Raw genomic sequence first — 69966 nt, forward strand, 5'->3', positions numbered from 1 at the left:
CTTTCCTTAATTTGCGAAGCCGACCGTTGCAGATGCGGGAGCCGTTGGCGCACCGGACATGTCCGGTGCACACCGGACAGTCCGGTGCCCCCTTCCGACCGTTGGCTTGGCCACGTGTCCCGCGCAGATCGCGTGGCCGACCGTTGGCCCTGCCGACCGTTGGCTCACCGGACAGTCCGGTGCACACCGGACAGTCCGGTGAATTTTAGCCATACGCCTTCAGCAAATTCCCGAGAGCGGCCTCTTCGGCCAAGGCAGCCTGGCGCACCGGACACTGTCCGGTGCACCACCGGACAGTCCGGTGCCCCAGACCGAAACAGCCTCTTGGTTGTACACAGCCAAGTCTTCTCTTCTCTTCTTCTTTCTGTTTCTAACACTTAGACAAATATATTAGTACACAAAACCAATGTACTAAGGCTTAGAAACATACCTTTGCTCTAGATTTTCACTTTGTTCATCCATGGGCATTGATTCACATTTAAGCACTTGTGTTGACACTCAATCACCAAAATACTTAGAAATGGCCCAAGGGCACATTTCCCTTTCACCTCTAGGTGCTCTCAATTGGTATCAGAGCCGTTCTCTTCAAGAAGGGACTAATCGCCCGAAGAGATGGATCCTAAGGGGAAGGGAATCGTGATCAACGACAAGGAGAAGGAGTCCTTCGTCAACGAGCCGAAGGATGACAAGCCTACTGACTCGGGCTCGGGCCACAAGCGTAAAGATGGGAAGAAGAAGACAAGGCGCATCAAGGAGATCGTCTACTACGACGATAGCGATGAGTCTACTTCTTCCCAGAAGGACGACGACAACGACTACAGGAAGACGGTCAATTCGAACTTTTCATTTGATTATTCTCGTATTCCACATAGTTCGAATTCGCATTTGCTTTCCATTCCTCTTGGCAAACCTCCACACTTCGATGGGGAAGACTACGGATTTTGGAGTCACAAAATGCGTAGTCACTTATTCTCTCTCCATCCAAGCATATGGGAGATTGTAGAGAATGGAATGAAATTTGATAGCTCGGATAGCCCTATGCTTATAAATGAACAAATCCATAGAAATGCACAAGCTACTACTGTTCTATTAGCATCTTTGTGCAGGGAAGAGTACAATAAGGTGAGCGGCTTGGACAACGCCAAGCAGATACGGGACACCCTCAAGATCTCTCACGAGGGGAACGACATCACCATGCTCACTAAAATGGAGTTGGTGGAGGGCGAACTTGGATGATTCGCAATGATAAGGGGAGAGGAGCCAACCCAAACCTACAACCGGCTCAAGACCCTTATCAACAAAATAAGGAGCTACGGAAGCACGCGATGGACGAACCACGACGTCGTCCGCCTAATGCTAAGGTCCTTTACCGTTCTTGATCCTCATCTGGTAAACAATATTCGTGAGAATCCCAGGTACACGATGATGACGCCCGAAGAGGTACTCGGAAAATTCGTAAGCGGGCGGATGATGATCAAGGAGGCGAGATACGTCGACGACGCTCTAAACGGTCCAATCAATGAGCCTCAACCTCTTGCTCTCAAGGCAACAAGAAGCAAGGAAATGCTACCTAGCAAGGTGGCACAAATTGAGGCGGCCGGACTTAATGATGAAGAGATGGCTCTCATCATCAAGAGATTCAAGACGGCACTAAAAGGCCGCAAGGGGCAACCAAGCAAGACCAAGACAAAGGGGAAGCGCTCATGCTTCAAATGTGGTAAGCTTGGTCATTTTATTGCTAACTGTCCCGACAATGATAGTGATCAGGATCAAGGGAACAAGAGGGAGAAGAAGAAGAACTATAAGAAGGCAAAGGGCGAGGCGCATCTAGGCAAGGAGTGGGACTCGGACTGCTCCTCTTCCGACTCCGACAATGAAGGACTCGCCGCCACCGCCTTCAACAAGTCATCCCTCTTCCCCAACGAGCGTCACACATGCCTTATGGCAAGGGAGAAGAAGGTGAGTACTCGAGACTCCACTTATGCTTCTTCTAGTGATAATGAGTCTAGTGATGATGATGACATAGACTATTCATGCTTATTCAAGGGTTTAGATAGATCTAAGATAGACAAAATTAATGAATTGATTGATGCCTTGAATGATAAGAATGTGCTTTTAGAAAAGCAAGAGGATTTGTTGTATGAAGAACATGATAAATTTGTAGAAGCACAAAAATCTCTTGCTTTAGAAATTAAGAGAAATGAGATGCTTTCTTGTGAGTTGTCTACATGTCATGATTCAATTTCTAGTTTAAAAAGCATAAATGATGATTTAAATGCTAAACTAGAAAAATCTAGTAAATTAACTTCTTGTGTAGAACATGTTGTGATTTGCACCAGGTGTAAAGATTTTGACATTGATGCTTGTAGTGAACACCTAGTTTCAATTTCCAAACTTAATGATGAATTAGCTAGTCTTAATACCCAACTTAAGACTAGCAAAAGCGATTTTGATAAGTTAAAATTTGCAAGGGATGCCTACACAATTGGTAGACATCCCTCAATTAAGGATGGTCTTGGCTTCAAGAGGGAAGTCAAGAACTTAACAAGCCATAAGGCTTCCATCTCCACAAAGGAGAAAGGGAAGGCCCCTATGGCAAGTAATGCTAAAAAGAACCATGCTTTTATGTACTATGATAGGAGACAAACTAGAAATGCTCATAGGAGTTATAATGCTTATGATGATTTTGATGACATGTTTGCTTCTAGTTCTTCCTATACGCATGGTAGAAATGTTGGTAGAAGAAATATTGTTCATAATATGCCTAGGAGAAATGTTGTTAATGTTCCTAGGAAAGTCAATGAACCCTCTACAATATATCATGCTTTGAATGCTTCCTTTGCAATTTGTAGAAAGGATAGAAAGGTAATTGCTAGGAAATTAGGGGCAAAATGCAAGGGTGATAAAACTTGCATTTGGGTCCCTAAGGATATTTGTGCTAACCTTGTAGGACCCAACATGAGTTGGGTACCTAAGACCCAAGCCTAAATTTGCCTTGCAGGTTTATGCATCCGGGGGTTCAAGCTGGATTATCGACAGCGGATGCACAAACCATATGACGGGGGAGAAGAAAATGTTCACCTCCTACGTCAAGAATAAGGATTCCCAAGATTCAATTATATTCGGTGATGGGAATCAAGGCAAGGTAAAAGGGTTAGGTAAAATTGCAATTTCTAATGAGCACTCTATCTCTAATGTGTTTTTAGTTGAGTCTCTTGGTTATAATTTGCTATCTGTTAGTCAATTATGCAATATGGGATATAACTGTCTATTCACAAATGTAGATGTGTCTGTCTTTAGAAGGTGTGATGGTTCACTAGCATTTAAGGGTGTATTAGACGACAAACTTTATTTAGTTGATTTTGCAAAAGAGGAGGCCGGTCTAGATGCATGCTTAATTGCTAAGACTGGCATGGGCTGGCTGTGGCATCGCCGCTTAGCACATGTGGGGATGAAGAACCTTCACAAGCTTCTAAAGGGAGAACACGTGATAGGTCTAACAAATGTTCATTTCGAAAAAGATAGACCTTGTGCAGCTTGTCAAGCAGGGAAACAGGTGGGAGGCTCTCATCACACCAAAAATGTGATGACAACATCAAGACCCCTGGAGCTGCTACATATGGACCTCTTCGGACCCGTCGCCTATCTAAGCATAGGAGGAAGATAAGTCTGAAACCCAAGGGACCCTCAAGCGCTTCCTCAGGAGAGCTCAAAATGAGTTTGAGCTCAAGGTGAAGAAGATAAGGAGCGACAACGGGTCCGAATTCAAGAACCTTCAAGTGGAGGAGTTTCTTGAGGAGGAGGGGATCAAGCACGAGTTCTCCGCTCCCTACACACCTCAGCAAAATGGTGTGGTAGAGAGAAAGAACAGGACGCTCATTGATATGGCAAGAACGATGCTAGGAGAGTTCAAGACCCCCGAGTGCTTTTGGTCGGAAGCCGTGAACATGGCTTGCCACGCCATCAACAGGGTCTACCTTCATCGCCTCCTCAAGAAGACTTCGTATGAACTACTAACCGGTAACAAACCCAATGTATCTTACTTTCGTGTATTTGGGAGCAAGTGCTACATTCTAGTGAAGAAGGGTAGAAATTCTAAGTTTGCTCCCAAAGCTGTAGAAGGGTTTTTGTTAGGTTATGACTCAAATACAAAGGCGTATAGAGTCTTCAACAAATCATCGGGTTTGGTTGAAGTCTCTAGCGACGTTGTATTTGATGAGACTAATGGCTCTCCAAGAGAGCAAGTTGTTGATTGTGATGATGTAGATGAAGAAGATGTTCCGACGGCCGCTATACGAACCATGGCAATTGGGGAAGTACAGCCACAGGAACAAGATGAACGAGATCAACCTTCTTCCTCAACAACGGTGCATCCCCCAACTCAAGACGATGAACAGGTTCATCAAACGGAGGCGTGTGATCAAGGGGGAGCACAAGATGATCACGTGATGGAGGAAGAAGCGCAACCGGCACCTCCAACCCAAGTTCGAGCGATGATTCAAAGGGATCATCCCGTCGACCAAATTCTGGGTGACATTAGCAAGGGAGTAACTACTCGATCTCGATTAGTTAATTTTTGTGAGCATTACTCCTTTGTCTCTTCTATTGAGCCTTTCAGGGTAGAAGAGGCCTTGCTAGATCCGGACTGGGTATTGGCCATGCAGGAGGAGCTCAACAATTTCAAGAGAAATGAAGTTTGGACACTGGTGCCTCGTCCCAAGCAAAATGTTGTGGGAACCAAGTGGGTGTTCCGCAACAAACAAGACGAGCACGGGGTGGTGACAAGGAACAAGGCTAGACTTGTGGCAAAAGGTTATGCCCAAGTCGCAGGTTTGGACTTTGAGGAGACTTTTGCTCCTGTGGCTAGGCTAGAATCAATTCGTATCTTGCTAGCATATGCTGCTCACCATTCTTTCAGGTTGTACCAAATGGATGTGAAGAGCGCTTTCCTCAACGGGCCAATCAAGGAGGAGGTGTACGTAGAGCAACCCCCTGGCTTCGAGGATGAACGGTACCCCGACCATGTGTGTAAGCTCTCTAAGGCGCTCTATGAACTTAAGCAAGCCCCAAGAGCATGGTATGAATGCCTTAGAGACTTTCTAATTGTTAATGCTTTCAAGGTTGGGAAAGCCGATCCAACTCTCTTTACTAAGACATGTGATGGTGATTTGTTTGTGTGCCAAATTTATGTCGATGACATAATATTTGGTTCTACTAACCAAAAGTCTTGTGAAGAGTTTAGCAGGGTGATGACGCAAAAATTCGAGATGTCGATGATGGGCGAGTTGAACTACTTCCTTGGGTTCCAAGTGAAGCAACTCAAGGACGGCACCTTCATCTCCCAAACGAAGTATACACAAGATTTGCTAAAGCGGTTCGGGATGAAGGACACCAAGCCCGCAAAGACGCCGATGGGAACCGACGGACACACCGACCTCAACAAAGGTGGTAAGTCCGTTGATCAAAAAGCATACCGGTCCATGATAGGTTCCTTGCTTTATTTATGTGCTAGTAGACCGGATATTATGCTTAGCGTATGCATGTGTGCTAGATTTCAATCCGATCCTAAGGAGTGTCACTTAGTGGCGGTGAAGCGAATTCTAAGATATTTGGTTGCTACGCCTTGCTTCGGGCTCTGGTATCCAAAAGGGTCTACCTTTGACTTGGTTGGATACTCAGATTCCGACTATGCTGGATGTAAGGTCGATAGGAAGAGTACATCGGGGACGTGCCAATTCTTAGGAAGGTCCCTGGTGTCATGGAATTCTAAGAAACAAACCTCTGTTGCCCTATCCACCGCTGAGGCCGAGTATGTTGCCGCAGGACAGTGTTGCGCGCAACTACTTTGGATGAGGCAAACCCTCCGGGACTTTGGCTACAATCTGAGCAAAGTCCCACTCCTATGTGATAATGAGAGTGCTATCCGCATGGCGGAAAATCCTGTTGAACACAGCCGCACAAAGCACATAGACATCCGGCATCACTTTTTGAGAGACCACCAGCAAAAGGGAGATATCGAAGTGTTTCATGTTAGCACCGAGAACCAGCTAGCCGATATCTTTACCAAGCCTCTAGATGAGAAGACCTTTTGCAGGTTGCGTAGTGAGCTTAATGTCTTAGATTCGCGGAACTTAGATTGATTTGTAGCATACATGTGTTTATGCCTTTGATCATGTTCATTCTGCATTTAGTTGCTTATTTTGGTGCTCAAGTTGTACAAACACTCCCTGGACCTCACAAGTCCGTTGCAAAGTGATGCACAGTTTTAGGGGGAGATGTGTTACAACTTGACCCTTTGAGACTAACCAAATGCTTGAGTTTGCTTATTTTAGTCTCAAAGGAGAATTAAAAGGGAAAAAGGTGGACTTGGACCATGAAAGCCTTCCACTGCACTCCGATGAGAGGGTAACTTATTCCATGTTCATCTCATGTACTCTTATTGCCTTTGTATTCTTATTGAAGATTTTGGTGAGGCAATGGGGTTCTGGGGCCAAGATTGATCCCGTTTTGGTGCTTGATGCCAAAGGGGGAGAAAGTAAAGGCCAAAGCAATAAATGGATCAGCTACCACTTGAGAGATTTTGAAAATAGTAGAATAGAGCTTTTTGTTTTGTCAAAACTCTTTTATTGTCTCTCTTATCAAAAGTTGGCCTCTTGTGGGGAGAAATGTTGATCATGAGAAAAAGGGGGAGTTTTTGAAATCTTTGATCAATCTCTTTTGAATGACTCTCTTTATGCTTCAACATGTGTGTTTGACTTAGAGATAGAGATTTGAGTTTGATTTGCAAAAACAAACCAAGTGGTGGCAAAGGATGATCCATATATGCCAAAAATAAATTTGAGTTTGATTTGAAGTGATTTTGCACTTGTTCTAGTTGCTTTATGTTGTGTTGGCATAAATCACCAAAAAGGGGGAGATTGAAAGGGAAATGTGCCCTTGGGCCATTTCTAAGTATTTTGGTGATTGAGTGCCAACACAAGTGCTTAAATGTGAATTCATGATTATGGATGGACAAAGTGCAAAACAAGAGCAAAGGTATGTTTCTAAGTCTTAGTACATTGGTTTTGTGTACTAATATACTTGTCTAAGTATTAGAAACAGAAAGAAGAAGAAAAGAGAAGAGTTGGCTGTGTACAGCCAAAAGGCTGTTTCGGTCTGGGGCACCAGACTGTCCGGTGGTGCACCGGACAGTGTCCGGTGCGCCAGGCTGCCTCGAGCGAAGTGGCCGCTCTCGGGAATTCGCCGACGGCGTACGGCTATAATTCACCGGACTGTCCGGTGTGCACCGGACTGTCCGGTGAGCCATCGGTCGGCCGGGCCAACGGTCGGCCGCGGAATCCGCTCGCGACACGTGGCCGAGCCAACGGTCGGAAGGGGGCACCGGAGTGTCCGGTGTGCACCGGACATGTCCGGTGCGCCAACGGCTCTCTGTCGCCCAACGGTCGACAGCGCCAGTTAAGGAAAGAAATCAGGCACCGGACAGTGTCCGGTGTGCACCGGACTGTCCGGTGCACCAGTCGACAGAAGGCAAGATCAGCCTTCCAGATTTGCTCTCAACGGCTCCTAGCTGCCTTGGGGCTATAAAAGGGACCCCTAGGCGCATGGAGGACAACACCAAGCATTCTTACAACATTCCTAAGCACCAAGACATCGATTTCGCGCATTTGGTTCATTGTGATAGCATCTAGAGCTCTTGTTGAGTTGTGAACTCATTGAGTTGTGTTGCGAGCTCTTGTTGCGACTTGTGTGCGTGCTGTTGCTCTGATTCTGAGTCTTGTGTGCGTTGCTAGTTCCTCCCTTACTCCGTATTTCTTTGTGAATCTCAAGTGTAAGGGCGAGAGGCTCCAAGTTGTGGAGATTCCTCGCAAACGGGATATTGAAAGGCAAAGCAAAACACCGTGGTATTCAAGTTGGTCTTTGGACCGCTTGAGAGGGGTTGATTGCAACCCTCGTCCGTTGGGACGCCACAACGTGGAGTAGGCAAGCGTTGGTCTTGGCCGAACCACGGGATAAACCACTGTGTCATCTCTGTGTTTGATCTCTTGTGGTATTGTGTTTTGTTGAGACTCCTCTCTAGCCACTTGGCGATTATTGTGCTAACACTTAACAAGTTTTTGTGGCTATAAGTTTAAGTTTCACAGGATCACCTATTCACCCCCCCCCCCTCTAGGTGCTCTCAACACTGTGTCCCACGCCACTAAGCAGCTTGCCCCTAAGCATTCGTCGTTTCCATTCCACAAGAAGGATCTACGCCTGCGATCAATATGTGCCACAACTCCATTTGGAACCAAAACAGCCGACATGATGTATATGAGTTGGCTGTCCAAAACCGAATTTATCAGAACCGCTCGACCCATCGGGTTTAACAGTGCAGCTTGCCATCCTGCTAGGTACTTATCTGCCTTGGCAATATGTGGGGCAAAAGACGATAGACGGAGCTTGTGTGGGGACAGTGGTAGTCCCAGGTATGTCTGAGGGAAACCCTCCAGCCTGCAACCAAGGGTGGCAATCATGAGAGGGAGGTGTTGTTCATCAATGTTCATCGGAACTGCGGTGCTTTTTGAGAAGTTGATCTTCAGCCCAGTCGCATCCGAGAAGTCATCTAAATTTTTCTTAAGTGTTTTGACATCTTCTAGGTCTGCACGCAATAATAGTAGGGTGTCATCCGCGTATTGTAGCACTGGGCATGGTCGGTCATCAATTAGCGGATGTCGAACACCCCTGCTGTGCTTGATCAAGCTCTGTAGGACATCTGCCACAAGTAAGAAGAGGTATGGTGACAGCGGATCTCCCTGTCTCAGACCTCTCTTGCACGCGAACCATGGTCCAGGTACTCCATTAAGCAATACAGAGGTTTTGGAAGATGCTAGCAGCTGCAATATCCATCTCTGCCATTTCTGATTGAAACCCCTTGCTCTCAGGACTGTGAGCAACCCGTCCCAATTAACGGTATCAAAAGCCTTTGCAAAGTCTAGCTTGATTACTAGGGCCGGAGTCTTTCTCTTGTGGCAACATTGTATTAACTCCATTGCATAGACAAAGTTTTCAGTGATCGAGCGACCTTGGATGAAACCAGTTTGATCCAAGTCTATGAGTGAGCAGATGTCCTGTTGCAATCTTGTAGTCATAATCTTGGTAATAATCTTGACGCTGCAGTTTTGGAGGTTGATGGGGCGGAAGGAGTCCACTGTTGTACATCCCGGCTTCTTTGGCAGTAAAACCATGTATGCTCGATTGATTCTTTCCAGTTCAGCTTCCCCCTGCTGAAAGGCATTGAGCAGATCCATAACTTGTGTCTTGACAGTCGTCCATGCACACGAGTAGAAGATGGGTCCAAAACCATCCGGCCCTGGTGCACTCAGCTTATTCATTGATCGGATTGCTTGTAGTGCTTCTCTGTCTGTAAAGGGGGCTGTTAGACTTTCAGACGCAAGCTATCTTCCATTGTAGAGTTCATCTATGTTGAATTTCCATGTGGAGTTTCCTGCTTCCCCCATAATCCCAGAGAAATAGTATGTGACTGCTGCTATCTTTGATTCATGACTGAACAGTTCCTGCTCCCTGTGCGTGATCTTGCCAATATGATTCCGCCTCAATCTTTGAGTTGCCTGAGCATGGTGGAACGCGGTGTTTGCATCCCCTTCCCTGATCGCCTTCTGTTTCCCTCGCTGTTTCCAATATGCAGCCGTCGCTCTGATGTGTTGTTGGAGACGAGTTTGGCATAATTCCCTGACCTGCATTTCAGCTTCAGATAGCGTCCTGTACTCTTCTAGGAAGTCCAACATCATAATAATGAATTTGCAGTTTTGTACAAAGAAAGGGGGCGCCCTATTACGCCTAGACCAAACCTTCGCTGCAGCTCTGGTGTTCTTGAGGCAGCTCGCGAGGCAAGCAGCAGCATCAGTCGAATGGGTGATAGGCTGCCAGGCGTTTAGAATGGCCGGTAGGAAATTCGGGTTTTTTAGCCAAGCCTTTTCAAATCTAAAGGTTGTAGATTTTGGAATTGTAGTAGCTATTTTTGCTATAATTGGTTTATGGTCGGACGTAGTTCTGATTGAAGAGCTAAGAGAGGCCGATGGATAGCAAGTGGTGAAGTTCTCATTTGTGAAGGCACGATCCAGGCGTGCCAGGGTTGGGGTGCGGCGTTTGTTTGTCCAGGTGAAGAGGCAGTCTAGCAGAGGCAGCTCGATAAGCCCAAGGTCATGGATAGTATCATTAAACAGGTTACAGAGATGTCGATTGGTTCTGCCCCTATTTTTTCTGAGGCATCCCTGATAAGATTGAAGTCTCCAATGATAAACCAAGGTCCCACAATGTTTGAGTGGATTTCCCCCAGGATGTCAAGAAAAGTTGTTGTATCCCTATGGTCAGACGGCGCATACACATTTGTTATGGTAATTTCAGAGTTTGTGTTGGCTAAAAGAAAGTGACAGGTTAAAGCATATTGGCGAGTGACAAAAGAACTGAGCTCCAGGACGTCAGTGTCCCAAGCCGTGATTAAGCCTCCCCTAGTGCCAGTAGAAGGGATGTCTAGGAATGTATCAGCAAGTTTTGGTAAAAGAAAGGATCGAGCTTTGAACTTAGAATTTTCTTGGGCTTTGGTTTCCTGTAGGCACGCCACAGTGGGAGACAAAGAGGCAATAGCTGCACGAACAAGTTCACATTTTTCCGAGTCGCCAAGACCACGAACATTCCACGACAACACAGACAGACTCTTGACGCTACTCATTTTTAGGACACACAGACACCATCATGCTAAAGCACACAGACACTGGGACAACTAAGAAGCAAAGCCCGATGAACGCACAGAGCAGGCTGAAAACAAAAGAACCGAACACAGACCCCCACGGGACACACAGAGAGGTGCAGACCGACGTGCCCACTGCACCATGAGCAACAAAGGTGCAGACTATCATTCCTTGGCGAGCGGCACCACCCCAACAGCATTCGCAGCTGAGCACCCCAATCCTGCCGCGCGAACAAGCCTGCGAAGAGCTGGTATCGAGATCGGCGCCATTGAACGACTGAGCAAACCTTTTTTCTGGACTTCCCCCTTCACCGCTGTTGCACCAGACGTGGTTGTTGTCTTATCTGTCACTGTGCTCTGCTGCCGCTGCGTGGGTTGGCACACGCATTAAATGTGCATGTCCCCTTCCTGTTTTCGGGCGCCCATGTCCTATCTGCCTGAGGCCGGCTCGGGCGAGGCGGACAGTGTGGCGGCGACCTTGGGTGAGGCGGAGTCTTGCCCGAGGTGGGAGACTCTCGGGGAGATGTCTCAGTTTTTTGGGTAGCTTGGTTGTCACCCCTCCGTGGGGCCGTCCACCTCGGGGTGAAGTGGGCCCTGGCCGTGGTCGTCTCCCACTATGAGATCGATCTTGAACGAGTGTGCGACGACTATGTGCTCCTCGACGAGCCCGAGCTGGCTGCTGCCGAGGCGCAGAGGCTGAACGACATCGTCGAGGGGCCGGGGACTTTGTTGGCTCGTCACTTCAAAGTCGAGGTGGTGCCTCCTCCCCCATCGCCTGCCGGTGCCGAGCCCCTTGCAGGACCTCCTCCGACAACATGACTGCATGAGCATGGCCATCGCCCTGCAGGGAATTTTTAAATTTTTGTAATATATGCTAAGAATTTGGCGGATACTAAGTATCTGAACTTTTATCCGTTTGTTGTGTGTTTTTTCGCTGTCTTGCGCCTGTTTCCTTAGTCCTACTGCGGTGTCCCCATTAGAACGTGAGTTGCCCTTTAGGGCTTGTTCGGTTCTATCCCAATCCATATGGATTGAGAGGGGATTGAGGGGGTTTCAATTCCTATTAAGTCAAAATCTCTCTCAATCCGTATCAATCCCCTCCAATCCATATGGATTGAAAATAACCAAACAAGCCCGAGAGAGATAGTGAGTGAGGAAACTGTATCCCTGAGGCGTAGGTGTTACTGCGGCTCGACTATTCTTCCTTAGTCAGGACGTCCTCTATTCCTTAGGGTTTTCGTGTTACGACTTAGGGCGAGATTACGAAACGTGTTCGTTTTTCAAAACCGCGAGAAAAAAGGCGACACAGAGGAGGGGTTCCCCCTTCTAGCCCCCGAGGGAGGCTCGATTATGGAAGCAAGGCCGAGCCTCTCTTGAGAGCCTCTCTTTATTAAATATGTGAAACATAATACAACTAGGCCTGGGCCTATATGCCTAAGGGTAAAAGCGACATAGTTGCTCTATATTCCAGGCGTTGTCGTAGACTTCTCCTTCCTCGTTGAAGAGCTTGTATGTTCCTGGCTTCAACACCTTGGCAATGATGAAGGGTCCTTCCCAGGGAGGAGTGAGCTTGTGGCGTCCTCGGTTGTCTTGTCGTAGCCGAAGCACCAGGTCGCCTTCCTGGAACCCCCAGGGTCGGACGCGTCGTTCGTGGTAGCGCCGAAGGGATTGTTGATATTTTGTTGAGTGAAGGAGAGCTACGTCCCGAGCTTCGTCCAGCTAGTCCAGCGAGTCTTCACGGCTGACTTGGTTGTTACGTTCGTTGTATGCGTGCAACCTCGGGAAGCCATACTCAAGGTCGGTGGGTAAAATGGCCTCGGCCCTATAGACCAGGAAGAATGGTGTGAATCTCGTGGCTCAACTCGGGGTAGTCTTCAGCCCCGAGGTTTAGGTCGTTGAAGATCCTCTGCTTCAGGCCTTGCAGGATCATGCCGTTGGCACGCTCCACTTGCCTGTTGCACCTCGGGTGTGCCACTGCCGACCAATCGACACGAATGTGATGGTCGCTGCAGAAGTTGAGGAACTTCTTCCCTGTGAACTGGGTGCCGTTGTTGGTGATGATTGAGTTGGGGACCCTGAAGCGATGAATGATGTCCGTGAAGAATGAGATTGTATGCTCCGATTTAATGTTGTTGAGGGGGCGGACCTCGATCTACTTGGAGAATTTGTCAATGGCGACCATTAGGTGCGTGAAGCCCTCGGGTGCCTTCTGCAGAGGACCGACGAGATCCAATCCCCATATTGCGAATAGCCACGTTATCGGGATCATTTGAAGGGCATGAGGTGGCATATGTGTCTGCTTCGCGTAGAATTGGCAGCCTCGACAGGACCGCATGATCCTGATAGCGTCTGCTACTGCAGTCGGCCTGTAGAACCCTTGCCTGAAGGCGTTGTTGGCGAGGGTCCGGGGCGCCGCTTGGTGCCCGCAAGCCCCCGAGTGGATTTCTCCCAGCAACTCTCTGTCCTTGGCTGATTGGTATATAGCGTTGAAGTATTCCCGAGGTGTTGCGCCGGTACAACTCTTTTTCTTCTCCTATCAACATGCATGGCGCTAATATTTCTATCCATGCAGTTTCCTACACGTGCATTTTCATAATTATCGGTCCACGATGAGAGAGATTCTCTCTCACGCCCACAAATTTCTCCTCCATGATTGCAGCCAGGGGTAACCAGCGGAAAAAACAAAACTACGCTAATTTTCGTGTAAAGCCTTTAGACGTCTTGTTTCATATGAAGGAGGGAGTGTGTATCTACCGATGCCGCTGGATAGCGAAACAAATCTTCTGCAGTCCTTAGTTCCTCTTGTGAAGAGGCCAGAGCACCACAGCTCTGAGAAATGGGATGCCCTGCTGTAAAGAAACCACATGGACGGAGATGGTCAGGTACAGATACGGTCTTTGGTAGTTTCTCATGTTGAGTGTGGCAGTCTTACCAAACAACAACACACGCTGATCCAATGCTTATTCAGGTTGACGTACGCGATGCTCGACAAGACGATCTGTGCACTGTCAAACGTGTTCATAGGATCATCAGGGTACACCTTCACGCACTCTTCCGGCTGGGGGGGGGGGGGGGGGGGGGGGGGGGGGGGCTGGGGACCAGCGTCGCGCTGTGACGAGTACCTCTGCCAGGGTGAGCTGCCTAACTTCATAGCAGAGCCAGATTGAGAAGGCGACTTCCCAGGAGGATCGATCGATCGATCGATAGCTGCAATTTCCCCCGTCGTGTCCATATGTTCTATTCACTAAAAAAAAAGCTGGCGGTGTGTACATCTAGTAGTGTGATCTGTGGTAGGGGCCAGAGGGGTCTCTGTATCGGTGTGATAGTGATACAAAGAGCTTCGAGAGAGAGAACTTCTCTTTGCCGCTGTTTCTTGTTTGTGCAGTAACTAACCTTTGTTAGATGATGACGCTGGCGCTCTGGTTCGGTGCCGATTCTTCACTTGCACTGTTTTCTAAACCTTTGCTGTCATTGGTGTACTGAAACTCGCATAGTGTCATGCGATTCAGTATTCCAAATCTTCAGACTGTTGTTACTCGAGAATAGCCTTTGAATCGCGTGAAAGATATACATATACTGTTAGATAGTATAAATATGTGTAATATTTTTTTACTCAAACGATTGCTTAAATAAGTACTTTAGAGAATACTAGGTTTTAAAAAAAGGCTATTGCTTGCTGGGACCGGAATTTGTAATAGACTAATAGCTAGCAAAAGTAGTCGGGTCGGGGGTTGAACGTTCTAGAGAAGAGAGATGGAGATGTCGTGCCACTGCCGCCTTCGCCCTTGGGGAGCAGAAATGCGGCCGTTGGCAGTCGCTAGCTGCGCCTGCGCGCCGTCGTCAACGATCAGAAGTGGCGTGCGATGCGCTGCCTGCGGCGGCGGCCTGTGACTGCCCGTTGTCGGTCGCGCTGCACAAAAGCCGTTCAGAGCTCAGATTATCCGAAACCGAAACGTACTAGCACCTGCAGTACTTCTAAAAAAATGCCGAAGCATCTTTGACTCCTTGTTGTTGTTACACACTTGAAATCGTCATCGCCGCCTACTGGAAAGCATGAAGAGTACGGTACACTCTGTAGGACTGTAGAGAAGTAAGTACTAGTACTGTTCCAATTCCATGGAGACTTGCCGGCAGGCGGCAGGAGAGTTGGCGCGCGCGTGCAGCGGTCGGCGACCAGACCACAACGTCAGGCCAGGCCAGTACGTAGACTGACATGCTGGAGGTGCTGGGGATATCGTACGTGCGTGCGTCCTGCTGATGATCGATTTGTCCCTCTTTTTTGTAGTCAAACATGCTGGAGCGCTAGCTGGGGATATCATACATGCACGTCCATGAGTCCATCCAACCAATCGGCTGCTATATCTCGTAATAGATCAATACAACAGTTTGGTTTTAGTGTCACTACCGTTGCTTTTTTTTTCTTCCCCCACCATTGGGATCTTCAATTCCGTGTTCAGTTCAGTATACTGCTCGATTCTGTCCCTCTTTTTTTAGTCAAACATGTACAAATATCCTCGGTATCCTCCGCTTGCTCTCGCCCTTTTCATGGCACGGGAATCAAATCTGAATCAAACACGGGTCGATCCCACCGCCAAACAGTGGAGTAGAGGCGATCTGGTGCGGCCTCGCCGCTTCCCGCAACCGCAACCCCCATGTGCGGTTTTCTCGTCTGCTTCCCCTGCAGTCAGCCAGCTCTACCCACCACACTGAATTGGCCACCAGTCCACCACACTCCACTCTCCACACCACGCCAAGGCCCACGGCCAGGCCAGCCACCACGTACCCTCGTTCGGAATGGAAACAGTGGGCGAGCGGCGAAAACCATCGTCGTGCTGCTCCACCCGTGCTATCGCGTGCACCGGCGCGGCGGCACACGTACGGGTGGAATGGAAACAGTGGCGATCGTGCTGGTCACATGTCTTGGTCACGCATGGCAGCACGCCTAGTACTCTTTTTTTTTTTTTTTGCCGCTTATCAATGACGAGCAGCAGTCGACAAGCCGCGCCGAGGGGGACGACGGCCGAGCACAACGGCCAAACCGGACCCCGGGTACGGTGGCGCGAGCAAGCACGGAAGGGCCGTACGGATGGGCGAAGCTGATCCCGACCCGCATGGCCCACGCCAGCGTGTGGGCGGCCCACCCATCCCACGCGCACCCGCTGCGCTGGGATGGGGTGGGACGCAGATAGAGCTGCCGAATCCTCCGTGACGAGCGGGTCCCACGTCGACGCGGTGGCGCACGCGACACGTCGTACGCGACGGGGACCGGACGCCTGCCTGGCTGCCTGCCTTTTTCCTGCCTTGTGGAGCCGTCCTCACGTCGGGGAGGCCTGATTATTTTATGCATAGGCTAGGCGCGCGGGTGCCGTCGCCGTACAATCTTAGGGGGGTTCCGTACGGGACGGCGTGTACCGTCCGTCCAGCCCACGGTCGGGTCCACCACGCTCCGGGGCCCGCGGGCAGCGTAGCGTCACTGGCACGGCCACGAGGGGGCCATGTGTGCGTGCGCTGCCCTGCCCTGCCCTGCCATGCTCCGGGCTACCGCAGCGAACACCGCGCGTGGCCTGTGGTTTTCTGCCGCCTGGACGGTCGGGCTCGAATCGGTGTGCTGGCTTGGCTTGTCCTCTCTCTCTCTCTCTCTGTTTCACCAGGCCACTGGTAGAGTGGTAGGTTGAGCTACAACTGCTGGTGTTTATCACTCACAGTCACAGGTTACCGACGACGAGTACATCCTCTTTTGCCGTCAATTAATCTCGAAAACCAGTACAAGTCACGTTCCAACAGTAATCTACCGCTACCGGTAACAAAGAAAAGGCTGCAGGACCCTCTCTCTCTCTCTCACTTCCACAGATAAAACTTGGACGAGATCGTGTGGTTACCCTCCCTCCCTGGAAGCCTGGGCGTTACGTTCGATGGCAGGAAATAAGGCTTGCAGCGACTCCAGTCTCCAGGCGTGCTGAAACTGCCTATCATCATTTTATTTTATAACAGGAAAAAAGGCAGCACCGTAGCTGTATTTATGTATTTATACGTGCACGCGAAAGTGTTTTCAGGATTGATTTATTATATACACTGTTTACAGGTTTCTAAATGATGCAGCATGCCACGTGAAGAGGGTGCGAGGGTAGGGGACACCATGCCATTGCCAAGTTGGCTCAGTCGTCAAAGTGATACGTCAGACCAGAAGAAACTACTCGCCGATTTATTTTTTTTTCTAGTATATGTACATGGCTTTTTTTATGCACTTGGATCTACACTAGATATATATCTAGACATATAATAACATATATTTTTAAAAAAGATAAAAATACCTTATAACTTAAAATAGATAGCGTATTTGTTTTTGTACAGTCTCCAATGGATAACAGTTTGCACTCCCAAAATAAAAGACAAGGAGGAAAAAAAATCTAGTAAGTGTGTCGTCATGTGTTGCCATATAGCATTTTTTTGTGGTGGGTCATTGGATGTTGAGGCGCTACGTTTATAAATTTCTGAAGTTGCCCGTGATTTCGTTGCGGGTTGTTGCGACTTTAATTCGGCTGCGCCTTATATAGTATTTTTTCTCTATGGATTGTAGTTACAACATTTACAGCTGCTGCGATTGCAGGGCAGCCGAAACAGACTAGATATCTGCATTGTGAAACCATATTTTTTATATATACTAATTGATACCGACTCATTGAAGTTGTACTGTTTTTACAAGGTGCTTGATTTTTTTTTTGGACAAAATATACATACAGATCAGGTCTCTACATCTCTCTTCACCATGCATGCATGTAATTGTGATTAGCCTATCACGTTTCAATGATTGATTGGAGGTATCAACCAAAAAGAATCTAAGAAAAAGGGCAAGTTGTAGAACATGGGTCATGGCCTACCCATAGGGGTAATGCTAGTATTTGTCTATTTTTCTTTTCTTTTCTTTATGGATATGAATGGACCACGCCGTGGCACCCCACATGGCCCAAATGTATTTGCTTGGGGAAGCATAGCATTTAGTTGTGTTTCACCATCACAAGGAGCAGGCGAACTAGGGGGGCCTCTCCAACTCAGCACCAGACAAGTTTTTCCTTTGTTTTCTCTCCATCTTGAGCAGATTTTGTACGCAAAGGACAAAGAATCAACAAGAAAAAGTTTCATGATATTAAATGGTTTTTTAATATAACTTTCCTTTAGACCACCGTTCTCGAAAAGTTTGGCCCATAAAATAAAAACTGGTTCGATAGTTTTTCCTACATATTTAAGTCACTGTTGTGTTAGAGTGAGCCGTGTTTTAAATAGCGAACTATTAAAATTGTAGATGATAGCTTTAACCGTTGCCACAACACTATTTAACTAAATAGGAGGCTATAGCGAACGTGAAGTAGATATCTAGGCTAAGAGTATCTCCAGGAGACTAGCCAATAATTCGTTAAATCTAAATTTTAGCTACTTAATAGTGAAATAATTTTTCAACAGACTAGTCATCTAACTCATCAAGCCATCCGGCTCTCCAAATTGACTTCCACTCTATCCAAATTTGCCTAGCCAAGCTAACTTACATGTTTAATAATCTGTTGGAGTGAAATACTACATATAAAATTTAATCTTTAGGTCGTCTTAAAAAGACTAGCCAAATAGCTTGCAAGCCAAATTTTAGCTACCCAACAACGAAATAACTCTCCAACAGACTAGCCATCTGACTCGTTAGACTATCCGACTGTCAAAATTGGCTCTCTCACTAGCCAAACTAGGCTAGCCAAACTAGATAGTTTGTTATAGTGACATGCCCTCATAGATATGCAAATAGAGAGTCAAATAGAAAGTAAAAAATTGAGAGTCGATTGGAGATATTCTTAATGCTATGCCCGCTTTTTTTTTAAAAAAACACCAAGAACCGTTTTCTCATGAATTTATTGCGACCAAATAAAATAAATTCACCTTGAACCTTCAACTTCAATGCAAATGAAGTTATCACGTGCTCACTCTATTCTAGTTTTATAAATCAATTTTTTTGAAACTATTTATCATTTTCACGACCTTATTATTGTGCATCATATTTCTTAGGCTGTCTGCAGCAAATCGAGCATATGATCGTGTAAAATATTGTCCTACACTATAAACTGTCTTATTTATAGTTTTAAATAGAAGATATGACGTGACAGCCTTATGTTTATATATATAATAGTTGGCTTAAAGCGACTAACATCGTTTGATTATTGTTAAGAGTAATTGCAGCTAAGTAGACCATGCCAGAATTGAATAATCATTCAACTGATAACCTACCATCATATCTAGAATCCCATGCTCCCTACCGGCAATATCGGGATTTTAAAATACAGTCAAGTAAATCTGAGTAAAAAAAATCGGTAAAATCACCTGCCTTTTCGGTGGAATCTCACGCGCATCGTTCAATCAGCCTTTCCTTTGCCTCATGTGGTCATGCTCTTCATCCCCATATGCATCCTCTCTCTCTCCCCACACCATGTGTGTGCCCAGATTCCCCTAAATAGGTGTCTCGCCTCTGGCATCAGTCCCCTCTTCCCCTTCCTTCTCCTCGGTCCCTATCCGCTGCTGCGAACAGCAGAAGCTGCGGCACGGAGGTGCGCTCTTCCCGGCGGTGGAGTTGCAGCTGCAGGGGGAAGAAGCGAGCTAGAGCTGCAGGGATGATAAGCGCCAAGTCCAACGCCGCCGTGTACCCGTGCCCGGAGTATGCGGAGGTCGACCCCACCGGCCGGTACGGACGGGTATGGAATCGCCGCTACCACTGGAGCTCCTCCTATGGCGCCGTCTTTTGACCCGTCTGCTCAACAATCCCCTGATCCGTTTCCCTGCATCTTTCCTCTTTCTTTATCGCAGTTCAGCGACGTTCTTGGCAAGGGCGCGTCCAAGATTGTGTAAGATCCGGCGCTGTTCTCGCCAAAGCTGCGTGCTTTCATTTCTCTTGCCGTCCGAGTTGAGTCCCTGATCCGAGGTGCGTGTGCGGGGACTGCAGGTACAAGGCGTTCGACGAGTACCAGGGGATGGAAGTGGCGTGGAACCAGGTGAAGCTGCACGACTTCCTGCAGAGCCCCGAGGACCTGGAGCGGCTCTACTGCGAGATCCACCTCCTCAAGACGCTCAAGCACCGCAACATCATGAAGTTCTACACCTCCTGGGTCGACGTCTCCCGCCGCAACATCAACTTCATCACTGAGATGTTCACCTCCGGCACCCTCCGCCAGTAAGCGACCAACCTGCTCCGTACCTGTAGCGCCTAAAAGTTGTTGCCTTTTCATGTCCGGCTGCAGAGAATCCCCTTTTCCTGGCCAGTCGCGAAAGTTTTTTTCCCCTCTGTGCTTGATTGCTTCTTGGACTGATTGATTGTGGTTACGCGTCTGGTGGTGATCTAGGTACAGGCAGAAACACCGGAGGGTGAACATGTGGGCGGTGAAGCACTGGTGCCGGCAAATCCTCAGCGGCCTGCTGTACCTCCACAGCCACAATCCGCCCATCATCCACCGGGACCTCAAGTGTGACAACATCTTCGTGAACGGCAACCAGGGCGAGGTCAAGATTGGCGACCTCGGCCTCGCCGCCATCCTCCGCAAGTCCCACGCTGTCCACTGCGTGGGTAAGCCATCTGATTAGCTCACTAGCCCGAAATTATGTTGTTTGATCACAACTGGCAATAGCTACTCGGTAATTTAATGGGGCTAGATGTGTCGGATTGGTTGGATAGGTACACCGGAGTTCATGGCACCGGAGGTGTATGAAGAGGAGTACAACGAGCTGGTGGACATCTACTCGTTTGGAATGTGCGTGCTCGAGATGGTCACCTTTGAGTACCCGTACAGCGAGTGTACGCACCCGGTCCAGATCTACAAGAAAGTGATCTCTGTAAGAAGATCCCTGGACCCTATGAGCCATTTGGCAGCAATTGTGATTCTGGTGTGCAGTCTGAAATGATTTTCGTGATTTCAGCTACCTGTTTGATTTGGTAGGGTACTAAGCCAGAAGCTCTGTACAAGGTGAAAGATCCAATGCTGAGGCGCTTTGTCGAGAAGTGCCTAGTATCGTCATCTCAGAGACTGTCAGCAAGAGAACTGCTTGAGGATCCCTTCCTACAGGGCGATGACGTGGCTGTTTCTTTGGATGGTGGAGATTATCATGTACCGACCAAGTACGTACGGCAGCCTTCATATCTAGGGCATACCTATAGCAATGGCTCCATGGTGAGTAATGGATTCTCAGAAAGCATGGATGAGGACGCTCTGAGTGAAGACTGCGAGGATGATGACATGAAAGGCCAAGATGGCATTGACCTGTTCAACGAGAATGAGGATGAACCTCTTGGCAATGTGGACATAACAATCAAAGGGAGAAAGAGTGAGGATGGAGGCATATTCCTCAGATTGCGGATTTCTGATAATGATGGTATGCACAATTTGTAACGCATAAACATCTGAAGTTTGGTCCATATATGAAAACTTATTTTTGATATTTTTGCAAGCTAATTTTTCAAATTGCAGGACGGGTACGCAACATCTATTTTCCTTTCGACGTTGAGGCTGATACCGCACTAAGCGTTGCAACTGAAATGATAGCCGAGCTGGATATAACTGACCATGAAGTTACTCGGATTGCTGACATGATTGATGGTGAGGTCAGTGCATTGGTACCAGATTGGAGGCCTGGTCCGGGCATAGAGGAAGCTCCTGACACTTCATACTGCCATAACTGTGGATCCAACGTCTCATCGTGCGGTTCACTTTACGCCTACATGTCATCAGGCCGTCGAGGTTGCCAATGTGCAGAGCTACATGGGCGGTTTGAAGAGATCACGTTCCAAGCCGATGGAGAGCAGTGTGATTTGCAGGAATCGGCAGGCAGCTCTGACGATGGAGGTGGCCAAACAGAGCATTATGTCAAAAGCAACGAGTCCACTCATGTGAATGGCCTCGTACAGATGGGAAGAAGAGATCTTTCTAATCAGCTTTGCTTCAGTTCATTCCAAGAGCAATCATGTTCATATAACCGTTACGAGAATGACACTAACCATCATGTGAATGGGTTCGACATAAAGCATGAGGTAAAGATCGCCAAGTACAAAGCACGGAAAATGGCACAGTTTAAGAGGGCTATCCATCCATCTCTTGACTTCGACAATGCATATGGAGTAAATAGGGGTAAGCCTTCACTGAACAAGCTGCAATCTTTCCATGTTGGAAAGAACCACAATTTCCGTGTGCCAACCTGTGATCGAAGCCCGGGTAAAGTAAGCACAGACTATCATTCTGACTTGAACAGCCAAGTATTGCAAAGTAGGCACCCCGATCCGGGAGCCCAAAGGGCCCGGCATTGTGAGGTCAATGCAGCTGGGAGCAGCACGGAGTGTATGTTTACAGGGAGGCGCTACTACACCGGAGCTCAGCTGCCGCCGAATCTCCCAAGAACAAAATCTGTACCCCTGAATGCTGTCGACGCCTGAAATGCTTTCTTGCCATGTAAATTTTTATAGAGTGTACATTTGTTTTGGTTCCTTTTGTACCCATTATGAAACATCGTTGTTGGGCAGGAGAGACTGGATGTGGATTCTGGCTGAGCTGTTTGTAAATTTTCCATCTTGTGAATCCAGAGAGGTTAGGCTGTACAAGTGCAATCTACATCATTTGCCTCACTGGGACAACCTGTTTTATCTTCCTTGATATAGGCAAAGAGCCTTTCTTTCACATCTTCGGATTTCTGAGATGCACTGTTGCTAATCAGGCAGAAACAAAGCCAGTGACAGAACCGATCACATGATCAAAAATCATGGAACTCTATCCTTGCCTTGGTACTATATGACACCTATGAAAGGGACACCCACCTGTCCTAGTTGCAGTTAACAGAATACACATCAAATCTGCCTCGAAGGTGCAGACATGCCAGCCTATGCATTTGCACTAATCAATTGGCGCTTTTGCATGGCATGGCCCTGAAGGAACTATAACTAGTCATTAAACTATATAATTGTTAGTGTTTCCGTCTGATAGGGACAGAGTTGCGGTCATGGAAAGCGGGTGATTAAAATGATGATGTGAAGACGAGTCAAAAGTGGCAGTTTTAAGGAACTCCAAAAGGCCGGCTAGAAGTGTTCCGTAGCAATAAGTGCTCCTACTTCTAATCAACCAACTTTTTAAAGGTAGTGCGGATGCTGCCTAGATATATTCAGATAAGATAGGAGTTGAAGCAGTCAAGCACCGAGTGAGTTAGGCTGAGGGTGGTAGGAAGCTGGAAGCGAAAGGTGCAGCACTGCCCTTCCTACAATTGTTGAATAGTTCAGAGGGGAGAAGGGGGGGGGGGGGGGGGGGGGGGGGCGGCTCTCCTGCCTGCTTTGGGCGAGCATCGCACGTTGCCCTGCTGCTTGATTGGGAAACTTCAGCAATAACTGGCCATACAAATTTATTCACAGGATAACAGATTGTCCCTGCAAACCGGAGCTGCTTGATTGTCTGAAAAGAAGAAGAAAAAGGCTACTAGAAGCATGATCTTGAAGAAACAACACCACTTCTTTAATGCGGAGTGACAAGCTGGTCTGGCTCCTCGGTGGCAAAAGCATGTGTGGCCGTGTGGGATAGGAGTAGGGCATGGAAAGGCTATGGCCTTATCCAGAAATGCGGATGAGGAGGTTGCTCTCTTGAGAACCACCAAGATTCCAAGAACCGGATTGTTAGATAGGGGTGGAAAGGATAGAGATGCAGTAGAGTCTATAGTTTTGTTACCTACATCTGCATTGTCCCCAACCAAGCGTTCTTTTCTGGTACGGCAAAAAGACACCATGCTTTGAGAGGATATATACAACGGAGAAGCTCTTCATGCCAGCCGATAGAGCTCTGCAGGTGCAGAGTGCCAGTGTATGTACGTATCTTTCGCGCTTTGTTTCGTCAAAGAGATGAAATTAGCACGAGTTTCCTTTGGCTTCACGAATGTGTTCTAGGCAAAGCTGCGCTGCCGCCGGACCTGATGAAAGGTACGAGGCTGCCTTCTGCAAAGCTGCCTCGTCACTCATCACTTAATCATGAGTTGAAGCGGACCTGCTGAGTGCCGAGTGACGCGATTGGCCGTAAACTTTGGACCTGCACTGTATGTATCGCGACGGTGGCAAATGTGACATCGACGTCTCGCCTAATTCTGTGTAACTCGGCGGCGTGATGCACATGTTCTTGTGTGTGCTGGTGTTTGTTCATGCTCTTCTGTGCTGTGCGTGGTCCGGATCGGATTCGGGGTGTGTAAAGTTCGTTGGTTCGGTAGGAACGGCCAAAGATGGTTAACAGGAAACGTAGCAAGTGTAGTGACCTTGTTTGCAAGAGAAAGAAAATGTTACACTGCTTTTTATTTTATATAGGGTACCTTAAGAGGGAAATATTGTCTGCAATTTTAGACGATGCTTCTATTAGGACGAGAATATAAAGTACTCATAAATAGATTGATGCTTCAATCGACCGTACCCCTCACATATATAGCCGTGGTACATAGTTATTAAGGCGGTAAGACAACATAAGGCCACCGATCCCATTTTATCTTTTAGGAGATAAAGCATAAGATGAGCCGGCACTTTAGTTATATAAGTAAATATAAAAAAAATAATCAAATATTATTTATATATCATTAATTCAAAGTTAATAAACTAGCTATCACTTTTATATGGCCTAGTAGGCCTAATTTAGCCTAGTAGAAGCAGAAAAAAAAGAAAGGAAAGAAGCTCACAATAATCTACGACATTTTGGGACTACATCACTTTTAAAGGGTTTCGTGAATCTCGTGCATAAATGCATAATCTGGATCTTCTCTTTTCCGAGAGGGACTACATCAGAGAGAAAATATTCTACAACATTTTGGGATCGGCAAGACACCTAAGACGTCTAAAAACTGTCAAACCGGAGAGAGATGAAGAATGAGGATAAGGAAAACTAATTTAGACTAAGTTAGTGCTTCTATTAGGGACTCATAAATAGATTGATTTGATTGATTGAGTGATGCTTCAATCGGCCGTACCTATATAGACATGGTGTATGGTTATTAAGACGGTAAGGCGACATAAGACGACCGACCCCCTTTTATCTTTTAGGCGATAAAGGGTAGGACGAGGTAGCACTTTAGCTATATAAGTAAATATAAAAATGATCAAATATTATTTATATGATCAAATATTATTTATATATCATTACTTCAAAGTTAATAAACAAGCTATTACTTTTATATGGCCTAGTAGGCCTAATTTCATACTAGTAGAGCCCAATACAGTTTTAGGTTAAAACACAACAACAAGCTCCTAGCAACTTAGCAGTCGCCTCCCTCTAGCTACATGACTACCTCTCGCCCTACCTCTCCCCACTTCTCTCCTCTCTCCCCATCCACCCGCAGCTCTCCACTCTCTCCCTCCCCCTGCAGCCCTCCTCTCTCACCCTCGGTCCCTCCACCGCCTGAAGATGCGCCGCCTAGAGCCGCGCCACCAGTGGTGAATTGAGCGTCGCCGCTGCGAGGGAGCAGAGCAAGCGCACTGTCGAGGATGTGCCATGCTCGCCCCCCCTCAAAATCCTAACTCCCCAAGGCGTCGCACTGTCGCCCAACAGCGGCTCACCGACGTCCCATCCATGCCCCGCGAACGCCTTACACTCCAGAGCAAGGCGTGTTAGACACCTTAGGTTCCGAGCACGCCTTAGCATCTAAGCGACGCTAAGGTGACACTTCAAGGACGACTTGATAAGCATGGAGTGGTGGCCTAGACCCGTTCCAATGCGCTTCTCAACAGATTTCCGCGTGGTTAGTTGGATAAACATGCGCAGGATAAGGACTCTCGCATGAATTAATGTAATCGCGGACCGTCTGGTTTACAACCGTGGATTGTCGGAGCCACATGAGTGAACCGTCCGACCGCGGCCATGTGCCAAATCTCGCGCTCAACGATTTCGACCAACATGTTATAAAGAAAAAATTAAAATAAATTGGCGATGTAAATTGATGGAGACGATTAGGACATCGATGGTGGAGGGAATGAGAAGATGGTTATATGATATCTTAGCTTTGTAGATGAAGATGAGCTCAAGAAGCTGATGGAGTTTTTGAGCGTGGTGTTTAACCGATGATAACTTGTTAGTTTTAATTGTCTCTAATCTCTACTATATTAAAGCACCAGTTTTCTTCAGCACCTATTGATTTAGCTCCTTCTAACATGTAGAGTTGAGAGTTGACATTGTCGGGTTTCATGCTTTTCCTTCGCAACTCGAAATTTCTACCCGTCGTTACTTTTACAATCAACCCTCATCCCTGACTCGGTCGGATCTATATTTTAACATTTAGTTGATAAAATCTAAAATTATGTATAAATGAAGATTCGAACCATGTTTGTTGGTTCTAAACTCACATTCAAACTCACCTAGCCAACAAAACATATGTCCTTATGTTTTATACTTTATACTCAAATATACATAGAAACCGTCGTCCTTATATTTTATACTTTATACTCAAATATACATAGAAATCGTAACAAGCTACGAGCACTTTGCTAGTTTAAAATAGAGGATTGGTTTGAGAAGGTTTTTTCTGTACGGGGTCCGTTTGTCAAGGCTCTTTTTCAAATGCTTCTTGAACAAGACACGCTTTTTGTGGTTTCGACTCTATTTGAAACAGTCCTTCTCCAGTTCTCCTTCCACACAAATCGTTACTGGACCATAGTTATGCTTGATAAAACTTGGTCTAAAAGTATGCACGCGTAGAGTCTCGAAGAAACTCTTTTTTCAAAAATAAAAATTCTCACATAGCATAGCCATTAGGTTGGGATGGGAAGTTCAAAATGAACCACGATTTCGTGGACATGCCGATCTCGTGGTCACGGTGTGACCGGTTTATTCGCTTGATGCTGTTAGATGGGCCGAGAGCCCGAGATCAAGACTCCCGGAACGGCGACGGGCCAGCATCAGGCTGGGCTTATGTTAGGCTTCACCGTGTGAACCGGCCCAATATCAGAAATCGTTAATGTGCCAACAGCCTCTTGGTATTTCCAGCCTTCCTCCTTCTAGGTTTCCGTCTCGCCGCCGCCGCCAACTTGTCACTCGCTCTCCCTCCTGATCGCTGCCGCCGGTCACTGTTCGCCGCAATGGGCCGCATGTACGGCCCCGGGAAGGGCATGTCCTCGTCGGTGCTGCCCTACGCTCGCGTCGCCCCTGGCTGGGTGTAGAACGCTAGATGGTATCTGTGCTCAGCTATTCATTGAATAGATCTCTCCATTGATCCATCCATTTCTATGTCCATCAAACTAGCCCTAACAGTCCAAGGTTTGCTTAAAACTCTGTTTGTTTTTTTTTATTTTGAGGAATTTAAATATTACTAATAAAATAGACTATTTTTTTAGAATGTGACATTCGAACACTTTCCAAAGTTATCATATAAGCTTATCTTAAATTTATGAGGTGAGATATAGAAATTGATTTTATAGATTTACATGCTATTTTCCGATGTACAACTTATAGTACACTCTTCTACTTGCGCCGCTATAACATAAATGTAGTAGGTAAATATTTCTCTCATATGATTTAGGATAATATATAAATATATTATATATATAAATATTTAAACTTAATTAGTTTTGTCTAAATTATAATTATTAAAATTGAATTCAATTCTAACTAAGCAAACGGGGTCTAAGGAAATTTTTCTTTAAAAATCTTGTCCCAAAATGATTCAAGACTGGTATTTGGTTGATTTAATTTATATCGTGTACATTCTCTGTGAGGGGTACAACTAAGAATATCCAAAATTTATTGTTTTCGGAGTAGTGGTGTGACCATTTCTGTATGGTTGCCTGTTCAACTAATTTTAGATACCAGAACTGTATATAATTTTGTACATAGTGAGCTTTAACGTGAAGTGACCATTTGCATTAGCGTTTTACGAGCTGCTAGAACCTAAGAACTATTGGGTGGGAAGGTTCTCGTGGATGTTTGCTTGTTTTTGGGCTTTTGGCTGGCTTTCATGTTGTAGGCGGTTTTTAAGTTGCAACGTTCATGTTCATTGTTTAGGGCAGCTCTACTTAATTGGGATGTTTGCTTGGTGAAGTATTAGCGGGCATAGGAAAGCTATTATCTCCTTGCTACCAGTCCACTGATGATTCTTGGTGAAATTGCTTTTGAGAATATTGTGACCATAATAATGATTGTTATGGATCTGGAAGCAAACCATCCAATTAGGTATTGTTTGCTTCCGGAGCCGGTTGGGATGAAGTGGCTCTGTTCTAGATATTTTGGTGGAGCCAGATGGTTCAACATTTATGGATAATTTTCCTATTTTAGATACACGAAACCAATCCAAACAACAACAAATTAGAAGTGTAGCGGCTCCGTCCCACAATACTACAGAATCAAACACTACCTTAAGAGTTTGCAGTATTTCGACAACGATGATTATCTCCTTGCTACCAGGTACCCGCTACCCCCAAAGATCCCAAATTGATACACAATCCCTTTAGTCGAACATGTGTAGGGTAGGGTGCATCCAGCCGTAACAGCCAGACATTTCGTGACCAGTTGCTTGCACATATGTTAGTGGTTGCGTATAAGTTTAGTGCGCAGTTATTAGAAAGTATATTAATAATCCCATCCATGAGTGACAATGATTGACCAAATAAAGCATCTGCGCTTTATCATGTGGACGCACCGTTGGCTGCTGCTGGTGGTGCTTTGTAGCGCTGGGAATCGTTGTCCGCATGCGCGGCGCTGGTCAAAATAATGCCCGCATGATTTTTTTTTTGATACAGTTGGATGCTTGATTTGAATTGATCGCGGACATCGCCTGTACTTGCTGTCTGGATTTGATACCACTATTTATAGTCAGTATTATTATTCGCGAAGGGTCTTGGACATGATCCAAAATAGTTGCGGTGTTTGGACTGTTTTGATCACTGCGTCAGTGGTCTCAACTTTGAAGGAGCGAGAAAGAGACTCGTATCTTGGTGAACGATTCATTTCGGTCGGTTGGATAGTTGGTTTGTATGGGGTATCATATATCTCGCTGGATGTGAAGATCAGTTTTTTCTAGGGGAGATGCTGCTCGACATCTCTGTATGTTTTGGACCACTCAACTGCTGTGGCTAACCGTATTAGTCGGGCTTAGTTTATCTTGGATCCTGGCTTGTATGGTTCATCTTATTGGTAGACCATGCTTTTGTACTCGTGTCTGCACATGTTAGCAGAACATGTTTGTACTGCCGAGTCCACAGATCGAGATGCCATCTACTTCTCCCCTTTGCCTCAGACGTGGTATACGACGGAGAACAAATTCACCTTAGACTCTTAGAGCGTACTCGCATGTTCTGGTCAAAGCCGGGCAAGAATTCCTGTTGCCGCAAAGTGCAGGATAAACAAGGACACTTGCCATGTTATTAAATTGAGCACACCACCATTTGTATATGTATAAACCAGAGATCGCCGGACATGTTGCCATGGCGCCGCTCGATCGGACATTATTATTATTATTCTTATTATTGTCGCTGGATCCAACAGCTTCCCGGCCTGCTAATCTACATAAATCGCTTAGACAGTTGGGTGTGTACTGTTTTCAGCATCTCTCACAAAAAAAAGTCTCCGGTTCGACCTCCTGCCTCTGCTGCTCGCATGGCCAGCCTCGTGCACCAGGCGTCCATGCCGGCGATGGCGCCGCCGCCGCCGCCGTGCGACGACGAGTTAGTCCCGCAGGGCTTCAGCTGCTTCGGCCGCTCGCTGTCGCGGGCGTCGTCGTCGAGCCGCCTGGAGTACAGGGCGCTGCAGGGCGAGGAGAAGCGTAACGCCGCGCAGGACGCGCGGTCGGCGCGCGCCAAGCTGCGCTGGAAGGCGGTGGCGCACGAGCTCATGGCCAAGGGCGGCGGCGGCGGCGGCGGCGGCGCGCGGCGGAGGAAGCAGCAGCTGGGGGCCTTCAGCTACGACTCCCGGAGCTACGCGCTCAACTTCGACCAGGGCGCCGACGAGTAGCAGCAGCGTGCTGAGCTCGCTAGCTGCTGCGGGCGGCGGGCCTGCTCCTGCTTGCGGCCGGCTGACCCTACGCGCGGTGCGGATCGGAGCCCGAAACAGCGGGGGTTGCACGTGCGTGCGGTGCGACCCGAAGGAGCAGCCACGAGTGACCGCCCAGCGAGGGAACAATGGCGATCTAATCTACTACCCAAGGAAGAAGCATGGGTTTTACTGTGTAAAGATCTACTGCTCCGTAGTAGAAATCAAGTCCGGTCATTATTGCTCTTTTCTTTTCTTTTCTTTTTTTCATTCAGATGGCACGACCATGTTTGGGCGATTCGTCATGGAATGTTCGCCTCCTCAGAGCAGTTTCATCAAATGTTCAAATGTGAGCCAGGTTGCTTCAAGGACAAAATGAACTTGTTTCTATGAACAACACATAAATATTGAAATATTAATTAATCAGACGGAAATTGAGATTAACTAACGAGGTCTTCAAATATGCCTAGCTGTTACAGCACCTTGGAAAATGAGCATGCAACTTGCGCCTTGAAAAAACTAACCATTCACATAGCCAGTGACATCCTTCTTACCAGTCGAACATGTCAGCTTTGCCTTAATTATTAGTGGTTTTTTTTCTCAGTTTTGCCCTTTTGTTCTATAGCACTGGAGGGGTAAAACTGAGAAAAAAAACACGACTAAAGGTAAAACTGAGCACACAACCAAAATCGAGGGCAGCACCATAAAAAACCCAAAATTTGGCATCGATCTTGATCAATGTTAATTGGGTTTAAATCTAGAATTCTGCTCAGTACAAGCAAATCATCTAAATGGAGAGACTCTTGAGCTTTGGCCACGAGCTTTACGACATCAGCAACAAACCAAACAAAAGGACACTTCGTGAGAGAACACGTCGGTGGCTCGGTGCCAGCATCGACGGAGCCCCACCAGACACCGCAGTACCGCACCGCACTGCCCATGGACGCACACGCACGCCTCCCGGCGCGCCCACCCCGCCCGCGTGCGCGTGCGCGTGCCCCTGTCCGCCTCCCGTTTGCCGCCTCCACCGCAACGCGGCGCGCGGGGTGGTGGTGCCCTCGCGATCCTCGTGTCGATCCCAGCGGCAGGGGTGCCTGTGCCTTTGCTTCTCCTGGCCGTTGCCCGCGCCTCGCGGTCGCGCACCTGAACCGGAGCCCCGCGTCAAATCTAGGGTTGCATCCGCGCCGCCCCCTCCTCCCGAGACTCCCAGCGGCTGGAACCAGAACGAGGGTGACAGGCGACGAAAGCTGCGAGGGACGCCCCCTCGTCGAATGCACTGGCGACCGTTCCGTCGAGGAGCAGCCGGAGCACGCAGGAGGTTAGTTTAGGCACGTATCGCCTCTGACCCCCCTCTTTTCCCATTAGACGGTTCGATCCAATGTGATTGCTGCTGGCTGATCGGGTTACGCGGATGCGTGTAAATTGAGCGGAATTCACGTTTTAATCCCATTTCTACGGAGTAGTAGAACCCCATAATCCTATTCGTATTCGCTTCAGTTGGTGACGAATGCTTACTATGGGTTTCTATCTCTTCTACCTCTAACCCACCTGGCTACCTCTACCTTGAGCGCGACGGTGGACATTTTATGCGATCATGAGGAGGACCGAGGAGGTGGCCTACAGCTTCCACGGGGCCAAAAGTGTGAGAGTGACGCGATGAAGGGAGGCGGGCCGCGGGGGGCAGGGATGTCCGGACTCCGGATGCGTGACTCATCGAGGGTATAGACAAAGGGAAGGATCGGAGAAATTGTTTAGGCAATTCGAGTGTGATGTGAGTGAGGATAGCCAGCCACACTTGCAATTTATTTTCTGCGTGTCAACAAGCTGCCTACCAGTTCATTTTCCAAACTGGTTTGGATGTGTTTGTCTGATTATGATCTAACCGGCTAACCCCATGCTTTTCTACTCTTATTTACTATTGTGACTTTTGACTCGGGGAATTAGAAAGCACATCCCAATTCATTTGTACAGAATTACAGATTGCTCGCAGCAATGTGTTATGTTATTGTTTATAAAATGATGAATAAAGAGCTGATATTAATCGAGAAGATAATCTACAAATTGATGGGCCTTGAAGTTGCTTGTTTTTTCATTTGCTTGAAAAGAATGAAGCCTTTCTTTTCTTTTCTGAATGTTATAACTGGACACTGTAGTTGAGGGAAAAGCTTTGAAAATGTCATCCACCGTGCCGAAGTCATCAAATATCTTCTGGCATGATTGTCCAGTTGGCAAGACTGATCGCCAGAAGCTACTCAAGCAGAAAGGTTGTGTTGTCTGGATTACAGGCCTTAGTGGTTCAGGTAAGCAAACCTTGCTTTCTCTCTAACTGGTTTGTTGTGTGCTTCTTGCACTATCAATGCAATTGTTAAATTTTTTAATCTAAGACAATGTCAACTGCAGTTGGTGACTCTTTATGCTTCATATATATTGTATCCCCTTTGTTTGTCCCTTGTTGGGCATTGTTGTTGTTAGACAATGTAATCGGCCTCTGAGATTCTATACTGCACTGTTTTGCTTGAATTATTGAATTCTACCAAAGTCATTTTGACCCAATGCTTTCACTATTGTTTTATTCATTTTAGAGTACATAGAATAAATACTTTCATGCTAAGACGGGTGAAGGAGGGGATTACAGACCAGGCTTTCGAGTAGCGTGATTTTGGTATAGACAACCAAGAAGTATGCTGCATAAAAGTGTCAAGGGCGGTATTGCCCAAGGTAGGAGGACCTCGGCTACGTAGATCGTAGCCTTGACCCGTGGTTGCCGGCAGGGTTATGCCCCCACGCCGAGCTACCCGTCGACAGGAGAAGTTCTCCTGGTCGCCGGTTTAGAGAAGAGAGGAAGAGACTTGATAGGTAATTCTTGATTGATTCCCAAGTGCCACCCTACATGGCTATATATAGCCGGCGGCTTACACAAATGGAGAAGGTTCTCCTTGATTGAAGATCTAATCAAAATAGGAAGGATACTAATCAGCTAGCTACTTTCTCTCCTAGCCAATCTCCTTCTATGTTTGCTGCATGCACAATCAATCAGGCGGTAGCCTTCTATGTTTGCTGCATGCGCAATCAATCAGATGGCTACTTTCCATCCTAGCCACTCACCTGCTGCGCATGTGCCTTTGCTGCCTGCTCAGCTCGGCGCACATCGCGGGCTCTCCTACGCCTGGCGTATGTGTGGCCGTACATGACATCTCTCCGCTCCTCAAGAAGCAGCTCGTCCTCGAGCTGAAAGGTTGGGAATTTGTCGGTGAAAGCGTCCATGTCCTCCCAAGTCGCAGATGCAGGCGACTGATCTTTCCACTGCACCAGCACCTGGCGTACACCGCGGTTGAGCCGGGTTCGGATGGCCCTAGCTGGCTCCAAGGTGACTGCCCCATGGTGAAGTGGGGGTAGTGGCGGTGTAACCTGCGGTGGTGTGCCGTGATACTTTTTGAGGACGCCCACATGAAACACGTCGTGGATGCGAGCGCGGGCTGGAAGCTCGAGGCGGACAGCGACCTCGTTGATGAGTTCCAGCACACGGTAGGGCCCATAGAACCGGGGCTTCAGCTTGCCGGTGGAGTCAGTGGCGAGGGAGGCAGGGGAGCGGTGTCGGAGCCGGAGCAGCACCCATTCGCCCACCTGATACGTGACGGCGCGGTGTCCCTGGTCATAATACTTCTTCTGGACAGCCTGTGCCTGTTCCAGCCGATGGCGGACATCAGCGAGGAACTCTTCGCGCTCCTCCATGGTTCTAGCCACCGCCGCAACACGTGTGTCCCCCGGTTCATAGGACCGGATGGACGGAGGCTCACGCCCGTAGACGATCTTGAAAGGCGTGTCGCGGAGAGAGCTCTGGTAGGCGGTGTTGAAGACGTACTCCGCCCATGGGAGCCATTGGAGCCACTGGCGAGGCCGATCGCTCGTTAGGCACCGCAGGTACATGATGATTACCCTGTTCGCCGACTCGGACTGGCCGTCCGACTGAGGGTGGAAAGCCGACGTCATGTGGAGACTGGTCCCCATCAACCGCATGATCTCCTTCCAGAACTTGGAGGTGAACACGACGTCGCGGTCCGACACCAAGGACTGCGGCACCCCATGAAGGCGTACAATCTCTGCGAAGAATGCCTGAGCCACGGACTCTGCTGAGTAGGGGTGTGCCAGTGGAATAAAGTGGCAGTACTTGCTGAATCTGTCCACCACCGTCAAGATGACGGACTTGCCGCGCACTCGTGGCAGGGCTTCGACGAAGTCCAGCGCCACATCTGTCCAGACTCCCTGCGGAATTGGTAGGGGAAGGAGGAGTCCGGCCGGGTGTAGGTGCTCTGACTTTTGGCGCTGGCAGGTAGGACACTCCCGGACATAATCTTGGACCACCTGCTTCATGTTAGGGAAATGGAAGTCACGTCGAAGGCGGTGTAGCGTGCGCTGGACCCCTTCGTGGCCCTCGGCATGCACCGCGGCGAGCAGTTCACGGAGCAGCGGTGAAGAAGGGGGTAGGTAGAGCCGGCCCGCGTACTGGACCATCCCGTCCACCACCTCCCACGGCGCATGCTTGGTGCCAGCCTGCACCTCGTCACGAATGGCAGTGAGTGCTGGATCGGTGAGCTGTGCCTGACGAAGACGGTCCAGGACGTCGAAACGCGGTGCCGAGAGGGCCAGCAGCGCCCCATCGTCCGGCGTGTCGCGGCGGGAGAGGGCATCCGCCACCACATTGGTTGACCCCGGCTTATATTCGACGGAGAAATCGAAGCCCAGGAGCTTGCCGACCCAGTGATGCTGCGGAAGCGTCGCGAGCCGCTGGTCCAGCAGGTACTTGAGGCTGTAGTGGTCGGTTTTGACGATGAACCGGCGTCCCCAAAGGTACGGCCTCCAGTGTCGAACTGCTAGGACGAGGCCGATGAGCTCACGTTCGTAAGCCGCCAGCGCTTGATGACGGGGTGCGACAGCCCGGCTGAAGAACGCGATGGGGTGGCCCCCCTGGACCATCACCGCGCCGAAACCGTGGGACGATGCGTCGCACTCAACGACGAATGGCTTGGAGAAGTCCGGCATGGTGAGGACGGGGGCCGAAGTGACCGCGTCCTTGAGGGCGCCAAACGCCTCCGCGGCTCCTGCGCTCCAAGAGAATCCATCCTTCTTCAACAAGGCCGTCAATGGCGCTGCCACGGTACCGTAGTGGTGGACGAACTTCCGGTAATAGCCCGTCAGTCCGAGGAAACCCCGTACCGCCCGTGCGGATCGCGGCGTGGGCCAGTCCCGGATGGCCTGAACTTTGGCCGGATCCATGGCGACGCCTGCCTCGGAGATGACGTGGCCAAGGTAGCCAACCTTCGTCGCGCCGAACGCACACTTGGTGCGTTTTAGGAACAGCTGGTGGCGTTGGAGCTCCTCGAGGACGGCGCGGAGGTGTCGAAGGTGTTCTCCCCAGCTCTTACTGTAGATCAAAATGTCGTCAAAGAACACAAGAACAAACCGACGAAGAAAACGGTCGCAGCACGTCATTCATCAAAGCCTGGAACGTCGCTGGGGCGTTGCACAGCCCGAACGGCATCACCAGGAACTCGTAGAGGCCGTCGTGGGTGCGGAAGGCCGTCATGTGGACGTCCCCCGGGCGCATCCGGACCTGGTGGTAGCCCGAGCGTAGGTCGAGCTTGGTGAAGAACTTCGCGCCGTGGAGTTCGTCCAGCAACTCGTCCACCACCGGGATCGGAAACGCATCCTTGACGGTGAGCGCGTTCAGCGCCCTGTAGTCGACGCAGAACCGCCAGGAGCCGTCCGGCTTCTTGACGAGAAGTACTGGTGAGGAAAATGCCGAGTCGCTGCGTCGGACAATGCCTTGCTCGATCATGGCGGCGCACTGCCGCTCGAGCTCGTCTTTGTGTGCCGCCGGGTATCGGTACGGGCGGACCGCCACCGGCAGCGCTCCCGGTTTGAGGATGATGCGGTGGTCACGGGAACGCTTGGGTGGAAGACCGCGTGGCTCGGTGAAGACGTGGCCGAGGGAGTGAAGGAGGGCGTCGAGGAGGGGCTCCTGGGCTGGCTGGAGCTGTAGTGTCGGCGTCGGTGGCGCCGTGACTGCGCGGACAGCCGGCTTGACCGAGGATGCGAGGCCGGTCCAGCAGACAGCGCGTCCCTCGCGCTGGAACTGCATAGTCTGTGCGGCGACGTCCCAGACGATGGGCACGAGGGTTCCCAACCACTGCGTGCCGAGGACGAGGTCGAAACCTGCCAAGGGCATGACGAAGAGGTCGACGTGGAACGTGTCGCCCTGCACCCTGATCGGCGCGTCGCGGATGACCCCCGGGCACGTGACGCGCTCGCCGTTAGCCACGGTGGCAGTGAGCCTTGGGCGCGGTTGGATGTGCATCCCGGAGCGGTACGCTGCACGCTCGCCGATGAAGTTGTGCGTGGATCCCGTGTCGAGGAGGGCGACCAGCACGGCGGTCCCGAGGAACGCGCGGACCTGTAGCGTGTCGAAGGTTGGCACTCCGGCCACGGCATGTAGGGAGTAGATGGGGCCCTCCTCCGCTGGGGCAGCATCGCCCGCGGCGTCGACTGCCATCTCCAGTTCAATGCCTTCAACGTAGAAGAGGCGGCGACAGGTGCGATTGTGGCCGCGGGAGTACTGCTCATCGCAGTTGAAGCACAACCCGAGCCGACGACGTTCCTGCTGTTCTTCCACGGAGAGACGACGGCCCGGTTGCCGCTCGCGTGCGGCTGGCGCAGCACCCGCCGGTGGTGCCGGTAGCGCAAGGAGTGGGGGCGCCTGCTGAGGTTTAATGGCGGCCGGTAGAGCGCGATGCGCCGGCTTGGCCGGGGCTGCCGCCATCTTGTCGAGCTCCATCAGCTCCACTTGCCGAGCGAGGCTCATGGCCGCGGTCAGCGTCTCCGGGTTGTGAAGCCGGACGGCGTGGCTGAGGGGTGGAAGCAGACCTCCTGTGAAGAGCTGGACTCGCTGGGCTTCGTCGAGCCGCCCAGCGCGGAAGAGGAGGCTCTGGAAGCGGTTGGAGTATTCCTCCACCGTCCCCGTGCGTCGGCACTCCGTCAACTCGAAGAGGGGCGCCGAGCGCAGCGCTGGTCCGAATCGCAGATCAATGAGATCTTTGAAACGTCCCCACGACGGCGTGCCTTCGTCCTCCTGAAGTTGCATGAACCATTCCTGGGCGACGTCTTCGAGGTTGTATGACGCCATCCCGACGCGCTCCTCGGCCATGGTACGCTGCTGACGAAAATATGACTCACATTTGTTGAGGAAGAGGCGCGGGTCAGACTTCCCGTCAAAACGGGGAAAATCCCACTTCTGGAACCGGGGGGCCCGATCCGGTTCACGAGGAGGCTCCATGCGATTGCCGCCACCAACGCCAGATGACGATGATGCCTTGTCCTTCAAGGAAGCCATCTCGATCTTCATCTCCTTGATCTCCATCTTGAGCTCCGAATGCCAGGATTTCATCATCTCCATGAGGTCGGCCATGGAGGGCTCCGACATGGTGTTGGAGTGACCGGTGGAAGTGGTGGAGGCTGAGGGCGAGGGTGGGGTTGAGGGCGGTTTAGTGGCTGCGGTGGTGGAAGGTGATGGTTGTGAAGAAGACGAGGATCGTCGGCTTCGTGATACCAGGTTGTCAAGGGCGGTATTGCCCAAGGTAGGAGGACCTCGGCTACGTAGATCGTAGCCTTGACCCGTGGTTGCCGGCAGGGTTATGCCCCCACGCCGAGCTACCCGTCGACAGGAGAAGTTCTCCTGGTCGCCGGTTTAGAGAAGAGAGGAAGAGACTTGATAGGTAATTCTTGATTGATTCCCAAGTGCCACCCTACATGGCTATATATAGCCGGCGGCTTACACAAATGGAGAAGGTTCTCCTTGATTGAAGATCTAATCAAAATAGGAAGGATACTAATCAGCTAGCTACTTTCTCTCCTAGCCAATCTCCTTCTATGTTTGCTGCATGCACAATCAATCAGGCGGTAGCCTTCTATGTTTGCTGCATGCGCAATCAATCAGATGGCTACTTTCCATCCTAGCCACTCACCTGCTGCGCATGTGCCTTTGCTGCCTGCTCAGCTCGGCGCACATCGCGGGCTCTCCTACGCCTGGCGTATGTGTGGCCGTACATGACAAAAAGTCTTTGCAGTTTTAAGTCATTGAATGACTCAAATTGTTATTGCCTGTTAAGTCGCTTTCAACTCTATTTTTCTGTACTCTCTGCATACATATCTTGTTCACAAATTTGGCCAGACCTTTATTTTATTTATGGAAAATAAGAACTCTTTCTAGTGGCTCTGCTCTGTTCTAGATGTTCACGGATTTCCTAATATTAATGTAAGTAAGCAACCTATTTGTTTCGGCCTGGATAAATTACATACCTTACTTTCACTTGCCGGAAATTCATACAAATAACTTTCAAATTCTTATAAAAGGTAAATATGCAAAGTTTCCAAGAGAACTTTATTTTTTTTTCAATTTGTATGGCATATTCCTATTCTGTTCACTGCCATACATTCGCGCTTCACAATATCTTTGGGACTTGCATTGCATTTTTTTGTAAATAAATCATAATCTATTTTCTGTTATTTCAGAGTATAGCTGCATTTAAATAAATCTCCGATATCATTTGTGTTTCCAATTGAAACTTTTTGTTTTTTAAACGGTATTTTTAATCTGTTTTCTTCATCTTGCCAAGGTAAAAGTACCTTGGCATGTACATTAGGCCGTGAGCTCCACACAAGAGGGAAGCTTGCATATGTCCTTGACGGTGATAACTTAAGACATGGTCTGAACAAGGATCTTGGCTTCAAAGCTGAAGACCGTGCTGAAAATATAAGGAGAGTTGGTAAGTGTCTCACAAACATATATATGCTTACAATATTTAAAGGAATTATCATAAAAGAAAAGGAATGATATACAAGTCCTACTTTTGCCATTATTTTTATCTTTCCAGCACTGTGCAGTTCACATCTTGGTTGAACTATTTCGGACAGGTGAAGTAGCAAAGTTATTTGCAGATGCGGGCCTTGTATGTATTGCAAGTTTGATATCTCCATATAGGAGAGACCGTGAATCTTGCCGTGCATTGTTGTCTGATAGTAGCTTCATTGAAGTAAGAGATCCATTTTATTTGTTTTTGTATTTAGTGAACTTAGCGATCCCATGGGTTTACCACCAAACACCTACGAACTTTTGCAGGTTTTCTTGAACATGTCCTTGGAATTATGTGAAGCAAGAGATCCAAAGGGCCTCTATAAGCTTGCTCGTGCAGGAAAAATAAAGGGTAAGGTTTGTATGATGCTTGGTGTCTAAAATGGAAATAGTTTAGATTGTGGGGTGCTTCAACCTATTATGTCCCTCCGAGCATTATTTAAATATTTTTAAATGTAAGTCACATTTCTGTCTTGTTTTGTAATGTCAGATTCACTGGCCAGTGAACAACTTAAAATACTAATTGATTCGAGTTATGCTTTCTTTGGGAAGCAGCTCCTTAGTTTTGATATGATTTTGACCCTATTTGTTTCAGCTATTTTCAGCTTCTGTCCACTAGAAGCTGCTGTAGACTGCCAAACGCTTAACTTTTCAGCTCGTTTCTATGAGAATCACTTTAGTTAAAACCATTCAAAATCAACGTGAACACAGAATCGATCGAGTCGTTGCGATAGTTGTAAACCATTACTTTCTACATCCTAAACCCTATGGACTCTTTTATCTTCCTTCGCGCGTAATCTCCACAATACTTAGATTCTCTCTACAGCTAGATTCTCAGAAAAGCTCGTCATAAAAAAGCTGACAGGCCTTTGCAGTGTCAGTCAAATTTTGATGATGCACGCAATGTCATTTTTTTCTCAAAAGAGTTTTGTACCCTGATATAAACAAGAAAGGGATATGAGAAACCCATAAACAGTCACTCACACCGACACCTTTAGACAAAGACAAAATTGATTTTTACCTGGAATTGATACACTACAAATGTAGCTTTGGGGCATTCAGATTTTTGGCAACATGCTATGTTTAGATTCTTCCATTTGGTTCGTCAGCTATACTGTAATTACCAATGGTGTTGCAGCTAGAAAATGTGTAAGCTTACTTGTAGGTTCTATTTTATTAAAAACTCGAGGGGTAAGACCAGTGGCGGCCTGACGGTGGGGCGGAGGGGCCGCCGCCCCAGGCCCCCAATTATATAGGGCCCTGAACCTAGTTATACATTCAGTAATTAGACTATTAGACACAATAGCTTAATAGTGAAATGTCGAATAATTAGCGGCCACGAAGCGTTCACAACCCGGTCGTATTTAAACATGTTAAAAGAACTTTTAAGATAATACTATAATATGTATCTTTTTATTTATTTGTTGCTTGGTATGAATATTTTTAGATGTGTCTTGAGTTTATATATTGCTACCATTTTTATATAACAATAGTTTGATGTGCCTCTATTTTAAATTTGCCCCGGCCCCCTAAAACCTCCGGTCCGCCGTGGGGTAAGACAGCCCCCGGGGGCATTGTATTAAGAAGAAGACCTCACATAGATTAAGAAAACCCTTGTCCCACCCATACAAAGTGGCACTATAGCCCATGTGAGAACGACCATGACCGGGGCCGGGCCTTAGGCCTGTGCTTTGGCATCGGACAGACGAGGGGATTTTTTAAACCCCGGCCTAAAATTCGCTTCCACTGGGAGTTGAACTCAGGACCTGGGGAGTGCTACTTAGACCACCTAGAGGCCCTTTCGCAGGTTCTATTTTGTTACAATGCTTTTTTTTTCCTTTTCACATTTGCTCACTCATTGATCATGTTATTTCTGAATGCTGAATTCGATGCAATTGAGCTGATTTGTTTTGAATCTGGACCATGACCTGAACTAGACCTGTTGTTGGGGAGGCTATGAACATACCCGGGCTTACCCACACCCAAATTCATTTCTGAAATATCCATTCTGCACCCTCCCCATAATTCTCCATGTCCATTGCCAGCATTGGGTAACCTGATACATCTGAACCACAAACATATGCTTGGACTGTAACATTCGCAAGCTTGCAAAACCATTGGAAGCACATAGAATCTGCATGAAAACTTGCCGTTTGAAATCAATCGAACAAGTGATGGAAACCAAAATCAGTACAAAAGGATTTGAATCCTCATTTCCTGACAAGGATTGGAACTTGAAAGGTACATTGCAAGGCAATTGAAGAACAGATGGAAATTGCCCTCAGAAAAGGGGAAAAGAAGAACAAATCAAAGTGGAGATGTGGTTGCAGACTTATCAGTTTCAGTATATATGTGACTGGATCACGAAGCAACTCCCTCAGGATGACACCAATGTGGGAGGAGGCTTGCAGCCGCAACGAACGAGTGGAGCAGTGTGGGGAAGTGACGGCGTTTGGGGGCGTTCCCAGGAGACAAGGAGTACATGTTGCTAGGTGGTGTGATTCGTGGTGTTAATGAACCTCCAGCACGTCCCACAGACCACCTACCACCTATAGGCTACAGTTTGAGAAATGGAAAAGCATAAAATGAGTAAGCCTGTAAGTTTTAACCACTAATTATCTACTGTAAAAGGTATCATATATAAACAGAAACATGTTCACTGCAAAATATTCCGTTGTGGGCAGGCTTCATTTTTAAATTCAACCTGTGTTGTTAATTCATATAGAGTTTACTCATGCTTCAAGTTTTAAACATGGTTTGTTGCAGGTTTTACAGGAATAGATGACCCTTATGAAGCACCACTGAATTGTGAGGTACATAATTATATTATATTTGCTGTCATCTTGACCTGTTGAAATGTGTATTATTACAAGGTGCAAATGTAGTTGTTGCTTTCGGTCCATATAAATTCGAGATTCAATGTCAGAGGAAATGCATGGTCGGGTTAAGAGAAGAGAGTGTGCTTTATCATTTTCTTTTGTTGCAACATGGTGAATTGTGTAGGTTTAATCGGCTATTTAGTGGTTTGCATAGGACAGTTGGGCAGCAAAAGTTGGCTAGACCATGGCACTAAGCCTAGTCTCAGTGGGGTGGGGAGGTTCACGAGAAAAAAATGCTATTTTGTCACTCCGTGGGCTCTCTGCTATTATGTCACCCTATGTCTATGACTTGTGGGACCATTTGTGTCTATGATTTGTGACCTGTCAATTCATCAAACCTGCTGATGTTTTATAATACTAAAGGTGTCATATTTTATAACTGTCAAAGATGGTTAAGTTGCCTTCCTGGTATAAAAACGGAATCATGTTTGATTCTTTCAACGCTGTATCAAGTTAGTACTCTTTGTTTGTGACCTACACGCGTTGATTCTCTTGCTTTTACTTGCAGATTGAGATCAAAGAGGTAGATGGTGTATGCCCTCCGCCTGCTGAGATGGCAGGGCAAGTTGTTACTTACCTTGAGGAGAAAGGCTTCCTGCACGAGTAGGCTGAATCCAAGCAACATCTGGGGAAGATTTCAGTAAGACTAGCGCAGAATAAGTCAAAGGCGCTGGCAGTTACGGTATAGCAGTTGCATAGATTGGCCTCAATGCCTTAGTATTTTCTTTCCGTACTTCCTCTGCCACAGGCTCCATGCAATTTCATTCAGATGAGCCTGGATGGTTCCTAATTTCTTTGACCTCTAGAGTAGATTACTTGTAATGCAACTCTGATAACCACTTGGGGCAGTATCGATGTGGCAATCGCAATCCTCACGGCAGTCACCCTCGCCCGCACACATAAAATTCCCGCGCCCAGGTGACACCGCGCGCGGCAACGCGACACAACCCGACGAAGCCAAACCGAGCAAGCAAATTAAAGCAAGCATCCGACCAACCCGTGCGCGCGGCGCGAGGAAGCTCAGCCAACGTGATGGTGTTCAGCGCCTCGTTCATGGCGGCGGCGGCGCGCGTGCCGGCGGAACTGTGCCAGCGGCCCCCGCGCCCGGGGCAGCGGCGGGTGAGCGCGGACGACGTCCTGCGCGCTCTGTACCTGCCCCCGGCGCGGCCCCCGGCGCGGGAGCTCGGGCGCCTGGGGACTTCCTCTTCGGCTTTTTCTGCCTGCCGCTGCCGGAGTACGGCCGCGGCGGAGGGTGGGTGGCACTGGCACGGGTGCCCGACGCGGTGCTATACACCTACCGGAGGTCTCTGTCGGTCACCTCGTCGTCCTCATCCTTCTCCTCGTCGATGTCCTCGTCGGAGGACGACTGATTGCTGACAAGGAACAGTAAATACACGTTGAGGAATGCGCCTTGCTTGTACTGTATTTTTTTTCGTTTGTGCAGGAGAATCGATTAGATGTGACTTGTACGCCCAATTCCTTTGTGACCTCTGTATATGTCCAATTATTGAGTAAATTTCAGTGGCGGTCATCGAACTCGTCACGAGTTCTCATCCAGGTCCCGGAACTCGTAAAATACATAGGCGCATACATAAACTTGTCTTAGGCTCACATTTAGGTCCAAACCTCCCCCGCCTCCCTCGGCCAGGCTGACGTGGACTGCCAGGTTAGATTACAAAATGCAAAACCCCCCCTACTTCTCTTCATTTGAAGGTCCAAACTCCAACTTCAACGCATCTAGGTTCAGAAATTTGTGAATCAATGATGGAAAATGGAGTACATGTTCACATAGATGTACAGATAAAGAACTAGAAGCACATAACTTCAAATGAGCCATCTGAAATAGCATCCATACAGCGCCATGCATACAGGTTACATATGAGCCATCTGAAATAGCATCCATACATAGCATTATATATGTTTCTGATGCCACACGCCATGCATACAGGGTCATACAAGCTGAGCTTCCATACAAGTTTATGGTGCCTCATAGCATGCATACATGGTGCCTTACATGCTGAGCTTCCATACAAGTTTATGGTGCCTCAATATGCACATCAAAATATGAAACCTGACTATCATTTACAAAAGGATCAGCATGCTATCATTCACAAAAAGGGTCAGCACGCTATCATTCACAAAAGGGGTCAGTAACCTATCATGTTGACCTACGTTTTCTTCCCTCCAGACTTTGGTTTTGTCTTGGATTTCTTAGTTGTCTTGGTTGCTCCTGCCGTATTGCCTGCACTCTTCCTCTTCTTGAGTGCTGCCTTTCCCGCCTTGGATGCGGTGGTGGGTGCAACAGGTCGAGCAACAGGCTGATTGTCTCCAATAAAAACTGAATCTGGTAGTGGACCATGCTGAATGTCTGTAGGGCCACTTGAAGCCTGCATGATAGTTATCTATTGTGAGCATACCTCATGGAGCATAGGTGACAACATGGTCTCATTGGGATGCAAAGTAAGGCCTAGTTGAGTATACCTCATGGAGCATCTGTGATAACATGGTCTCACTAGGATCTACAGCAGCAGGTTGTGGTCTCCCCATTTCCTGCATAAAAAGCATTGGTAACATAGCAAATAAACATGGATGCAAATTGAATTATAGTGGTGAGTGATATACTTGGGTGATGACTGGTTCTTCTCCATCATTTTCAACTGGTTGTTCTTCAACATGTGTTGCAGATATTTGTGTAGGATCGATTCCTAACTTTTTAAGACCCTAACCCAAGTGTTTGGTGCCATTTTATCTAACCAAGCATGAGCAGCAGGGTCTAGGACCTTCATGGCATCCATATTTTCATTCCACTGTGTAACAGTACTAGACCTTGCACACATCCATAGTTGGTTCTTTAGATTCTCACCTTTGAAGTGTTCCTGGAAGTTCTGGTACAGGTGCCTGACACAGAACCTATGCTCAGCATCTGGAAAAACTTGTTGCACTGCTGGAATCAGACCCTACATAAACAAGAAGCCCACATAAGATAGGATGTTACACAAGTCAATACATTGATTACATACCTTCTGTTTGTCTGTCATTATGGTCCATGGATATGTGTTGTCAATATTAAGATCTTTCTTGAGTGTCTCTAGGAACCACTTCCATGTGGCTAGGGACTCCACTTCAACAACAACCATTGATATTGGAAATATACAGTCATTTGGGTCTACCCCAACAGCAGTTAGTAGAATGCCCCCAAATTTAGTTTTCAAATGGCATCCATCAAGGAAAATAACTGGCCTACAACCACTGAGAAATCCTCTCTTGCAAGCATCAAGAGACATGTACAGATGGCTAAAATGACCATCTAAAAGCTTCAGATAGAATGTGCTTCCAGGGTTTGATCTTAATATCTCATTGCCATAATCCCAAAGTTTATTATACTGTCCAAGCTCATCTCCATAGATGGTCTCCAAAGCTAGCCTTCTGGCTCTCCAAAGCTTGCTTCTAGTAGGTGTAAAATTCCATTCCTTCTGTACTGTCCTAGAGAAATTACCCAAAGTCATCTTCTCATCAGCCCTAAAGCTTTCAATATATTTCTCTGCTAGCCACTTTGCAGTGCATCTCTTCAGATCCCATTCCCTTCTACAATTATGTTCTGCCACATATTTCTTCACTAGAAAGGTCTTCACCCTACTGTCCCATGAGCAGTACAATGTCCAAGGGCAACCAAGTGCACAGTGAGCACTAATCCTCATCCTATCATTCCTAGGCATCTTGATGTCGACTCTATGTTTCAAGCTATACTCTGTCACAACTTTTCTGACCATCTCAACTGAAGGGAAGGTCATACCAAGCCTAAATGTTGGATTGTTAAGGTCATCAGGCACAAATGATTTAAATTTAAGTCTCACTCCATTTGCTCCATCTTCATCTTCTGGTAGTTCCAATTCATCATCGCTTTCCTCATCAGTACTCTGTGGTTGAGAAACTACTATTGCATTCCCCTTTCCCATCCTGCTCCCAATTGCCTTCTTTGACTTATCCTTAACAGCTACAGGGTTTACCACGCCTTCATCAACACTGTCAACGAAAAGGTCATCATCTCCCTCTTGAACATCATTGTCACTGTCCATGAAATCTGGATCATCTCCCTGTTGAACATCACTGTCATTGTCCATGACAAATGGATCATCTTCATCGTCCATGAAAATTGGATCATCTTCATTGTCCTTTCCTGTAGGTGCATGGTTAAAGTAGATGACAAAATTCTTCACCTTATCAGCCACTCTGCTCATCACTCTTGTGTCATCATCAGTGGACAAATACCTCAAACCATCTGACAAATCTTTCCCAGTTAAGAGCCAGTACACTGTCAAGTTGGATGGATTTAACCCATAGCCAAGTTTCATAACTATTTCTTCAACCCAGAAATAGGACCATGACCAAGCATCCACATGATCCCACCAATCTACCTTACCATCAATGTAGGCACGATTCTGACCACTGCCATAGAAAACCCCACCATGGTGAACCTCAACAGAAAACTTCATCTCATCGGCTCCTACATTATGAACACACAAAATCACAAAATATAAATCAGCTAGGATGCAACAAAGAGACAAAATCGTCAATCACTAAGTACATGGAGGGAGCGTGGGGAGATGGGGGCTGGACAGAGAGGGAGCATGGGGAGATGGGGGCAGTGCGGATGGGGAAGGAGCAGAGAGGCGGCCACCGGTCGGGGAGGGAGCATGGGGAGGCGGCCGGCCGGACGGGGAGGGTCCGCGGGGAGGCGGCCCGCCGGACGGAGAGGGACCACGGGGAGGCGGCCGCCGGACGGGGAGGGAGCCCGGAGAGGCGGCTGGACAGACAGGTAGAGAGTGAGGGACTCACCGTATTCTGGTGGTGGATCATCCTGCTTCCTCCTCCTCGGGGCCATGGAGAAGACGGCGGCTGCTGCCACCAACGACGCCTGGATGTCGAACCCTAGCCACCGTGCGCCTTCTGTCGCCTCCTCACGCGCGAAGGAGAAGAAAGGAGAGGGAGAAAGAACTGAAACTTGTATTTCCTAGGGAGGTTTCTGCATTTCGTCATCCGACCTGGCATTCACGTTGGCTTCTTAGACGCGGGCAGGGGAGATTTGGACCTAAATGTGAGCCTAAGACAAATTTATGTATGCGCCTATGCATTTTACGAGTTTCGGGACCTGGATGAGAACTCGGGACAAGTTCGATGACCGCCACTGAAATTTACTCCCAATTATTTGACATAGATAAATATTCAGTTCCCTTGTGAGCTGCAACATCTAACCGACCTTTTGGCTTTAATCAACCTGTCCTTCAACTATGCTACTAGCTCTTCAAAGTGGTTCATGCAACATCTAAACGACCTTTTATGCAGTATATCATTTTTTGTCATTTGATTTTTTTTTCTTTTTGAGTGGACACCTATCTATATAAAATTATTTTATATATACAATACAATCTGGACAAATTGTTGCGTGTTCAAAGGTCCCCGTGTTTGTAGAGGCCCAGCGATAACTAAACCGGGCCTTTCACAAACTCAGCCCATTAGCCCAGTTGGGTCCACGCGCTAACCTGCCGTGTCAGACGAGCAGTCACGACGACGCAGCAGGCGAACTCCCGCGAAAAGCGAGACTGAATCCATCACAAATACATCACCGCCGTCCACTCCAACCCGCCGGACAAATCAGACGGTGACCGCGCTCAGCACGCTCCAAAAGGAGAGAAAAAAACGATATGAAAACCAACACGTCAACCTCTCCTTCCCGAAGCAACCCCACCGTTCCACCCCCTTTTCTGCCTTCCTTTCCCCGTGCAACAAACGCAAACGCGACCTAACGAATCGAATCAAATTCGCCGTCCACCTCGTCGGCGTCGGCGCACCGGCCTCGAGCCCAGCCCCCCGTCCGAGTCCGATCAGCCACCAGAGATGCAGCACGGGAGCGGCGACTACGCCTCCTCCGCCCCCTCCGGCCACTACTACCAGCACCAGTACGCGGCCCCCGGCTCGAACCCCTATCCAATCGCCACGGACGCCACGGCGCCGGGGGCAGTGTCGGGGGGCTACGCCCCCGCGCCGTCCTACTCTCTCGGCGGCGGCTACCCTGACCAGCCGCCCTCCGCCCCGGTCTACTCGCAGGCACCCTCTGCCCCGGCCTACTCGCAGGCACCCTCCGCTCCGGCCTACACGCAGCCGCCGCCCCAGCCCCAGCACGCCCCCGGATACTCGCCTTACAACACCAATCTCAACACCTACCCGACAGAGGCGTATTATACCTACACGCCGCCGTCCACCCAGACCGCGGCCCCACCGCCTGCGGAGGCCAACTCCCCGGCGCTGCCCTACGACGCCCCGTACTACGGGGGTGGGTACCAGCCGCCGGCCGCGGGGTACGACAACGATGATTACCTGAACGAGGGTGCCTACGCTTACAGCGCCGGCGGTGGCTCGGAGCCGTACGGGGCGCGCGGCACGGCCCCTGCGCGGTCGGGATCCGCGCTGTTTGATGACTATGGGCGGTCTATCAGTGCCCCATCTGATGACTATGGGCGGTCGATCAGTGCCCCATCTGGATGGGAGGAGCAGCAGCCGTGGGGCAGTGGCGGCGGTGGCGGAGGTAGTGGGAGCTATGGGGTGATCGCAAAGGCCCTTCCAAAGGCGGAAACGCGTGAGGATGCGAGTGGTGGTGCACAGAAGTTTCGGGTTAAGCTGCTGCCAGAGGGTGCTGGGAACTCTACTGACGTGCTTTGCCAGGTACAATAGCTGTAAGATTGATGAAATTATGCATCATAGGCAAAATTTGTTTGAAGATTGGGAGGTCTTGATTATATTATCCTAGGGTTCACTAATTTTCCTTTGGAATTCTTGTAATTCGTTGAAGCTACATTAGTATTTGTTTTTTATAAATTATTATAATAAATAAATGCAACTGTCATTTTGGTACATGAAATGTCTTGATGGTGGTGTTGCAGATTGGTCTAGATGGAATTCGCATGCTTGATCCGAGTACAAGCAGGACCCTGAGGATTTATCCACTCGATTCACTGACAAGATGGGAGGTGGGTTGTGCAATTTTTTTTTATGCAGACTGATATCTGTATCTTTGTAGAACAAATTCACAGTTTTTATATTAATGTTTCTTTGCGCTGCTTATTTAGGTTTTGGATGCAACTATATTTGCATTCTGGGCGAAGACATCAGTGGATATTGAACCAAAGAGAATTAGGCTGAAGTCAAGCAGTTATACTTCAAATACTATGCTTGACACTGTAACAGCAGCAACAGTGCAGGTATTGCAGCAACACTGTTTTTCCTGTCCCTCATAGTATTTAGCCTCATGTTTTTCTACTAAAAATAGAATTTCTTCTGTGATGATGCCTTAGTTTCTTTGCATGCGCGCGCGTGTGTATTGCTTCTGGTCTTATTTGTCTTTGTCTTTGCTTCATATCTGAACTAAGCTGTAATGAGAAGCCAGAAGATTTAATCCTATCTGCTAGCATGCATCAGTTTGAAGATAGTACTTCATCTAGTCCAGCATGCTTAGGGTCATGCACATATATACTTAGTAAGGAGTTCATGCATTAGTTTGTTTACCCCTATTGATTATGGATTGTATAAACTTATATATCTCATCAATACACAAAGTAATCAATAGGAACAGTTGTTAGGAGAGAAACAAAAACACAAATAGTTTCGGAATTAACTTGTATAAGGCTGGAGGTAGTTTAAATAAAATATGACTTGTATACTATAGTTTTCCACTTTGCTAAATGTGAGACATAACACATAACCTGTAAAAGGCCATGTTAATTTATTCTATCTCATTGTTTACTTGGTTTCAACCCCATTCTTTTGTTATTTCATAACTTGGGCATCAGATGGTACTTAATCTTTTTCTATAGAAACCTTGATATTTTTATTAATGTAATTTTCACCACAAATATAGGCTGCAGAAAAAAAATAAATTGTTTACCTGGTGGTATATTTTGTTCAGTGGATTGTTTATGCGTGCAATGCTTTAAGCAATCTTGCCTTTTGGATTAGTTGAGCACCACTTCCTAACTTTGTGCTCTTGTATGACTAGTTTAAGGAGATAGGTGCAGATGCAAGAAGCAGAGGAGCAATAGAAACTGGCAAACCCTTGGTACAATCAAATGAGAAAAAGAAAGGTTTTGATTGGATGTTTACAAAACCTGTTGATGAAGTGAAAGACCATTGGGTATGCTGAGCTGTATTATGCATTGACAACTTTTAACTTAATATGCTTTGACTAATTATATTTTGGTTTAACATAATATGCATTGGCTACTTTTTAATGTTCTTGAAACCATTTTGGTTTAAGCTATTTCATCACCTATATTGCTTGCATGTTATTTTTTATAAGAACATCTACTTCCCTGCTACGGCTGGATGGATATAGTTGGCTATCTGCATTTTCTAGCCTTTCATTGAATATTTTTCATTTGTGCTTCAGTTCTATCATTTATATGTTAATATGTCAGTGTTATTGATCTTATTCCAAGTTCTTGACAACATTTGTTATATCGTATCGCCCTTCATAATCTTATGATTATTTTTCTTCACTTGTCTCTTACTCTCTTATGTTTAATTTTCTTCACTTGTAATTTTTTTAAGTTTCTGCATTTCATTTAATTTTGTACCCTTATAGGTCCCAGATGAGGTTGCCAAGAAATGCCACTCGTGCGCTGTTGATTTTAGCCCTTTCAATCGCAGGGTAATCTATATAGCATATTTGTCTTTGTATTCATTATCTAAAGGGCATACCCAGTGCCGAAGGCTCCTACATTAGTAGGGTCTAGGAAGGGGATAAATCGAGTCAAGTCTTTCTCCTGCAAATGCGGAGAAACTGCTTTGAACCCGCGACCTGGTGACTCAGTGAAACAACTTTCACCACAGCACCAGGTCTGCCCTTCTTAATGCCTTGAGTTAAAATTTTAATTCTTTGAGATGGGTTCCTTCCTTGCAGCATCATTGTCGGAACTGTGGTGAAATCTTTTGTGACAAATGCAGCCAGGGAAGGATTGCTCTGACGGCTGAGGATAATGCTCCACTTGTCCGAGTTTGTGATAGATGCATGGTAGGTTCTGCTACTCAATTGTTACTTATTATTTCTTTATTCTTACATTGACTGGAATTACTTTACTTCATTGTTTAATTTTATCGTTAGCTCTTTGCTTCAACTCCAATTTTATGAGTACCAGCTTTGTTGAAACAAGATTATCCAGTAGTTGCCAGTTCAGTCATCACTTCTTTGTTGCTTGCTGTTTGGAACCAGGATTACACTGTTAGGACTAGTTTGGGAACCCTATTTTCCCAAGGGATTTTCATTTTTCCAAGGGAAATTAGTTCATTTTCCCTTGGGAAAATGGTGTTCCCAAACTAGCCCTTATATATGTAGCTTGCCTTGCTGATTTTTTTCGTAATATTACTTCAGAGTGGGCCCACACGATATCTAAGGTTATTTGGTCGTTGCAGTTCTCTGTCTAACTATTATTTCATATTTTTTGTTAATGTATTTCTGGTTTGTTAGTACTGACTTAAATACATCTTGGCTATATCTATATTTATGGTCAGTAGTTTCTGATAGTTCATGGAAACTATGAATTATGATTTTTCGTTGGTGAAGTTGCTATGCCATGTGTTCATAGTAGTTCTTATGCCGTACAGGCTGAGGTCACTCAAAGGCTTAGCATTGCTAAGGATGTTGCCAACAGATCTGCAACTGTTCAAAGTCATGAAGATCTTGCAAGAAAACTGAAGGTAATATACTGTTTTTTTCCTGTCATATATTCATTTAAGTGGCTGTGCACTTGAATTAATTGTGCATGCTTGGTTTGAAACCGAGTTATGAAAGTTTGGTCGCATTCATTATATTTAGCATGCACTCTATTTTAAAAAATGTTAGGTGTATTAAAATTAAAAAAAACATAGTAAAGCTTGACTTGACCTTGACCATCATTCTGTCAAAAACTCAAAATATATGTATGGTTAGTGCAAAAAATATGCATCAATAGGTTTGTACTTCCACACATAATTGATTATATATTATAAAAGGAACTAATGGCCAAATACACCTTCAAATATTTTCTGAAATGCTAATACGCCTTATAAAAAATATGTGGGGAGTATTTGGTTCAGTGCCTGGAATGTGGCAGGATTTCATTTCTTATTGATGTGTGCTATATAATCTTTTGGCAAAGCATGAACAAATTGTGGATGACCAATTTCAGAACAGAATTAAGTTTTCTACATTTTGTGAGTTCTTATACAGGGTAAAAGTAGGCTCTAAAGCACCAAAGAGGTCGGTACAAGCAGTGCCAAATTTCTCTGATGATGGTTGATTATATTGCTGTTATAATGCTCGTTGTATTGAAAGATATTATGATGTTTCCAGACGTTTAACTAATTTACCTGCAAGTTTCATGTCATTTTGATTCAAGAACTAAATTAGTCAAGTTACAATTGAGAAGTAAATCGCACATCATTTTGGTTATTCACAAGGCAAATGGAAACAAGACAGTCATAAGGCTGTAATAATATACAAATTGTTTTTAGATATCTATGATTCTAACAAAGTTATGTTGTAATTAGGAGGAAATGGAGAAAAACCGCAAGTCATCAGGTACCTTTTTCTTTCCATAACTCTTGCAAAGTTTCAAATTACATAGACTATGAGTGCATCAGAATTGTGAAATATCTGTTGGAAAATGTCCAGCATCTGGTGGTGGTGCGCCTGGTACCAGAATGAGGGAAGTCGCGTGCCCTACCTGCACAGTCCATCTTCAGGTATGTCAAAAATGTTAATAGCGCCGCATAACACAAATTCTTTATGCTCCTAGTAATTATCCATTTATTATATGCCCTAACTACTGTGGTTGTGGAATTGCAGGTTCAGGTTCCCACATCTGGCTCAGAGACAGTGGAGTGTGGAGTGTGCCAGCATGCCTTCCTTGTCAGCGCCAATTGATACACCGGGGAGAAGATGCATATGCTAAAGAAATTATTCTGTTGACGATTATTCCTTTTTTTATTATGCTGTATACATAATAGGTGTGTGTTCTGTCAGGCCGTACATGTTTCCTTGATTGTGTTGGTGATCACGGTTAGGATATGTTACTTTTTTCCCTGTACATGGGTGGATTCCAATTCGGGAGTATTGCGGTGCTGGGTGTATGCACAGAATATTATACCATTAGATTATACTTGGTAGAGATTGAAGACTATGCTCACGCACGCGTGTCACGTCCGCATTATGCATGCTTGAAGTTTTATCATGCTTCTTCTTTAGTAGTACCTTTGTGCCCCTTCAAAGCCAAAAAGGGGCTCTCTTTTGAAGCAAATTTCGTACAGAACGTGCCCTATGAGCTCTTTGCGGATTGAGGTGCGTGTTTTGCACTATACAAAATGTTGAGCTCTGTCCTGTTTGGAACTTGGGTCATTTTACGACATGGTCGTTGATGGACGTAAACACAATCGGTTTTCAAGAAAAACCAAAGCAATCCCATACCGGAGACAAAAGATGCGATAGTAGGACCAAGCCGGAGCATGCCTGTCAGCATCTTTCTCTATTCATTCAACATCTAAAAAACACCACTTCCCCGTCTCTTTTCCAACCAACAGGATGCAGAAAAAGGGCCATCAAATGATCAAACACAAAGCAGCCACACATTCTCTGCTTTCTAGTGTTCGTTCCATCGAGGCAAGTATCGCAGGGTGGGCAGGGCCTCTAGGATCATCCATGTGACAGCCGTCCATGCACGGGCCCAGCAAACACCCTTGGTGGCTGTACGTTATCCGGGTACGCGCGGGGCGCCCCTCTAAACGTCGCTGTGCCGGCGCCGGCGGTGCGGCATGTTGCTGGCATGATTGGTCGCCATGGACCCTAGCCTAGAAAGCAGCGTCCACGGCGCGCGCCTCGGATAAGCCGCGGCGCAAGCACCATCATCGTGTTCCTGAAAGCGGTTGTATCATGAAGCAGGCCTGCACTGGAATGCCAAGCACGGAGTAGTAACCAGTTCAGTCCGTGCAGGTGCTGTGCGGGCAGACGTTGAAAGACTCGACAGACGAATGACAACTGCACTCTCATGCCTAAAGAAAGCCTACACTCTACGTGCTGTGCTACAGAAACCGGAGCAGGCTCTAGAGGTGGCATGATCCGACGTGATCTGATGAGTGCGTGGAAGCTGCGTGCGCTGCGGCTCCCGGCCGGCTGGCTGGCCGAATCCGGCACGGCAGCGGCGGCGTCAGCCTGACGGATGTCCATGTCGCAGAAGCATGGGCTGAGGTTGCTCGAGTTTCTGCATCTACTCTACTATGCATCTTCCGCTCGCAAAATGCTGTAGCGTCCAGCACGAATTCATCGATCCACGCCAGGTTTCTGCTCCTGATCGATCGTGCTGTCTTTTTGACCGGCAATTTGGCAACGGCCGGACGGTATGATTACTTGCTACCTGACTTTCTTGTCAGTGTTGCCGTGTCAGTAGCCTGTTTTCGCACAATCGGTCTTTGACAGTAGTTATGCTGATGATGGGGGAGATTTCATCATTTCTTGTCAATGAGATTGGTGCTCTATACGAAGTCGCATTTTTTTTGCCACCTGCTTTGAACTCTGAATATTCTTGCAAAAGCATACGACGCAACAAAATAGCAAATAAGAACCGATCGCCTCGGTTATCCTCAGGCGAAGGTTTTTTTGGGGGGCTAGCTAGTCTTGACGTCGAGTTGGATCATACACTAGCTACAACTGAATTGCTTCGATTTGCCACGGACCAAAGAACACAATAGAGATATCACTTACTTGGTGAAAAAAAGGAGAGACCTACGAACAAATCACGATAACCAATCACGCTTACGCGACGAAAAACGGCTGGTTTTCCAATGACGCTTATGTGATGAGAAACAACTAGATTTCGGATAAACTAACAAAGTAATCAGAAGCGGGTCCGGACATTTTAGATTGAGTATTCAAAAATTTAAAAGATTAAAGAAATTAGTGCTCTAACGCTATTTTGTGTAATACATTATTGAAAAATCACTGTAGATCACAAAAACTTAGGTATTCAATGAATACCCATGAAACCACCTGGGCTTGCCTCTGAAATTAATCATCAAAGCTCTTGCATGAGAGAAACCTCTAGGGATGTCAATGGGTTGAGTGGCGCAAAAACCCGTTTGTGGTCGCACCTGAAAGTCTACTTAAACTCACCCGTGGTCGTACCCGCAGGGTGCTATTCTAAACTCGCACTCGAACCCGTAGGATTTCGGTGGGTTTCGGGTCACCCGTGGGTTTTACTCATTATACACTTTTAAAAAATAATTCAATTATAAGCAACTAAGTACCAACAACGTCGGTGTTTTGACCCGATGGTCCTAACCAAGTAGTAGATTTGTGTTGCGTGTCCTTGTCCCGAATGGTTGATGTAAGAAGACAAACAAGGTTTATCCTGGTTCGGGCAAGAGAATGCCCTACATCTAGCGGGGGAGAGATACTTATTGTCGGCATTTCGACCCCGGGGGGTCCCTGGACCGACGAGTAAATTGTCGCCGCGTGCCCCAGCCCAGATGGGTCGGCGCGAGACAGAGCACGAAGGGGGGGAAGGAGACAGGCAAAAGGGGAAACCCGCGGCCTTCGTGTTGTCCTGCGCCCAGGTCGGGTGCGCTTGCAGTAGGGGGTTACAAGCGTCCGCGTGGGAGAGAGCGAGGGGCTTTACGCGTTGGCCTGTCCTCCCGCGCGGCCGACCTTCTCGTACGAGAGCCCTGGACCTTCCTTTTATAAGCGTAAGGAGAGGGCCCAGGTGTACAATGGGGGATGTAGCAGTGTGCTAACATGTCTAGCAGAGAGGAGCTAGAGCCCTAAGTACATGCTGTCGTGGCAGCCGGAGAGGTTTTGGCACCCTGTTCATGTGATGTCGTGGCCGTCGGAGGAGCGCTGGAGCCTTGCGGAAGGACAGTTGTCGGGGCTGTCGAGTTCTTGCTGACGTCTCCTTGCTTCTGTAAGGGGCTAAGAGCTGCCGTCGTCATGGAGCACGCGGGGCGCCATCATTATTTGTTTACCGGGGCGAGCCAGATGGGACGCTGGTCTTGTTCCTCGTAGCCTGAGCTAGCTAGGGGTAGGGTAATGATGGCCCCCCTGTGACGTGGTCGGTCCGAGCCCTGGGTCGGGCGAGGCGGAGGCTCCTCCGAGGTCGAGGTCGAGTCTGTCTTCCGAGGTCAAGGTCGAGTCCGAGCCCCGGGTCAGGCGAGGCGGAGACCGTCGTCCGAGGCCAAGGCTGAGTCCGAGCCCTGGGCTCGGGCGAGGCGGAGTTCGTCGTCTTCCGGAGCCGAGGCTGAGTCCGAGCCCTAGGGTCGGGCGAGGCGGAGTTCGTCGTCTTCCGGAGCCGAGGCTGAGTCCGAGCCCTAAGGTCGGGCGAGGCGGAGTTCGTCGTCTTCCAGAGCCGAGGCTGAGTCCGAGCCCTAGGGTCGGGCGAGGCGGAGTTCGTCGTCTTCCGGAGCCGAGGCGGAGCCTGAGGGCCGGGCCCTGGGGTTGGGCGAGGCGGAGTTTCCTATGGCGCCCGAGGCCAGACTTGGCTGCTGTCAGCCTCACTCTGTCGAGTGGCACAACAGTCGGAGCAACGCAGGCGGCGCTGTCTTCTTGTCAGGTCGGTCAGTGGAGCGGCGAAGTGACTGCGGTCACTTCGGCTCTGTCGACTGAAGAGCGCGCGTCAGGATAAGGTGTCAGGCCATCCTTGCATTAAATGCTCCTGCGATACAGTCGGTTGGCGTGGCGATCTGGCCAAGGTTGCTTCTCTGCGAAGACTGGGCCTCGGGCGAGCCGAAGGTGTGCCTGTTGGTTGAGGGGGCCCTCGGGCGAGACGTGAATCCTCCGGGATCGGCTGCCCTTGCCCGAGGCTGGGCTCAGGCGAGGCGAGATCGTGTCCCTTGAGTGGACCGAGCCTTGACCTTAATCGCACCCATCAGGCCTTTGCAACTTTGTGCTGATGGGGGTTACTAGCTGAGATTAGGAGTCTTGGGGGTACCCCTAATTATGGTCCCCGACACTTATATTCACCTAAGTTCTCGTAGTAGGGGATACAAACAAGTCGAGAGAGGGAGTGAGTCTCAAGTCTCTAAGTATGATTGAGGTGAATGCCAATATCAGGACTAAGATGAGTCGTGAGCCGTGAAGTTGTGAAATCGTTAGGTCGTCAAGTCCCCCATAGAAGGCCCAGAGCTCCTCATTTTATAGTCGCAAGGAGGCCTAGGAGTACATGGGTTGTTGCATTGCTGTTGTGGTCAGAGGAGATGTGTCCGAGTCTTGTAGCGGCATGGCTGACGGGATGGCTCTCGTCCTTGTGTTCGAGCTTTGTAGCGGCATGGCCAGCGGGATGGCTCTCGTCCTTGTGTCCGAGCTCTGTAGCGGCATGGTCGGCGGGATGGCTCTCGTCCTTGTGTTCGTGCCCTATAGTGGCATGGCCGTCGGGATGACCCTCGTTCTTGTGTCGCTTTTGGTTAGGAGAAGGACACCCAATCCCTATAGCATGTTCCTTTATCTGGATAGAGAGTTGAGGCTGGGTTCGGGAACATGGGCATGCGTCCGAGCCCTAGTCTGCACAGAGCGCAGATGAGACGTTTTCCCAAGTGTGTCGAGTCAGAGTGGTTGAAACAGTACTTGGCATGGTCTTTTGTGAGGTTCGCGGGAGAGTAAGTGGCATTTAATGCGCGTGCTCCTCTGCTAGGGCAGTTGGCCAAGGCCGGGCTCGGGCGAGGCAGAGATTTCTCCCAAGGCCGAGGCCGAGACCGAGGCCGAGATTAGATGTAACATGTAGTCTACGTGGTTGAAACCTTGGTGGAGTGGGGGAACAATGCCCCGTATTCTCGCCATGACCATCGTTGTGGGCGGTAACAGTAGATTAGACTGTAGTCGTGTCGTCCTTTATTGACTTTGGCACCCTCAGTGGGGCAGGTGAACGTACGGACACATGTTCTAGGATCGGAGTGGTTGGCCGAAGCGGGTAGCTCTAGGAGCGTCGCCCGAGACGCCCTCGAACAAGTCAGGAATGTGTTGCTTGTCTAGGGTTGTCATCGGACGAGTCGTGACTACGTATCTCGCCCGAGATTGGCCTTGTGTGATTCGTGACTGCGGTTGCCGCCCAGGGTTGGCCTTGGGCGAGTTGCTACTAGGTTCCTCGAACTTTTGTAAGGTTGGGAGTGTGTTTGCTTATGACTCCTTTTTACTCAAACGTTTAGGCACTTTGGAATTATGATCTGGGTATCCCTAATTATGGTACCCGATAGCTATCGACCTAGGATCAGAAATTGATTTGTCTCAAAGATGCAAATAGTAGATTCAGCCACACGTGGCAGTGTGACGAACTTGCAGAATTGAAACCCTGGATTTTTTTCAATCTTGTACTCAGTAGCGGAGGCATAGCCCGGCCAGCCAGGGCACGTGCCCGGGCTTGGGCTGCATGCATTCCACTAAGACTAAATATTTACATTAGTTAATTAGTGTGAATCATCTAGGCCCCTTTAGTAATGTTTTGGTAATTAATGACAACTACTTGTGGACTAACGATTCTTGGAGAAATAAGAATGCAGGGTTGGACCACATAGAACAGGAAATGTTGAAGAGTCATACGCATTGGTTGTGGATCAGATGAAGGCAAAGGTATAATATAGGTTTTACTTTTGCCGGTCTTGAGGAGTTTAGAGAAGATACCTGACCGGATTAGTAGGCTAGATAGCCGTACTATTAAGAGGGGTCAATGACTTAGATCTGTGTAAAACTTAGTGCCTCATAGAGCATCAAGTAGTTGCATTTGCATGAGGACTAACAGCGCTTCTCATTTCGTGAGTTAAAAGTTCATTCAAAAGCATGTTTGAAATTTGAGAAGTCTTGGTCGCGCGGACTGTCCGGCCCTTGGGGGCGGACCGTCCGCGATCCTCCAGAGGGTCCGAAGTCTGACCATTTGTGTTGGCACTGTGTTCTAATGCACTGCGGACCGTCCGGGCCTTAGGGCCGGACCGTCCGCAGTCCTGACCAGAAGAAGGTGGCTTCGGGTCTGTCCCTGAATTATAGGCGGACGGTCCGCCTGTGAGGGGCGGACGGTCCGCATGTGTCTATCTCGCTTTTGGACAGGGACTGTGTGTTTTTATTGAGTTGTACTACGGACGGTCCGGGAGACCAGTCCGGACAGTACTGTCTCAGGTCGCGGACGGTCCGGGATTTATAGCCGGACGGTCCGCGTGTGTTAACTCCGTTTGATCCGAGGCTCAGGTGTTTGAAGTTGCCTGGTCGCGGACGGTCCGACCTTGAAGGGCGGACTGTCCGGACCCACCTTTTGAGACGTCTCTGACATGTTCCAACGGTCATTATAGCCGTTATGGTGTACGGCGGACCGTCCGGCCCTAGGGCGCGGATGGTCCGCGCGTGCGCAGAACTGCCCTCTTTTGTGCATAACGGTTGGTTTTAGATGGGGGCCTATAAATAGAAGGGTAGCTCGTGTGTGAGGCCTTGCTTGGCCATTCCTTGCACACATTGAGCTCATTTGTGATCCTCCAACTCACTCTCTCACACTCTTTGCTTGAGGTTGCATTCTAGTGAGAGATTGAGGGTTCCTAGTGCATTTGCATCATTTGGTGATTCTTGAGGCACTAGGTGATACACCGAGCAAGCGTCGTTGGCTTGTTACTCTTGGAGGTTGCCGCCTCCTAGACGGCTCGGGTGATTGTCTCCGTCGAGCTCTCCAAGAAGATTGTGGAGAAGCCGCGGTGTTGATTGTGAGGGGTTCGCGCCTACCTCGCCGGAGCGGCAAAGGTGACATTAGTGGAATCGAGGTATTGAGTGATTTCTTGTCCACTTGGCTCAAAGATCAAGTCGTGTCTTGATAGAGGAGCAAGTGAGAGCTTGAAGTCCACCTCAACGTGGATTAGGGGTGATCGGCAAATCACCGATACCACGGGATAAATTTCGGTGTCCATTTCTTCTAGCATTACTTATTGCCTTGCAATTGATTAGTGTTTTGCTTATAGTTCTTCAAGTATTCAATCTCCGTAGTTGTCTTTCATACATTGTTTACTTATTGACACTAGTAAATTTATTCCCCTTGTTGTATTGATTAAATTTACTTAGTATTGTTGTTTTTAGTCAAAACCGTCTATTCACCCCCCCTCTAGCCGGTGTCCTAGATCCTACAAGTGGTATCGGAGCCGAGGACTCCATTGTTTGTGGATCTAATCATCCCGGAGTGGGACAAAATGGCTAGTAACAACAATGTGCACATAGGGAAGCCACCGCACTTTGATGGAAACAATTATGATTATTGGAAAATAAGAATGTCAATGCATCTTAGAGCAATGGGTGGAAAAATTTGGCCAATTGTCAGAGATGGATTTGTTGTATTGAAGGAAGATGAACCATCCGTTAGTGATAATGAGAATATCCTCACAAATGATCAAGCCATGAATGTCTTTTATGATGCTCTTGATATAAATGAGTTCAATCGTATCAAGAATCTCACAACCGCTCATGAGATTTGGGTAAAACTAATGGAAATTCATGAAGGAACTACAATTGTGAAGAGTGCCAAACTATATGTGTGCAAAGGGAAGTTTGAGCAATTTATTATGAAAGAAGATGAGAGTGTATCCGATATGTTCAATCGATTGAATGAGATTGTAAATGAACTCAAAGGACTTGGTTTTAATGTTCCGGATGTGGATTTCACACACAAGTTCCTTAGATCACTTCCGGAGAAATATGAGACTATTGTGACAATGCTAGTAAGGAGTGATCTATCTACAACCTCTCCAACCGAAGTATTGGGAGAAATTCTCACTCAAGATATATTTAAGAAGTCACAAGCCGATGCTTTAAGTTTGGCAAAGAAGGTGAAAAATGAATCTATTGCTCTCAAAGCCAAGGCCTCAAAGGCAATTGAAAAGGAAGATAGCAATGATGAAGAAAATGAAAGTGAGAGTGATGGTGACATGGCTTTATTTGTAAGGAAATTCAATAAATTCATGAAGATGAAAAGAGGTCAACCTAGAAGAGGTCAAACATCTAGAAGAAATGCTTTCAATGATAGAAAATGTTTTGAGTGTGGGGAACCCGGTCACATTGCCATGAATTGTCCAAGCAAGAAGAAGAAGGGCAAAGATGAAAGTGACAAGAAGAAAAAGAAATACTATAACAAGAAGAAAGATGGCAAAGCCTACTTAGTTGAATGGGACTCGGATGATAGCTCGGATGATGATGATGATGACACCTCATCCAAGCTTAATGCCGGAATTGCCATCAAGGAAGCTCCCTCACTCTTCTCATCCCCCCATTGCCTCATGGCAAAGGGAGATGCTAAGGTAAAAATCATCACCGATTTAAATGATATAAATGATGATGATGATATCGATGATGTTGATGATGATGGCTATTCATATGATGATCTTGTTAGAATGTTAGGTGAGGCCGATGACTACATGCACAAAGAAAAAGAAAAATTTAAGGCCTTGAGGGAATTGTATAAAAACCTCCAAGTGTCTTTTGAGGAGCTCAAGATCTCTCACAATGATCTCAAAGAAAATTGTGAGAAGCTTGCGGATGCTCAAAAATCCTCTATTGTGCATGAAGTTGAGGTGGTCACTAAGGATGTTGGAGTCACTTGTGACTTACTTGATAGTCTTACAAGTGAACCACTACCCACTAACTCTATTTGTGATAAATGCAAAATTTCTCTCAATGATAATATTGCTCTTGATGAATCAAAAATTATTGTTGAGAATGAAGTGTTAGTGGATAGAATAAATACTCTAACTCATGACCTAGAAAAGGCATATGGTGGTAAGAAGAAGTTGGATTTCATATTGGGAAGTCAACGATGTTCTCTTAACCGTGAAGGTCTTGGATATGTTCCCAAGAAAGGAAAGAATGCTTTTGTAAAGCAAAAGACATTGTTTGTGAAAGAATGTGACAAAGTGTGTCACAAGTGTCACAAAAAGGGACATGTTAAGAAAAATTGTCCCAAGTTCAAACATGTATCCTCCACTTGTTTTGAGCATTGTTATGTTCTTTCTCATAATGCAAAAGGTGTTCATGCTAAATTTGTTGGTACTTCAATTGTTGGAAACAAAAAGAAAGCTATTTGGGTGCCAAAGACCTTGGTCACTAACATCCAAGGACCCAAGCAAGTTTGGGTACCTAAAAGAGATTGATTTCCTTTTGTAGGTAAACTACAAGGCGGGAGGGAATCATTGGGTGTTGGATAGTGGATGTACTCAACACATGACCGGGGATATGAAGATGTTTACCCAAATGAGTGAGGAAGATTGCTCAAATTATGATAGTATCACATTTGGAGATAATCGTAAAGGAAAGGTTAAAGGTTTGGGTAAAATTGCTATTTCAAATGATCATTCTATATCAAATGTGCTATTGGTTGAGTCTTTGAATTTTAATTTACTTTCCGTAGCTCAATTATGTGATTTAGGATTTTGTTGCAATTTCACAGTTGAAGATGTTATTATCTCTAGTGTTGACGGTAGCAATCTTAAATTTAAAGGTTTTAGACATGAAAATCTTTATCTTGTTGATTTCTCATCTAATGAGGCAAAGCTCACAACTTGCTTATTTTCAAAAGCTTCACTAGGTTGGTTATGGCATAGAAGACTTGGTCATGTTGGGATGAAGCAACTCAATCGGTTAACCAAGCATGACTTAGTTCGAGGCTTGAAAGATGTGAAGTTTGAAAAGAACAAATTGTGTAGCTCTTGTCAAGCCGGTAAGCAAGTGGCAAATACTCATCCAAATAAAAGTCAAATGTCCACTCATCGACCTTTGGAATTACTTCACATGGATTTATTTGGGCCCACATCTTTTGTAAGTATTGGTGGTAATTCTTATTGTCTTGTGATTGTGGATGACTATTCAAGATTTACTTGGGTTTATTTTCTACGAGACAAATCCAATGTGTTTGAAACATTCAAGTCATTTGCTATATTGGCTCAAAATCAATTTGATTTCGACATCAAAAAGGTTAGAAGTGATAATGGGTCAGAATTCAAAAATGCAAGGATTGATCAATATTGTGATGACAAGGGTATCAAACATGAATTCTCTTCTAAATATACCCCAGAACAAAACGGTATTGTTGAAAGAAAGAATAGAACTCTTATTGATATGGCAAGGTCTATGTTAGCGGAATATAATATATCGGATTCTTATTGGGCCGAGGCAATAAACACCGCTTGTCATTCATCAAATAGACTATATTGTCACAAACTCTTGAAGAAAACTCCATATGAATTGCTCATTGGTAGAAAGCCAAATATCTCATATTTTAGGGTATTTGGTTGCAAATGTTATATTTTGAGAAAGGGAAGCCGGCTTTCTAAATTTGAGAAGAAATGTGATGAGGGTTTTCTTCTTGGATATTCATCAAATAGTAAGGCTTATAGAGTCTTCAACAAATCTCATGGTATTATTGAGGAAGCATATGATGTTGAATTTGATGAAACAAATGGGTCTCAAGATGAGAGTGATAATCTCGATGATGTTGGGGGAACTCAATTGATAAATGCAATGAAAACAATGGCCATTGGTGAAATAAAACCTAAGGAAGATGATGATGAAGATAGTGTAGTTGTTATTCCTTCATCCTCAACTATAAATGAGGAAGATCACCAAAGCCAACAACTCAATGAAACCTTGGATACTCATGATCAAGGTACTTCAAGACCTACGGTTCCTCCCAATGCTTCAACAAGCAACTATCAAACCGTATCAAGAATTCATCATTCCATTGTGAAGGATCACCCGGTTGATCAAATTGTGGGTGATATTAGTAAGGGTGTTCAAACTCGCTCTCGCATAGCTTCATTTTGTGAACATTTCTCTTTTGTATCTTGTATGGAACCTAACCGTGTAGATGAAGCTCTACTTGATGTTGATTGGGTGAATGCAATGCATGAAGAATTAAATAACTTCGCTCGAAATGAAGTTTGGGAGCTTGTTGAGAGACCAAAGAACCACAATGTTATTGGTACAAAATGGGTGTTTCGCAACAAGCACAATGAAGATGGTGTGGTAGTAAGAAACAAGGCAAGATTAGTTGCACAAGGATATACTCAAATTGAAGGATTGGATTTTGGGGAGACATTTGCTCCCGTAGCAAGATTAGAAGCAATCCGGATTCTACTTGCTTATGCTTGTGCACACAATATCAAGCTCTACCAAATGGATGTAAAGAGTGCCTTTCTAAATGGTAAGATTAGTGAACTAGTGTATGTTGAACAACCTCCCGGTTTTGAGGACCCCAAAAGACCTAACCATGTGTTCAAGCTTTCTAAAGCTCTCTATGGGCTTAAGCAAGCTCCACGCGCTTGGTATGAAAGGCTTAGGGATTTCTTGCTTTCCAAAGACTTCAAAATTGGGAAGGTTGACACTACTCTATTCACTAAAAGAATTGGTAAAGATTTATTTGTTTGTCAAATCTACGTTGATGATATTATTTTTGGATCTACTAATGAATTATTTTGTGAGGAGTTCGGAAAAATGATGTCAAAGGAATTTGAAATGTCTATGATAGGAGAATTGAGCTTCTTTCTTGGCCTTCAAATCAAACAATTGAAAGATGGAATTTTTATAAGTCAATCAAAATATTTGAGGGACATGCTCAAGAAGTTTGGTTTAGAAACTGCTAAGCCTATCAAGACTCCAATGGCAACAAATGGTCATCTAGACTTAGATGAAGGAGGTACAATAGTTGATCAAAAACTTTATCGTTCAATAATTGGTAGTTTGCTTTATATTACCGCATCTAGGCCCGATGTTATGTTTAGTGTATGCATGTGTGCTCGATTTCAAGCTTCTCCTAGAGAGATTCACTTGAAGGCCGCTAAAAGAATTCTAAGATATTTGAAGTATACTCCCAATATTGGTCTATGGTATCCCAAAGGTGCTCAATTTGAATTAATTGGATATTCGGATTCGGACTATGCGGGGTGCAAAGTTGATAGAAAAAGCACCTCCGGTTGTTGTCAATTTCTTGGTAGATCTCTTGTTTCATGGTCCTCTAAGAAACAAAATTCGGTTGCTCTATCTACCGCCGAGGCGGAATATATATCGGCCGGAAATTGTTGTGCTCAACTATTATGGATGAAACAAACCTTATTGGACTATGGAATTATCTTCAAGAATGTGCCTCTCATGTGTGATAATGAGAGTGCGGTGAAATTGGCTACCAATCCGGTCCAACACTCAAGAACCAAGCATATTGATATACGGCATCATTTCTTAAGAGATCATGTTGGCAAGGGAGATATCTCTATTTATTCCATTGGCACCGATGATCAATTAGCAGACATTTTTACAAAACCTTTGGATGAAACAAGATTTTGTTCTCTAAGAAGTGAAATGAATGTGATCGATATCTCTAATGTGACTTGAAGTTGATCACACATGTGTCGCCTTGCATCTTGGGTCTAAGTATGTTTTTTGTGCTATTTATTTGGTATTATTTGTGCATTTTTCATTTCTAATTGCTCTAGATAGTTTAATTCAAAAATCTTGCATTTCTCAAATACATCATAAGTATATGCATGCATACCAACTTTTGGATTGGTCAAAATGTCCATATATGAGCACCAATTCGGATTCGGAATTCAAAATCAGAAAGTGGACAGAAATTGGAAAAATGAGTATCAGGCCGCGGACCGTCCGCCCATGGACTGCGGACCGTCCGCAGCATCAGGAAATGGACAGTCCGAGCAGCCTCGCAGACCGTCTGAGATCATCAGGGTGCGGACCGTCCGCCGTCCCCGCGCGGACCGTCCGCGACAGGGCAGAAAAAGGGACAGAGCCCGCAGTCTTGCCAGTTGTGCCCATTCGGTTGTTCTCTTTTGCTCTCCTCTCGCATATACTCTCTCGTGTCAAGTGTGCGCGGACCGTGAAGTGAAGTTGCGTGCGGACAGTCCGTCAGCTTGCTGCACCATTCCCTCAACATGTCTTCATCACGGTATCTTCAAATCTTTTGGATTTAATCAAATTTCATCAACTTTGAGATTATTTGGGTTTCTTCTCTGATCTGAAATTGAGCAGTGAGTTTCAAAATCTGATTGGTGGGATTGTTAGTTCTTCTCAATATCAATGCTATGCAAAATTTTCAACTTATTTGGCTGGGTATTATCTGCAAAACCATCAAATTGAACCCTTGTGGCGGCTAGGGTTCTTGGAGTCGCCCCTGGTCGGTCGCGGACCGTCCGCCTGGTGGACGCGGACCGTCCGGGCCTCTGGCGCGGACCGTCCGACCCCCTAGCACGGACCGTCCGGACCCTGACAGAGTGTTCCATTCCATTCCTTCTTATAAGTGGCGATTGGTATCAATTATTTATCTCTGGTTGTCTGTCACCTTGTTGCAGTGGTTTTGGTGGTCTCCGCAAGAAACTTGCAGGTCGCTTTAAATCAAAGCGCCCTCGTGGCAATGACGATGATTATACGCCGACCACTGATTCAGAGGCCCAATCCTCAGCTGGGGGCACTGAATCCATGGATGCTGAAGATTTTCTTCATGTTCATCCAGATTATCCCATTGATATCCAAGGATGGACTTATCCCAAGCGGCGATTTTCTATGGCTGAGTACTGCTCTAGACGGACTGTGAACCAATATGCTCTGCCATCAGATACCAATATTCAGTTTTTCCACACTCAGCTGCAGTTTGACGTCTTTTGGGGCACCCTGGTGGATACCAACTTCCATAAGCATCAGGTGATTGATTGGTCCTTCTTGCTCAGTCAATCAGTCATGGAGGGTCTTATCCCCAAATTTGAAACATGTGGGTTATATCAGTTTATGGGGCAGCGCACCGATTTCAATGAAATGGCAGTTAAGCAATTCTTGGCTACCTCAGAGATTGATATTGCAGAAGAATCTATCACCTGGATGACTGGCTTCAAGCGGTATTCTGCTTCTTTTGCTGACTTTGCCGCTGCCAACAGTCTGGACTATGGCACTATTTCTGCTGGGGTGGATCTATATACTGAAGATAACTTTGAGGATTTTGTGCAGTTTTATGAGCCAGTCAGGCTCGGTATACCCAGGAGATTTGGAGAAACAGCAGGACTCAGACATCATCCTGCTGTCATCAACAAGATTGCCAGAGTCACCATTCTTCCCAAGAGTGGTGATAAGAGTAAAATTCGAGATAAGTTCTGGAACATAATTCATCACATTATGAATGGAGAAGTCATGAACATTGTTCTTTTCATGATGAGGCAGCTTAATGATTTAAAGATGGACAAGAATCAAAACTTGGCATATGCTCCATACATTATGGCTCTTATCAAATCCAAGACAAGATTTGAGGGCCCATGTGAGATTGTCCACACTCCATTCAGGCCTTTTAAGAATGAGATAGGGTTTCTCACCAGGCCACTCACTCCATTCCCAGATGATGAGGAAGACCCTGGCTATGAGGGTGGAGCAGCGCCTAATGTTGAGGAACAGCAGATGCCTCCTCCTCCACCTCCTCCTCAGCCTCAGCACTATTGGGAGCCTGCTCCAGGATATTTTGATCCTTATTTTCACAACATACAGCAAGGGCTGGAGGCTCATATTGATACTCGATTTGAGGGGTTGATGTCACATGTGGATCACCGCCTCGATGACATGCAGTCTCGCTTTGACAGCAACTGGGATGCGCTCAACTCTGAATTTTCTGACCTTCGTGATCACATTCACACTAATGTCACTGATCCCATCATGTCAAGGCTGAATAATATGCAACAAAGCTTTCAAGATAACATGGGTGCTCTCTCCAGTCAGTTTGATAATCTTTCTACAACTGACAACATGCATGATATCAGTCAGAGGCAGCAGCAGCTCCAGCAGGACTTTGACCAGTTCTCCTCCCTGTTTGACACCTTCAGCACTCATTATTACAACATGCATCCTCCGCCGAGTGATCAGTAAGGCCTCTCCTTTGTGGCAATTGATGCCAAAGGGGGAGAGAAGTGATGAGAAGTTGTCAGACGTCTCCTTCAGGGGGAGTTGGTGGCTCTATGTGGACACTAAGACCATGCATATGCATTTTATCTTTTTTGTGCCGTTTTAGTTTATGTCTTATGCATTTGGAACTTGGTTCGATCTATTAACTCTATGTCGTATGTCTGTGGATTATTATCTGTAATATTCTGTGGGATGGACTATGTTTTAGTTCAAATTACTCTGTGTGTGGTTAATCGAGATGTGATTATAATTGCTGCGCTCACTCTACGAATCATCGCTTGTATGTCTCGATAACCATGTTTGTAGGAAAGTCTCCATCAAGCTCCAATATATTATGTGTGTTATATCTTCAACTTCAAATAATCCTGCACACACTTAGGGGGAGCCTTTCTTGCATACTGAGTTTCTATTGGGATTTATCTATCTTTTGGACAGAACTTCAATTCAAGATAAGTCCTATGAAACTCATCTCCAAAATCTATTTTATACCTTAGGTATGAGAGAGATTTGGAGAAACTAAACTTCTCTTTAATATACTATGTGGTGTTGTCATCAATTACCAAAAAGGGGGAGATTGTGAATCATCTAGGCCCCTTTAGTAATGTTTTGGTAATTAATGACAACTACTTGTGGACTAACGATTCTTGGAGAAATAAGAATGCAGGGTTGGACCACATAGAATAGGAAATGTTGAAGAGTCATACGCATTGGTTGTGGATCAGATGAAGGCAAAGGTATAATATAGGTTTTACTTTTGCCGGTCTTGAGGAGTTTAGAGAAGATACCTGACCGGATTAGTAGGCTAGATAGCCGTACTATTAAGAGGGGTCAATGACTTAGATCTGTGTAAAACTTAGTGCCTCATAGAGCATCAAGTAGTTGCATTTGCATGAGGACTAACAGCGCTTCTCATTTCGTGAGTTAAAAGTTCATTCAAAAGCATGTTTGAAATTTGAGAAGTCTTGGTCGCGCGGACTGTCCGGCCCTTGGGGGCGGACCGTCCGCGATCCTCCAGAGGGTCCGAAGTCTGACCATTTGTGTTGGCACTGTGTTCTAATGCACTGCGGACCGTCCGGGCCTTAGGGCCGGACCGTCCGCAGTCCTGACCAGAAGAAGGTGGCTTCGGGTCTGTCCCTGAATTATAGGCGGACGGTCCGCCTGTGAGGGGCGGACGGTCCGCATGTGTCTATCTCGCTTTTGGACAGGGACTGTGTGTTTTTATTGAGTTGTACTACGGACGGTCCGGGAGACCAGTCCGGACAGTACTGTCTCAGGTCGCGGACGGTCCGGGATTTATAGCCGGACGGTCCGCGTGTGTTAACTCCGTTTGATCCGAGGCTCAGGTGTTTGAAGTTGCCTGGTCGCGGACGGTCCGACCTTGAAGGGCGGACTGTCCGGACCCACCTTTTGAGACGTCTCTGACATGTTCCAACGGTCATTATAGCCGTTATGGTGTACGGCGGACCGTCCGGCCCTAGGGCGCGGACGGTCCGCGCGTGCGCAGAACTGCCCTCTTTTGTGCATAACGGTTGGTTTTAGATGGGGGCCTATAAATAGAAGGGTAGCTCGTGTGTGAGGCCTTGCTTGGCCATTCCTTGCACACATTGAGCTCATTTGTGATCCTCCAACTCACTCTCTCACACTCTTTGCTTGAGGTTGCATTCTAGTGAGAGATTGAGGGTTCCTAGTGCATTTGCATCATTTGGTGATTCTTGAGGCACTAGGTGATACACCGAGCAAGCGTCGTTGGCTTGTTACTCTTGGAGGTTGCCGCCTCCTAGACGGCTCGGGTGATTGTCTCCGTCGAGCTCTCCAAGAAGATTGTGGAGAAGCCGCGGTGTTGATTGTGAGGGGTTCGCGCCTACCTCGCCGGAGCGGCAAAGGTGACATTAGTGGAATCGAGGTATTGAGTGATTTCTTGTCCACTTGGCTCAAAGATCAAGTCGTGTCTTGATAGAGGAGCAAGTGAGAGCTTGAAGTCCACCTCAACGTGGATTAGGGGTGATCGGCAAATCACCGATACCACGGGATAAATTTCGGTGTCCATTTCTTCTAGCATTACTTATTGCCTTGCAATTGATTAGTGTTTTGCTTATAGTTCTTCAAGTATTCAATCTCCGTAGTTGTCTTTCATACATTGTTTACTTATTGACACTAGTAAATTTATTCCCCTTGTTGTATTGATTAAATTTACTTAGTATTGTTGTTTTTAGTCAAAACCGTCTATTCACCCCCCCTCTAGCCGGTGTCCTAGATCCTACAATTAGGCCCAATAATACAGTGAAAGCTAGAACGCTAGGTCATCCATCGTTCCATATTTCCATCCCCAGTGCCCACAGCGCCGCCGCTCGCCAGGTTCCTGCTGCACCACGGCTGCACGCCTGCTGCCTAGCGCCTGCAGTCCTACCCTGCACCCTGCGTCCCTGCACTGTGCACTGTGCACCAGCTGCCAGCGCCCAGCGGCCAGCCTACCACCAGCTGCTAGCTCCCAG

General features: G+C 47.0%; 5 protein-coding genes across 8 annotated transcripts; all 5 read left to right on the top strand.

Moving 5' to 3' along the window:
* Positions 1 to 19286: 19286 nt before the first annotated feature.
* Positions 19287 to 22372, top strand: LOC100272599 (Serine/threonine-protein kinase WNK2). Its single transcript, NM_001147062.2, has 7 exons — positions 19287 to 19473; positions 19586 to 19623; positions 19722 to 19949; positions 20119 to 20339; positions 20448 to 20605; positions 20710 to 21142; positions 21238 to 22372. Exons 1-7 carry the CDS (start codon positions 19393 to 19395, stop codon positions 22194 to 22196), a joined length of 2118 nt encoding a protein of 705 aa, NP_001140534.2. The 5' UTR covers positions 19287 to 19392; the 3' UTR covers positions 22197 to 22372.
* A 4239-nt stretch (positions 22373 to 26611) lies between these two features.
* LOC100277479 (uncharacterized) lies at positions 26612 to 30171 on the top strand. Of its 2 annotated transcripts, none has more exons than NM_001349004.1 (2): positions 26612 to 27021; positions 29304 to 30099. In NM_001349004.1, the coding sequence occupies exon 2, from the start codon at positions 29356 to 29358 to the stop codon at positions 29707 to 29709; it is 354 nt and encodes a 117-aa protein (NP_001335933.1). In that variant the 5' UTR covers positions 26612 to 27021; positions 29304 to 29355; the 3' UTR covers positions 29710 to 30099. The 2 variants fall into 2 exon arrangements, with proteins under 2 accessions (NP_001335933.1, XP_008651240.1); XM_008653018.3 differs by having other exon boundaries at positions 26750 to 26935; positions 29304 to 30171.
* Positions 30172 to 30623: 452 nt separating this feature from the next.
* On the top strand, positions 30624 to 42884 carry LOC100857009 (uncharacterized). Of its 2 annotated transcripts, none has more exons than NM_001351975.1 (7): positions 30624 to 31045; positions 31881 to 32027; positions 38397 to 38546; positions 38695 to 38813; positions 38900 to 38984; positions 41399 to 41445; positions 42020 to 42364. In NM_001351975.1, the coding sequence occupies exons 1-7, from the start codon at positions 30667 to 30669 to the stop codon at positions 42116 to 42118; spliced, it is 1026 nt and encodes a 341-aa protein (NP_001338904.1). In that variant the 5' UTR covers positions 30624 to 30666; the 3' UTR covers positions 42119 to 42364. The 2 variants fall into 2 exon arrangements, with proteins under 2 accessions (NP_001338904.1, XP_023156330.1); XM_023300562.2 differs by having other exon boundaries at positions 30667 to 31055; positions 42020 to 42884.
* Positions 42885 to 47239: 4355 nt separating this feature from the next.
* On the top strand, positions 47240 to 52727 carry LOC100279323 (putative RING/FYVE/PHD zinc finger family protein). Of its 2 annotated transcripts, none has more exons than XM_008653081.4 (10): positions 47240 to 48231; positions 48450 to 48536; positions 48636 to 48767; positions 49562 to 49696; positions 50147 to 50212; positions 50465 to 50575; positions 51166 to 51258; positions 52093 to 52120; positions 52214 to 52284; positions 52388 to 52727. In XM_008653081.4, exons 1-10 carry the CDS (start codon positions 47407 to 47409, stop codon positions 52463 to 52465), a joined length of 1626 nt encoding a protein of 541 aa, XP_008651303.1. In that variant the 5' UTR covers positions 47240 to 47406; the 3' UTR covers positions 52466 to 52727. The 2 variants fall into 2 exon arrangements, with proteins under 2 accessions (XP_008651303.1, NP_001385969.1); NM_001399040.1 differs by having other exon boundaries at positions 47306 to 48231; positions 52090 to 52120; positions 52388 to 52719.
* A 14111-nt stretch (positions 52728 to 66838) lies between these two features.
* LOC103633331 (uncharacterized) lies at positions 66839 to 67736 on the top strand. Its single transcript, XM_008655048.2, has one exon. The coding sequence runs from the start codon at positions 66977 to 66979 to the stop codon at positions 67436 to 67438; it is 462 nt and encodes a 153-aa protein (XP_008653270.1). The 5' UTR covers positions 66839 to 66976; the 3' UTR covers positions 67439 to 67736.
* The last annotated feature ends 2230 nt before the right edge of the window (positions 67737 to 69966 follow it).

This window comes from Zea mays, chromosome 7 (assembly GCF_902167145.1).
Source record: "Zea mays cultivar B73 chromosome 7, Zm-B73-REFERENCE-NAM-5.0, whole genome shotgun sequence".
Classification (NCBI taxonomy): domain Eukaryota; kingdom Viridiplantae; phylum Streptophyta; class Magnoliopsida; order Poales; family Poaceae; genus Zea; species Zea mays.

Coding starts and splice junctions, on each gene's coding strand:
- LOC100857009 (NM_001351975.1), top strand. CDS start 30,667: ATGGACGCACACGCACGCCTCCCGGCGCGCCCACCCCGCCCGCGTGCG. Junction 38,547..38,694: donor TGAAAATATAAGGAGAGTTG/GTAAGTGTCTCA, acceptor TATTTCGGACAG/GTGAAGTAGCAAAGTTATTT. Junction 38,814..38,899: donor CTGATAGTAGCTTCATTGAA/GTAAGAGATCCA, acceptor GAACTTTTGCAG/GTTTTCTTGAACATGTCCTT.
- LOC100277479 (NM_001349004.1), top strand. CDS start 29,356: ATGGCCAGCCTCGTGCACCAGGCGTCCATGCCGGCGATGGCGCCGCCG.
- LOC103633331 (XM_008655048.2), top strand. CDS start 66,977: ATGCCTCCTCCTCCACCTCCTCCTCAGCCTCAGCACTATTGGGAGCCT.
- LOC100279323 (NM_001399040.1), top strand. CDS start 47,407: ATGCAGCACGGGAGCGGCGACTACGCCTCCTCCGCCCCCTCCGGCCAC. Junction 49,697..50,146: donor ATGAAGTGAAAGACCATTGG/GTATGCTGAGCT, acceptor GTACCCTTATAG/GTCCCAGATGAGGTTGCCAA. Junction 50,213..50,464: donor TTAGCCCTTTCAATCGCAGG/GTAATCTATATA, acceptor CCTTCCTTGCAG/CATCATTGTCGGAACTGTGG.
- LOC100272599 (NM_001147062.2), top strand. CDS start 19,393: ATGATAAGCGCCAAGTCCAACGCCGCCGTGTACCCGTGCCCGGAGTAT. Junction 19,624..19,721: donor AAGGGCGCGTCCAAGATTGT/GTAAGATCCGGC, acceptor CGGGGACTGCAG/GTACAAGGCGTTCGACGAGT. Junction 21,143..21,237: donor GCGGATTTCTGATAATGATG/GTATGCACAATT, acceptor TTCAAATTGCAG/GACGGGTACGCAACATCTAT.